This window comes from Nannospalax galili, unplaced genomic scaffold, assembly GCF_000622305.1.
Source record: "Nannospalax galili isolate Female #2095 unplaced genomic scaffold, S.galili_v1.0 scaffold761, whole genome shotgun sequence".
Lineage (NCBI taxonomy): Eukaryota > Metazoa > Chordata > Mammalia > Rodentia > Spalacidae > Nannospalax > Nannospalax galili.
The window spans coordinates 349,567-413,841 of record NW_008346389.1 but is presented as its reverse complement, the minus strand read 5'-3'; the positions used below and the strand labels follow the sequence as shown (position 1 = coordinate 413,841).

Here is a 64,275-nt window from a genome sequence, read left to right as displayed (position 1 = left end):
TCGATAACTTCGGGCTGGAGAGATGGCTCAGTGGTTAAGAGTACTGGCTGCTCTTGTAGAGGACCCAGGTTTGAGTCCCAGCACCTACCTGATGGCTAAAACCTGTGCGTAACTCCAGTCCCAGGGGATTCGACAGCCTCTTCTGGCCTCTGTGGCATTGCACAACATGAGTGTAGGCAATACACATATACACATAAAATAAAAATAATAAATAAAAATTTTAAAAAAGAAAATAGAATCATATAACATATTTCACTAAAACCAGAGACGGCAGTATCTTACCATCATACCTAAAAGGCTCCAGTGATGGACTATAACCAAAAGAACTATGAGACCACGGATTCTATCTAGGAAGGAGTTCTTAGGGAAACTGAAAGATGGCAGATGGGGAAAAAAAAAATACAGGTAAACTAGAAGAAACAGAAGCCTTCCAGCTACAATAAACATCAAACTGTCTAGCTTCTAGCCTGATTAACACTAAAAGCTCTCACCAAATCATATTACCCATCACACTCAGTTTGTAACAAAAGTTTACAAAGCATGCTAAAAGGCAAAATTTATATTAAAAACTCGGTCTTAAGAAATAAGGCAAGCACTCGGACAACTTGCAATGGGGTGAGGGGGGTTGTGAAAACGTTCAAGAATTAGATAGCAGTTGCTAGATCCCAATCATGTGAATATACTAAAAATAGTACATTGCACACTTTAAAAGGGTAACTTTTGTGGTGATTATCTCAAAATGATTTAAAAGAATTTGTGTAGTTATTTGATAATTTTTTCCATGCAAGATTTCCTGTTATCTCTGCACTCAGTCAAGTGGTAAAAATACCATTAAATTATAGATGAAATACACTTATGGTATTTATAACAAATGAATGATAAATTTTTAATAATTATGGTTCTTTGCCATCGATAACACTAACAATTAAAGAAAAAGTACATTTGGGTTTTTTATTTTTTTTCCTTAATAAATAGTCACTTAATAGCTACCTCATGTAAGGACTTGCACTATTTGCTATGATACAAAAATGAATTTGGCAACATGTCCCTACTTAGCAAAAGATATTAGAGATTTGCATGAATAAATAACCACAGATTAAGACAGCACATGAAAAGTACCAAATGCCATGGGAACTACAAAGAAGTTCACGGCAGCAGGAGAGCATTTCCAGCTGAAGTGATCTGAGAAGGCATCTAGGTAAAGGTGGCAGTTTAATTGAGCCTTTGTTTATTTGATAATACTGAAGTGCTTACTGCATTCAAGTTCTGCATTGGATGCTAAAAAGCAAAATTAAAAATCAAATGTTCTCTCATCTCACTGTCTGAAACAACTTGAGCATATATGTGAAGATAAATGTGTGTGCGTGCATGTGTGCATGCGTGTGTGTGTGTGTGTGTGTGTGTGTGTGTGTGTGTGTGTGTGCATGGCCAAGACAAAGCTCAAAGTGATAAGAACAAACACAAAAAATGAATGGATTTCAACAGAAAAGCAAAAACCTTTTTAGTATCTCCCTGCAACCTTTTAGAAAAATTTCAGCTGTCAAGATGTGACCTCTGGGTCCTTGTGATTAGACCTCTGGCTGAGCTCCCAGGTGACTTCCTCTACTGCTGCCTTATTACATTTATACTTCCTGTAAATTGTTCTATGCTTCCCAGTTTTTCCCATCTGGCTAGTCATTCATTTAAGAATTAATTGAAAGTATACCATGTGTGAGGCAGGGATAGGGAGCATAGACCCGCACAGGACACAGGAATTCTAGCCCCTGTATTTACGTTCTCTACCATAGAGACAGAACAGTTTCAACAATCACATAATCCTGTTTATTATGTACACAGATGCCTATTAGCATATAAAGAGGGGGTTTAGTTCCTCATTCCTTTGATATATTTGTCTTCACATGCAGGACATAGAAAGTACCCTAGCCTTACTAAGACATAACAGCTTCAACAATCTCATAATCCTGTTTATTACATACACAGAAGCCTATTAGTATATACAGGGGGTTTAGTTCTTCATTCCTTTGATGTATTTGTTTTCACATGCAGGACACAGAAAGTACCCTAGCCTTACTAAGACAGGTATCACAGAGGATGGAAGATGTGCCTTTAAACACCCACGGACTTGACACCTTAGTGATGCTCCAAGGCATCCCTTAGCATAGCCCATATTCCTACTGAGGGGAAGGCTAAGTTGCTTCTTTTTATGTACCCTGTCACAGGAGCCACATTGGAATCTGGGTGTAGCACACTGTGATTGAGTTCATTGAGTCATTAATTGAGTAACCCATAGTTCTGAATGCATTCCAGAGCAACTGGAGACTCTAAAGCAGATCTAAGCCTCCATGCAAGCTGATCTTGGGCCATATGACTCAGCACACCAAATGGTGCTTGAAATAGCAGACTGGAATGCTTACACAGTAGCAAATAAAAATGTCATATAATTACCCTTAGGATTCTGGAGAAGACAGTATTCTTTTGTTGAAGCATTATCCTTTTGAGAAACAGTTTGCTACTGAACCCTTGGACCGAATACCAGACTAGGAGACACCACATAATCATGTGAGCTAAGGAATTACCTGGTTTACAGCACTGCAGGGCTGTGAGCAGGATATACAAGATTAGGCTCAAGCAGTTTCCAAAGACACAAATTGCATGACTAAGTGACTAAGACATCATGATACTTTTGCTTCCATGACACGTCTTTCTCTATCCCATTCCTTATGGCATTATGAAGAATTCCCCAAGACGTGACTAAACAAGAGAAAACTCAAGTCTGGTTTCCAGACAGTTCTTTATACTCTGTTGGTTCGACCCAAAAGGAGATAAATTAAGCATTTTGGCCAACTCATAGCCTTACAGGGCTGAGGAGAAAAGAGAGTCTCCAGTTGGGCCTGTAAGCCCTAACTGCTAGCCACTCATTGGAAGAAGATATGACCAGAGAGTGGATCTACACTACTGTATAGACAGCAGCAAATAGTTTGGTTAGTCAAGGACTGTGGAGGACATATGAACAAATTATATGGGAATTAGTAAAGTTTAGGAGTTGATAAGGTTTGAAAAAGATGAGTGAAGAAAGATCTTTATATAGGCATCATTTCTAGTACTGTTTTATATGAATGCTTACCAAAGGGTGTCTGTTGCAGCAAAAGTGGTCAATAATCAGGAGGACAAAATTTGCACTTATGGCTAATAGACTCTTCCCCTAGTGCATGACAACATTTACTCGATGGATTCATGAAGAAAGTGGCCATAAAGATTATAGCTAAGTTCAAAGCCATAGGCCCCATGCCTAAGATGTTCTGGAGTTATTGGTAGATGGCGAGGCTTTCAGCAACAGAAACCCAAGGAAACCAACATGCTGCCTGTTCACAATGTACTCTTCCAACATGGAGACAGAGGTTTGACCTTTCCCTGCTCTGATCCCTTCTACTCTTAACTGGATGCCTTGCTTTCATGGTAACTCATCGAGCACTTGTAGTAGATCATCTCATCTAAAGATTGGCAGAATCATGATCCATAGTGGTTTCTACAAAATGACCACATTCTCCCTCAGCACTTTCTTCACTCCCTTGAATCTTGGCAAATGCTGAGACTCCTCTATTTTCATATTGTGAAACTGATGCTATGTCCTTAATGGGCCTGAGATTCCACTTCCTTTCCCTTGGAAGCCAGTTCCCAATGGCTTCCTAAGGTCATGTTTCTTTCTTTTTTTCTGAAAATCCCTTTAACAAGGCTTCTCAAACTTCTCCCATTCAAGACCCCCTTTCACCTGAGGAATTTTTACAAGATCCTGGATGTATAGGGATATAAAATAGGTATAGAAATCAAACATTTGTGGCTGGAGAGATAGCTCAGGGATCTCTTAATCTTCACTTGCTCCACAATCAGGAGAACCAGAGCTCAGATCCCAGCACCCACATAACAAGCCAGGTGTCCTCACAAATGCCTGTAATCCCAGCTCCAAAAGGAGTGGAGACAGGAGGATTGCTGAGACTTGATGGCTTCCAGTCTGTCCAAGACACAAGCCCTGGGTTCAGCAACAGACCCCGCCTCAAAGGAACAAGCGGAGAGTGGTGTGGTGGAGGAGGATATCAAGCACCCTATTCTGGCCTACAAGTGTATACACAGGTGCACACACAAGTGTATATGCTCACACAGACACATAAATTAACATGCACACATAAATAAACAAATTAACCTTTAAAAACTCCAATATTTACTGATAATAAAAATGTTCTTTTAAAACAACTTTGGGCAGAATTTTATCACTTATTTTCTCGATTTATTTATTTTTATTTTATGTGTATGAATGTTATGCCTGTATGTGTATAAGTGCACCTATGTCGTGCAGGGCCCATGGAAGACAGAAGAGGGCATCACATCCCCTGGAACTAGAGTTACAGCCAGTGGCTAGCTGCCATGTGGGTGCTGGGATTTGAGCCTGGGTCTTGTGCAAGAACAACCAGTGTTCTTAACCACTGAGCCATCTCTCCAGCCCCTCAGCTAAGATTCTCTTAAATGTTTATTTACTATTACATGTGTGTATGTGTAGGAATGAGAGCGTGTGCCACAGTGCACATGTGGAGGTCAAAGGACAGCTTTTGGGAGCTGGTTCTCTTCTTCCATTCCAGGGTGCAGAGATCTAAGTCAAGTTATCAGATTGTAGCACAAGCACCTTTACCCACTGAGCCATCTTGCCAGCCTTCAGCTAAGATTTAAATATATATGTAAAAAGAAAATACATCCATCTCATTAGTATGCAAATTACTTTCATTTTTAATAAGTGATAAAATTTGGGGCTGGAGAAGTGGCTTGGCAGTTAGAAGCACTTACATGCAGGCAATACATGTATACACATAAAAATAATATAAAAAATATTTTTTAAAAATCTTAGCTTAAACATCATCACCATTGGGCTTGTTGACAGTTGGGCTCATTCATTAAAGGAGGGCCAAGCAGGGTCATTGGACCGTCACCGGATTATTCAGCCACTCTTTCCAGCCAACTGTGTAATTTGGCCCTAATCACACATGGCCTCCTAGATTTAGGGAGGGCTAAGGTATACAATCTGGGGAAGGCTAGGAAGAGAAGGCTTGACCTGTGCTGCTTAAAGTCTTTCCAGTGTGCATACCCTCAGGTCACACAGACACCTCTGCAACCCCTCAGTTATCTCGGTAAGAAAGCTCAATAAATTCATTGGTTTCCCAGTAAAACTTTAATCAAACATTTGCTTGACATTAGAACCTTAAAAGATAATAAGCATTGATTAGGATCCCCAGGAAAAGAAGTCTCATGACAGATGGAAAATTTATTTGTTAATACTATTATGCCTCATAATTACTTTTTTTTAAAAAGAAAATGAAAATGTAAAAGATGTTAAAAGGATAGGGGAATGGAGATATTTTCCAAAATAGAAAAAATGAGAAAGCCTAAGCAAGTGATGAAGGTCTGTTTAGGTTTGTTATGATATATAAAGAATGAGACAAAAATAATATACACATAATCTTAAATTTTCTATGGTCATAGTTTAGTCAACCAGTTTAAGGAACAAAATATATATCTAGTCAAGGTTTATCTGAGAATATTTGGTTTTTTTACCCAAGTCTTATCTACATAGCACACAATAATTAAAAATACCAGACCGGGGGCTGGAGAGATGGCTCAGTGGTTAAGAACACTTGTTGTTCTTGCAGAAGATCCTGGGTTCAAATCCCAACATCCACATGGCAGTTAACAACTGTCTGTAACTTCAGTCCCAGGGGATCCGACAGCTTCTTCTGACCTCCAGGGGCATTGCACGACATGGGTACACTTACCTACATGCAAGCAATACACACATACACATAAAATAAAAATAATAAATAAAATTTTTAAAAAATACCAGACTGGCGGAACTAACCTTATTAGATGTTTAACAGCCATGGTTTGAGGCCTATATTAATGTGGTCAGAGGGACTTAAAGGACAGTTTTTGCTCCTTGCTCTCCAAGGTAGACTAAGTTCCAGGGGACTAGGGAACTTCTCTCAAAATGTCCTGTAACTGTAGTGAGTCACATGTCTTCTTGTTCAGGGAGGACATGGAGACCCTACAAGATGGACTTGAACCAGTGTCCAGTCTAGAAAGAGGAGGGTAAACTCAGAAGAAATGTCTCATTCATGCTTCCAAGTGAAGCCAGACATGGTCGAGCAGGCTTATCTTCACATAGATGGAACTGGTAAAAGAAAGGAGCCAGGGGCTCCTCCCAAGCCCATGTGACCCCTGAGGAACAGATCCTCAAATGATCTTAAGTGTAAAAATAAATTAATTTGTTTGGGCCAAATCTATGATCTTAAATATCCAAAAGGAAAGTATATCCAAAGAGTAAAGTCATCAATATATTTCTTTAAGAGTTCAAGGGATTACACTTCCCAGGCATTAGGCTTCAGTCTATATAAAAAGTTATTTAGGGGATGGAGGCATGGCTCAGTGGTTAAGAACACTGGTTGTTCTTGCAGAAGACCCGGGTTCATATCCCAGCACCCACATGGCAGCTAACAACTGTCCGTAACTCCAGTCCCAGGGGATCCAACAGCCTCTTCTGACCTCCGTGGGCATTGCATGACACGGTACACTTACCCACATGCAGGCAATACAAGCATATATATAAAATAAAAATAGTAAATAAAAAAACTATTTAGACAATTATTTCTCATTGATGATTTTGTTCCTAACCAGAAAGTGCTGCTCAGATGTAAGACTTCAAATCTTTGTCCCCAATACTGTAGTGCCCACCTGTAGCTAAGAGAGTCAACAAGCTATTGTTCTAAAATGATGGATAAATTTGTTTTCTCCACCTATCTAGAAGCCTTTGAGAGGGAACCGACACTGATTCTAACCACTCCAACAGCTATCAAAATACCTGAAAGCAAATCCTGAATCCATCACTCTAGAGGCCAGCCTTAGAAGACAAAAAAAAAAAAAAAAGAAAAGAAAAGAAAATAGGAGGCACCCAATAGAGGGATGCTTTTGGAAGGCCTGGTCAAGAAATTCCAATGGACTCTCATATGAACATTTGAAAATTCCCTTGTTCTGGCTTTTTTCTAGTTTCCTGTCTAGAACTTGTAATGCTAATTACTCTTACTTCTCCTTCAGAGTTTCTATTCACCAATCAAGGACTTTCTTTTCCCCCTAGAGATAAGAATTGTGCAATTTGGGAGCCTTTTAGATAGACTCACTGAAGGGGTACTCCAAATGCCTCACCCTGTGTCCCTGTTCGGCATGGAAGAAGCCAGAGTGGTCTGCGTCCCGATTCCCTATTGGCAATTTGGGTAACCTCTTCAGAGGATGGTGTGATAAGAATAGGAGGTAAGAATTGGCTAGGCAGTTAGGGTGAAAAGACCCCAAAGAAAAGTAGCCAGTTTCTTGGCTAAAACTTACAATGTCCTTGGGCCTCTTAGCAATATACTCCATTCCAAAAGCCAAAAATGTCGAAAATATTTGGGAGCTTTTATCTAATCCTTAAAAGATTTTAGGGTTATGTCTTCAGAGGGGGGAATGTTAGAGTAGCCAAAAGCCCCATAGGAAAAAAAAATTAAAGAAGAAAGAGTACATGAAGTTATCAGAAAAAAGTGATGGGGAGATGTGGGTGGAGTTGGAGGGGAGGGAGTGGGTATGGATTTGATCAAAACACCTTATATGCATGTATGAAATTCTCAATTAATTATTTATTTTAAAAGAAATCTTAGCTGAATATTTGATACCAAAAAAGTAGAACATCTTTAATATTTGTCAGAATTGATTAATATTTTGATTCTGTAATCATCAGTGCCTATAACTCTGCTTTACACAAATACATAGTACAAAATAATAGAAGTAAAATTATTAGTAATTTTTGTCATCATCAAGCCAAAATTCACTTACCAATGTTTTTTATGAAACTCAAGTTAGCAACTCAATGGCAATTTTAAAAATCAAACATTCTAGCCTAATATAATCCAAAGACATACTAAGTTGATAGATTCTGAGGAATGATGGTAGTAAAATATTAAAAGTCTTTGTTTTCAATAATTCAACCATATTTCTATAAGAACAGAAAAGCTTATATGTAAAGTAAAAACACTGCAATTCATAATGTGAAATAGTCTTGAATCTGAACTGAGGCATTTCAGGCAGTGTTTGTTGGTGTTGCCTAGTGTGATGGTGTGTGTGTGCTGCAAAGTGAGCATGTGTGAGCATATGTGTTCAGAAACAAGGCTTCATCAAAGTCACGTGACTCAGCATCAGCAAGCCTGCCACAAACAGCTTGGATTCACTATGCATTTGATTTTGAATTAAGTTTTGGCTGATGCATGTTCAGAAACCTTTCACTGTTGACAAATTTTCTGCAACCCTACATTCAGTTTGTGTCCTTATATGGAGCTGTAACCAACAATTTAAGAAGTTGGTCCACATGGAGAACATCACAGTACCAGGCAAGAGTAAAGAAAGAATCTTGGACATCCAGACCTATTAAGCCTTCAGGTTACTACAGCTTTAGTCATGATCTGCCTATATTTGGATAACCTTAACTAACTCCCACCCCAGCTGGTCCCAGTCAGTACACAAATCTGTGAGAAGTAATGATGTTTTTTCAAGTCATAAAGTTGAGACTCTTTTGTTACACAGCAATAGATAACTACGATACATAATTTTTTATTGAGGCTCTCATTTTACAACAAAGGATCAAAGGAATAGGCTTCAGAGTCATAGAATTCACAGACTGTAATATATGTCCTACATTTGAAGCAGCTTGTTAAGTAAAACTGTGAGCCTACTGAAGACTCAATGACTGAGATGGGACAGAATACTATGGTATAGAGTGCTACACTCCATGATAGATAGATAATCTGAAGCACCATTCAGTGCACAATGCTGTTTACCATAACCAAAATCCAAATGCTAAGGACCAATGGATAAATTCACTTTTGTAAAATTACTAAGGTAAAAGGGGTGAACTGTTTTGGACTTTCTGTTGGCAACTTGGAATCCCTGTCACATAGGCATCACTATTAGCCATTTCTAAACTCTCCTTTCCTGAAAATCCAGAGAGAAGAGCTCACTATTCTCCAGGAGACCACTGCAGGAAGAAGCAAGCACATCCCATATGAATTTCATGAGCACTTACAGTAAGTAGGTGCTGCAGAGAGAGTCGGTGGGTGCCTCCCCAAGTTTCCTGAGATTTGCAATACCTTTTGAAACAAGTATAGTTATTGGTTTTACTGCTGCAGGCCAAGAGTTGGTAATAGGTTCCCTGACATTGGTTACCTTTAGTTTTCCAAGGGAGTATAAGCGTCAAATGATGAGTCTTAAAATACAGTGAAACTTCTATCTTCCTCACAGGACCTTAACAATACACTTGTGCCCCATGAATTTGTGTGTGTGTGTGTGTGTGTGTGTGTGGTGTTCATGTAGGTGTGTGCACATGACATGAGCATGCAGAAGTCAGAGGTCCACCTTTGGTGTCTTCCTCAGTCTCTCTCCATGTTATTTTTTGAGACGAGTCTCTCACTGAACCCGTGTTTCTTACTAAACCAGGATGGCAGGCCAATGAGCTCTGCTGTCTCTGCCACACACACCCTCCTCCCAGTGCTGGGGTTAAAGAAGTAAGGCACAGTGCCCAGAGTTTACAGGGGTGCAAGGGGTCCTAACCAGTTTCTCAAGGAAGATACTTTGTTGTCTAAGCCATCTCACCAGCTTTGCACCCTGCCATTAATTATTTTATTATTCAAATATATCTAAGCTTTACTCCAGAGACTTGTTCAATGTAGTACAATCAATAACACAAAAGACATAGAAATGGAACACATTTGGAGCTCAGCAATTGTACTAGTTACTTTCCTGTTGCCATGGTAAAATGCCACAACCAAGGCAACTTATAGAGGGAAGAGTTTATTTGGCTTACATACAGTTCCAGAAGGATAAGAGTCCATCATGGCAGAAAGGCCTGACCACAACACTGGTGGCAGGTGGCACAGAAAGCTGAGCGCTCACATTCAAGCTCACACAGGAAGCAGGGAAACAGCAAACTGGAAGTGGGCAAGGTTATGAACTCTAAAAGCCAGTGATGTGTTTCCATCATCTAGACCACACCTCCTGAAGGTTCCATGACCCTCCCCAAACAGTGCCACCAACTGACCAAGTATTCAAAGGCTTGAGCCTATGGGTTTCTCATTCAAACCATCACACAAAGAACACAAAAGACATAGAAAGGGGGAAAACTGGACTTAGACAACCATATTCCTTATTGGCAATCAGGTGCTAACCATCCTGAATCTGAAATCACTTTACAAACATTGTTAGACTGGCAAAACTGACATGTTTGGTTTTCTTTCAATTTCTGAGACATGCTCAGTAAGCTCTTTACCTCTTGGGCCTCCACACAGCTTTTCCATAACTAGTGAAGCTCTTTTCTGGTTTTCACAGGCCTGGTTCTTTCTCCTCTTTCAGATCTCAGCTTAAGTATTATCACCCAGTGGCCTTCTCAGAAGACACTGTCTAAAGCTATATTCTTATCCACACTAGTGTCATCCATATCTTGCTTTTTGTGTGTCATGCATTACAGTTTTTCATTATGCACTTGTATGTTTCTTGACTACTTATCTCTTCTATCAGACTGTAGGACCCACAAGAAGCCTGGCCCTGTGTTTTTCTTCGCCATTGGGCACCCAGCAGATATCACAATGCTTTAGATGCAGGAACACTCACTAAAATTTGTAGAATAAATAAGTGAAACTGTTTGAAACCATGTTGTCTCTGGGATAATTTTTAGCCTTCTCCATCTATACCCTGTATGTCATCTTTATCACTGTCTTTTTTAACCCTGATGACTTGGAAGACTTAGTTATAGAAATTACTGTGCCTAAAGTCAGTAGATGCCAATTAAGGTATTAGTCTTTAACACTGCTTTCTAAAATGGAGACATGTCTGTAAATGTTATACTGCAAATTAAAAGCATAATTCAACATGTAACAGAGAAAATTCATCATTCTTATAGGTAATTTTGGCCTGATATTGATTTTGATAGGTCTCAGAGGTGGCTTAAAACATGGAAATAGGATGAAACTGAAAAATGATACATTTTATTATAACATTTTATAACTGACTTTTGAAAGAACAGGAAGTATGTTCTTTATTTTTAGTCAGATACCAAAGACTCCAAACCTCTTCTACAATAGTATTACGCTGTCACTCTTTTAAATTTTTCAATTGCAACTGTTCATGCTAAGTCTACGGTTTTCATCTGTGAGTTAGGCTGAAAAAATTTTTCTAGTCATCCATTAAAAGGCATTCTGCTATGAAAAGTCCTTGACAGTTTGGTATCTTGGGTACTTGAGAAACATTATTGCATTACGTTAGGAAGAGGAACTCCTTCCTGGTTGCTTCCATATGCAAGTCCTGGATTGCCTTTTTCTCTATTTTTCTATTCTTTTCTAATGATCACATCATGGGTCCCCCGGGCCTTTGTGGTAGGAAGAAAGAGAGAAAAGGAAAAGGATAATTTGGAACTGCCAAATGCCAAGGGAAAAATATCATCACTTAGCAACAAAACCTGTTCATGTTACTGGTGTTCTTAGTTTTGAATCTCCATGGGACCTAGCGTCAGTCTAACCTGGTCATTTAGAGTCAACATTACCATCTTTGTACCATTTTCCTACTTTGTCAGATTAAAACAGTTCACACTTTATCAGACTGCTTACAATCGTAGTGTGATGATTGCCTTTTCATGTGTGGAGCAACAGTTTCATATTGATAGCATTTAGCTTAGTCTTAGCTTACTAGTGCATTTTAATAAATTGACTAGCAATACTGCTTTCTTTATTCATAGAAATAAGCAATCGTTTGTGTAGCTCCTCACAGTTTAAAGGTGCTGAAACATGTATTTCCTTTTTTATCTCAACTATTGGAATAATGAAGTGCTAAATATGTCAGCTAAATACAAAATAGAGGACATCAGGATTCTTGGGCAAATAGTTTTTATAGCTGGGCGTGGTGGTGCACGCCTGTAGTCCCAGCGCTTGGGAGGCAGAGGCAGGCGGATCTCTGTGAGTTCAAGGCCAGCCTGGTCTACATAGTGAGTTCCAGGACACCTTGGGGCTACAGGGAGACCCTGCTTCAAAAAGGAAAAAAAAAAACCCACACACAAAAACAGTTTTTATATACGAGCTCTTGTATTTAAGGAAATAAACCAACATACCAAGACAAAAGGTTGTATACCAAATGTCTTTAAATGTAGTGTATGTTTCTAAAACTATACTTATTTCTATTCTTTTGCCTAAAAGTCTAATAAAAACTCTGAAGATAGAAGATAGGCATTGTTCCTGTTGACATCTCTTATGTATTCATAAAAATGATATTGATATTGTACCTTTTCTTTTGAGATAGGTTCTCATATATTTAGCATTGGCTGGTATGGAACTGGCTCTGTAGGCCAGGCCGGCCTTGAAATCACAGAGATTGCCTGTTTCTGTCTCCGGAGTTCTGGGACTAAAGGCTTGTGTCACCACACCCAGCAGATATTGTATTGTCACCTTGCCCAGCTAATATTGTATCTTCTTTACTAATGCTACATTGCCCTTTTCTCGTTTTTTTGCTTCTGAGTTCTTAAACTTTAGATTTTGGGATAGTGGAGAGGACTGAGGTTTGGCTTTTATATGCAATCACAACTACAGCATTATAATGAAGTATTTAAAATTGGACATTTACTTTTGGGGGTGGGTGGATGCTAAAGATTAAACCTATACCAACAAGCTACATCACCAGCCGACATTTATGTATGTATTCTTTTATTTTTTTATTTTTTAGACAGTCTCACTGTGTAGCTAAAGCTAGACTGGAACTCACCATATAGTAAAGTCTAGCCTCAAACTCAGAATCCTCTAGACTTTCCCTTTTAGAGTGAGGATTATAAGAGTGTGCCACCATACCTGAGTCAACGTTACTTGCTTAGGTGGTGAAATAAGTTCCTGTGTTTGTAAAAATATCTAGTATGTGGTAAGAACATGTTTAGTACTATTTGAATTCTGACTCGCAGAATGCTGTCACAGTTAGATTTCAAATAAAATTAAATGTGAAATATATACAAAGTATCATAGAAATGTAAGTAGAGTAACAGAGTAATGGCAGATTCCAAGGTCATCGCCATCTCTTCACAAAAAATGTTAAAACCACCCTAGTATCCATCTTGGTTCCCTCCGTGGTTTTCAATATATACATTAGGATTTTTGTTGTAGGAAGTTTGGGTCATCCACTAAAGTTAAGAACATGTATATATCTCTACATTGTTTCCCTCTTTTCCTACGTTTGTGGTGTGCATTATGTTCGTATGCACGTGTGCATGTGTACTTGTGTGCACATGCACTTGGAAGTCCAGGTTGATGTCAGGAATATTCTTTGATTGCTCTTCCATTGTGTTCTTTGAGGCAGGGTTTCTTATTCAAACCCAGAACTGGCCAATTGGGCTAGTCTCTCTAGCCAGCTTGTTCCAGGGAGCCTCTGTCCAGCCTTTCAGGAGCTGGCGTACAGGTGGAACACCATGCCCACCAGGCATTCACAAAGGTTCTGGGGATCCAAACTCCGGTCTTCTTGCTTGTATGGCAAGCATTTTAAGTGTGGAGTCATCTCCCTAGCCCCTAGCACATATACTTAAAGGTTTTAATTATCTCCTGTAATTCTATCATACCTCTAACCACTGTTAGCATTATGGTTTATATCCTTTGAGTCTACTTTAAATATGTATGAGACTTAGGTGCAATTTGTCTTGAACATGTAAAATTGTGATTACAGAACATACTAGTATGGAATACGTTTTTAACATTATTATGAACATTGCCCCATCATCAGTAAATCTCTTAAATATGAAAATATGAAAAGTGTGGGGCTAGAGAGATGTCTCAATGACTATTAACACTGATTGCTCTTACAGAGGATCCAGCTTTGGTTCCCAGGACCCACATGGGGCCAACACCGCCTGGAACTCCAGTTCCAAGGGATCCAACACCCTCTTCTGGCTTCCATGGGCATTGCACAACCCAGGTGCACTTACATATAAGCAGACAAAACACTCATACATAAAATTAAGATAATTTGAAAAAATATGGAAAGTGTGATTTGGGGGAAGGGATTCATGGGAGAACTGCCAAAATACATTCACAATCATGTGAACAATAACAACAGGCACTGAAAAATCAATACACTTCTAAGAAAATTAATATGCAAAAGAGATAGTGAGCTAATAAACATATATCCACCTCTTTATTAATACATATTAAAATGTAATAAAATCAATTTTGCTCTCTGCTTTACTTAGAAAATTCCCTTATGTGATGGCTAATCCTGGGTGTCAACTTGACTAGATCTGGGAGTAACTGAGAGAGATCTTCTTGATTGGATCATCTGAAGCTGGAAGATGCCCTAAATGTGGGTGTTACCTTCTGATGGCAGCCTGTATAAAAGGCCAAGGCAGAGGAGAACACCTGGCTTCTTGCTGCTTGCCTTCTCTCTCGCTGGTGAGTTCGTCTTTCTGCTGTAGACTGAAGACTAGCTGATCTTTTGGAATTTGTCAGACCTTCAGCACAAGATTGGGACTCCTGAGACATCCAGCCTCGTGGACTGAGCAACTATAGATTCTCAGCCTCTCCAGTGTGGTGCAGCCATTATTGGACTACTCAGACTCTATCGTGTGAGCTAAGCTGATAAATCTCTATACATATATATTCATTCTATCAGTTCTGTTTCTTTGGAGAACCCTGACTAATACACCTTATTAATATACTTCCTATTGTTTTGCTGGACAATTGCCTTTCTGTTTACATAGGGGATCAACTCCAGGAAACCTATGGACAGCAATACTCACAGATGCTTCTCTTATATAAACAGCACAGTATTTGAAGATATAACCTCTGCACATCCTTCTGTGTACTTTATCTCAACATTATAATAATACATACAAGATAAATCTACAGAAATAGTTGTTACTGCATTGCTTAGGGAACAGTGACAAGAATAAAAGTCTGCATGTGTTTATTGCAGACATCATTTTTCCAAGTATTTTTACTCATTTTGGCTTCAACCAACCATGTATGTGGAACCTATGTATAAGGAGGGCCACCTACACAATTCTGTAGTTTATGATATGATTTTTAGATGGTTATTTTCTAAAACAACATAATTAAAAAATTTGTATGTATGGTACATTTGTGAGTAGGGGTGGGTATGCGACATGGCATGCATGTGAAGGCTACTGGACAACTTTCAGGAGTCAGTTCTCTACTTCTATTGTGGTATCTGGGGATAGAATTCAGGCTGCAAAGCTTTCATAGCAAGCACTTTTCCTTGCTGGGTCATCTCACTGGCCCTTAACATAATTCAATCGGTCTATCAATGGATATTTAAATATTCACTGTTACTTTGCTACAGTTTGAGAGTCCTCAATATAAATCTTCTAGTCTTTTTAAACAAAATCATCTCAAATTTATGATACACTAATCTTATACATACCATTATTGAGGGCTCATGAATTTCACTTCTTAACGTCTAAGGACCTCAGCTCTTATTTGTAAAATTGAGTTGGATCAGAATTCTAATATATTCCAATTCTAAATAATTTGAATTCTACACATATAAAATCATTAATATTGGATGAAATAATTTTCAACTCTTAAAAAAAACCATGAGCCATAGTTCACAGCTTTCAAATGAGTACAGTGGGGGAGAAAGGACATATACAGACTCACACAGACAAGTTACCATTGCGAAGTATCAGTTTTATTTCCAGATTTGAGGCTCAAGTTTGGATAGCTCTGGTTAAATGCAGGTATTTAGAAAAAAAAAAAAAAAATCTCTTTAGTTTCTAAACTAAAGTCTATTTCTAAGTGTGCTGTTTCAGGGTCTGCTCTCAGAAATCAAGATTTACTTCCCAGTGTCTTTTGAAGAGGAGAGGTGGCGACTATAAGGAAGACCAATCAGTTATCTGAAGTCTTTGGAGGTCGGCTATCACATTCTTAAGAGTAACCAGGATACCTGAACTTATCCTTGACCCTGGAATCTAAACCCATCCCATGCATTTCACTGTTCCATCCTAGACCTTGTTAAGAGGGTAGTTTGATTTTACTGTCATAAATTGGCCCATCTTACTTTCGACAATTTTGTAAAACTTTTCTCTTTTCTTTAAGAAAGGCTAACGTCCAGCTTTACAAATATACTTACAGGAATATAGGCCACTGGGTGTAATGTAAACATCTTATTTATATTTCTCAATTCATTTTTCAGCCGATGGTGTTTTACTTTTAGTCCTAAACTCCACTTCACACGCCCCACATACGTTTATATTATACGCATACGCTTGATTTTTAAAACTTCTGGGTTTTAGAGATGTGAATTTCATGCCCTTCAGCCAGCCAAAACTGACCTTGAACTTCTGAGGCCCCTGCAAGTGCTGGGATTACAGGATTGCAGGTGTGCACACCCTGAGTGAAATGCAGTCGGATTTCTGTACTCAGAAAAGCAAAAGAAAACCTGGTGTATAATAATCTTAATTACAGCATTTTAAAATCATAATGGGACCATCAAATCAAATTGTATGAAAATTGCAAAAATCTAATTTAAAAAATCGGAATGGAATACAGTTTGTTTTTCCTACCAAAATTTTTCATAGGACCGTAAATAGACATTATGAATAAATTGTCAGGGCCTTCGTTTTCTTTTTCTTTTCTACTTCAAATTGGTACAAAATTCATGGAACGTGCAAATTAAGTAGCATCGAAGTACTTTTTCCTTGTTTTTTTTTAAAACTTTTACTCCCCAAATCTAGGGAGTGCGTTTCGCCCTCTGTTTTTTCTTTGATTAACTCAGTACAATGGTCTAATTGAAAGGGCTGCTTTCAATTACAGAGGTCCAAATTGGCAGGCACAAAACGAGGTCAGCAACCAGGGAAGCAGCACCCGCCGCGCGGCGCCCAGGCCGTACGTCCCCACCGGGGCGGGACCGTCCAGGGTCCCTGCGGCAAAGGGCCCGCACCTTCGACAGACCCTCCCGGGGACAACGAGGACCTGCCTCTCGCTTCCCTCCGACGTGGAAACTAAAGCAATTCCAGCCAGGCGACCGTGCATACCCACCTGCAAGAGTCCCGCGCCGCCCGAGAGCGCGCGCCCTGACCCGGAAGTGCTCGGCGGGCGCGGCGGCCCCGTTCGGGGCGCGCCCGAGCCTCCGCGCGCTCCCGGGAACTCCCGCCGGCAGCTGGCTTCTCCCGGAGGCGCGCCTGAGCGCGGCCGGCGCCAACATGGCCGAGTCGAGCGAGGAGGTGGCGGTGCTGGTGCAGAGGGTGGTGAAGGACATCACCAACGCCTTCCGCAGGAACCCGCACATGTGAGTCGCGCGCCCTGCGCCGCGGGGTCGTGGGGTCGGGGCCGCGCTAGAGCCCACTCCGGGGTCTCCCGGGGCCCACGCGCGCTTCCGACAGGCGGAGAGCGGCCGGGACCGCGCCGGGCAGGCTGTCCGTTACCGGCATGCGTGGCGGGCGGGCGGGCGTCCAGAAGTGACCCGGGAAGCCAGACCCGACTCCCGTGCTGCCCGGCCTGAGTTCGGGAAAGTCCTCTCCTGGGTCCACCGTGCCGGGAGGGCTGCGGGCGCCCCGCGGTGTGAGTCTGGGTGTGCTGTGGGGACCGCTCTCGTGGTACATCCCTAGGGTGGCTTTAGAGGGTTACCCCCACCTCCCCCCACCGCAGCTTAAAGCGCCTCACTTGTCACAAAATTGCAAAGTGAGTCGAATGAAACATTGTTGGGAAGGTGAGCAGGTCGTTCTGGGCATGGTGTGGGTCTAGAGTACAGCGGCTGCAGCCTGGATACTTTTTAACCGAAGCGGGTCGGTGGTTATTAGCGAGTATCGTAACTCACCCCTGTTCCAGCACCCTTGCCCTCTTTAAAAGTTTACTACGGAACTAGCACAAGTACCGAAATCTTCCTGCTTCCTTTCCATTTTACGTGTTACTCTCTGGGAATTTAACCTCAAGATCATCGTCTATTTCACACTCTAACGAATGAAAAAGAAGCTCCTAAACGAAGAATCCGGAGTGTAGCCCATTTCCATCCCTCCTCCCCTGGGGAAAGAAACATGGGCTCCAGTTTGCATTATTTTCACTTTGTTTATGGAGTTTATTTTTAAACTTTTATCGTTTAAATTACAACACATGGATTATTTCTAAATATTCCAGCCTCTTTAGCTTTTCTGCTTAAATGAAACGCCAAACCTACGTGTTCACAAAGTGTTCTTTTCTTCCAAGGTGGTGCTCATAAAAGAATTAAGAAGCCCTCCGATGTCTTGCTCCCTTGAGGCACACAATTAGAGACTTGCAACTGTGCTTCATTAAAAACAAAACACTGTTGGCCTCAAAACACACCTGCCACCTCTGACAACGTCCACTTCCTTTCCTCTTGTGACTGCTGCCTTTTTTTCCAAAAATGAGTGTTTGGAATGATTTCCTGGCAGTAACCATAGTGTTCGCTGGGCCTTTTAAAGAATGCTTTGATGCCTTGTATATCAATCTTTGAGTCCCTTTTTTGAGAATGGGAGCCTCAGTGCAACGAGAGACATCCTTTAAAAAATAAAAACATTTGAGCAAATGAAGGGTCTGTTTTTCATCATTGATGTTATTTTCTTCAGGAAGAAATTTTTACAGAGACTAGAAGTCCAGTACAATAATTGCTTTGGTTTCCTTTCTTTGGGGTAGGCTAAAAAGTATGGTTTTGTGTTTGGAGAAACTAAGATTGTGTTGATTGGTTTGGCAGGTTGGCCCACTGCAGCATGGAGCAGGTCCCAGTTTTTCTGGATAACATTTATCAAAAAGTGCTAAAGTGCCCTCCTTTCATATTTTTCTTATGAAATCCCATTATTGTATTCTTTATGTATACAAATATTTGGGTCATTCAAGATTTAAAAGTTTGAGATAAGTTGGGCGTTTGAAATAAGTAATATAAGCCCTCAACATTTAAATAGCTCAATTTATTTTTTAATGTTTGCCAGTAGCTGTATTTTAGTACATATTCCCTATAGTAAAAGTAACTTTTTAATACCACTATTCATCTTTTAAAATGTCTTATAAGGAGCTGGAGAGATGGCTCAGCAGCTAAGTGCACTGGTTGCTCTTGCCCGGGACTTAGGTTTGGTTCCCAGCACCCACTTGTTAGTAACTGGAATCCCTCTTCTGACTTCTGTGGGCACTGCACACACAAGTGCACTTATATACATGCATGCAAAACATACACATAAAATAAAAATTTAAAAAAAATTTAAGTCTTAAAAGTTGTACTCTCTAGAATTGCCAGTATGCGTTTACTTAATCTAGGCTTCTTTGAGACTGATATATCATATATTGAAGAATAAGAAATCACAGACTCTAATAATCTTATAAATGATTTCTATGTACTTAATATAGTTTTAAAAGTTTGTGAGATATATATCATATATATGATAATGCTTACCTTTAAGGTTAGCATCTAGTCAATATTTTTTAAAGTTTTTTTTATTATTTTTGTTTTCCCTTTTCACCAACATGAGATAGATGGCCATTTTATCTGTTGACATCTACATCATTGAGTAACTTTGTGTCAGTAGCTACTTGAAGCAGAGGGGGAGTAAATGAGACAGAAATTTTGTTTGTGTCAGATGTAGCTAGATTACCCGTCAAGCCTCCATTTCTTCATCTTGTAAGGCTAATGAGAAGAAAGTTCTAGACTTAGCCTGAGTCCCTGTGTTCCTTGCCAGAAATATATTGGGCAAATGAATGAGGGATGTGAAACACTCTGTAAACTGGAAAACACAAATATTGTGTTTATGGCTGACAGGACATCCTGCTGGGTTCTCTGCAACTAATGGCTTGACCCAGGAATAGGCATTAGCATGAAATATAAGTGTGGAAGACAGCTGTCTACTGTACAGCATAATTAGGATCATGTCAATGTTAGGATATGCAGCATAATTAGGATCATGTTAATGTTCTCTATATGAGACATGGGGGGTTTAAAAATATGGTTTTGTACTGGAGACAAATTTCTGGTATGATTAAAATGTTCTGCACTATACTAACTATATGTAGCTATTGAGCACTTGAAATGTGCTTAATGTGAATGAGAACTGAACTTTGATTTTAAACATAATAACCTCATATGACAAGTGATTATTGTGTGTTATGTGTCTAAATAGAGACCTAAGACTTACCTGCATGAATGATCAGTTAACCCTGCAGTAGCTGTATACTGAGTAAGTACTGTGTCTTTTGAAAGAGAAGGGAAGCCGGGTGTATCTGGACCAGGACACCTAGGGAAGTGGCTTATTTTATTTTTGTTTTTATTTTTGTTGTTGTGGGGTTTTTTGTTTGTTTTGTTTTTGAGCTGGGTCTCTGGGTAGCCCCACCTGGCCTGAAACTCACTATGTAGACCTGGCTGGCCTTGATCTGACAAGAGATCTGCCTACCTCTGACTCTGCCACCTGAGTGCTGGGATTAAAGGTGTGCAGTACTATACCCAGCTGGGAGGCAATTTTTAATGTGAGCATTTAAGTATGAATAGGATTTAAGTGTCTGGGGGAACCACATGCTTCCTCTGGGAGTGGTATATTGGCCAAAAGTAACAAATGTGATTGAAGGATTCTGTAGGGACAGACTAAAGAAGTCCTGACTATCTGGCTGAATTTCTTTCTTTCATATGTACAGCAAAAGAATACTTCCGTCTGAAGGAGACAATGCTAATCTCTGGAGACCCCTGCTAGGAGCTGAGTGTAGATTAGTGCACAGTTGAATTATGGTCCCTATCCTTACTGGAACTGCAAACAAACCAACACATATGAAAATAGGCAGAAAGGGTAAGAATGATATGAAAAATAATAACTGGGAGACTTTATTTGCATTAAAAGTCCAAGATAGTTCTTTCAGAGGAATACCATTTAAATTGAGACATATACTTTCTAAACAATAGGAAGGCCCCACTGAAAATTTGTAAGAGTAATAATGAAAGACAGTTTAAGTTGAAGAATAAGAAATCACAGAATCTAATAGTCTTATAAATGATTTCTATGTACTTAATATAGTTGTAAAAGTTTGTGTTTAAAATTTGAGTCATGGATTTGAACCTTGTCTTTTTTTTTTTATATTAGCTAAAGATAAGACTCTCCATCTATGAAATTGGGCTACAATTTTTACTGTTAGTTATTGCATAGAATAAATGCAATGATGTATGCAAAACCTTACACAGAGTGTGGCACACAATAAACAATAGCAATTTGTGTAGCTGTTTTTAAAATAAGGTCAGTAATGTAATTTCAGTGATGCACAAAAGTGTTTTTAAAATTAATGAGGAAGCCAATTGGGCCTCTGAATTATCTTCATTGCTGGTAAAGTTTTCATTATTAATATGTAAGAGTCAGTTCCCTCAGATGTTTTACTGACTTTGTGGTCATTCTAGAAAGAATTTCAGTTTGAAAAACAAAATTAACTGTTAGATTAAAAGGATAGCTATATGCTATCCAGAATCTAGGCTGTTTCTGTTCAGTTATGACATATAGAATTCAGTTCTAGTATTTGGATTCTAGTATCCATTCTTCCTAGAAAGGAAATTAGTTGATACTTCTTTTGTGAACAGAAAGATAAGTTTTAAATGACTGTTGATGTTTCTACAAAATAAACTGACTAGGGAAGATTCTAAACATTGGAATAAAGATGATATCCTTGTAACATGAACCTTGAACTTAAGTGGATCTCCGCTGTGAAGTAGGGCACACAAACAGGTACCTCCTGCTGTATATGATTCTAAGTAAAGGTGCTGGCTTACTCCATGTTGTCTTTGGAGCAGCCTATCAAGGCTACCTCAACCGTGAGCAGTGTAGTATCTGTTTGAGAAGATTAAAACTTGTTTGCTGTTGGGGCTGGAGAGATGGCTCAGCAGTTAGAGCACTGACTGCTTCTTGCAGAAGACCCAGGTTCGAGTCCCAGCACCCACATGGCAGCTATGGGCCGTCCTTAACTCCAGTTCCAGGGGAATCTGAAGCCCTCTTCTAACCTCTGTGGCATTGTACAACATGGGTGCACTCACATACATGCAAGCAATACACTCTTACACATAAAATATTAAAAAAAAAACTCATTTGCTGCCCCAGACCTTCATTCCTTTAAAAATTCTGTGATCTTGGTTATGCAGGTAATATTTATTTGAGCATATTGTTAATCCCAGGAATCTAAATGATCTAGAAACCTAAAAATGTAAAAGAAGGAATTTAGTGGTGGTGAAAGAGTCAGAGATTCTTCATACAAGACTATTTCATGAGAAAATAATTGGAAATTATTTGATGCTTATAGCATATTCATTGTAGATGTTTAAAATAGCAGTTCGTGATATAGGAAATTTTCTAAGTTTTTTTAAAAGGGTCATGTCCAGTGTGATTTCACTTTCTGTAAAATACTTGGGGGCGGGGAAGACATACACAACATTAACAGAGATAGATGATAGAGGATAGAGACAAACGAGACAAACCGATGACTTTTAGTTTGTATTTTTCTGAGTTTTCCACATCTTCTTGAGTTTGGAATCAGAATTTAAACTGGAGACCCAGATTCTTAAGTCAACTGCTAGTCACACAACTTCAGGTAATCCCTTCATCTTAGGGGACCTCAGTTTCCTCATCTGATAAAAAGAGAGACAGGAGGAATGAGGTTCCTTGTTTTTTAATGATCTGGAATCCTAATTGTCTAAAAACAAATTGGACTGTGAGCTAATGGAGTAGACGTAGAGGTCTGAGACTAAACATTCTGGTTTGGGGAGTCTCACGGACTACCTATCTTTATAAAGGAGATGCTGCATCTTTTAGGAAGCAGCAAGACACTGTATCTTAGGATCAAATAACTTGACAAAGGCTTAACATTCTTTTTTATCTATTAGCAAACTTCACTGACTGACCTCAGGCTCTTGAATTGATAATCACCTTTGTCTAGCACTTCATAATTTGCTATGTTCTTGGTTTTTATATCAAACGGAAAGCATTTTTCTTATATTTCAGATGAGAATTCTAAAAGTGAGCTTAACAAATTCACAGGGACCATCAGTGGTAGAAAGGAGACTAGTTATAATCCTGGGCTTGTTATCAAGTGCTTTTTCTCTACACTGCACTGCTTCTTTCCACGTGTTTGTGATTTTCTCCTAAGATTAACATTATTAAGACAGTTATTTTCCATACATGGAAACAGATGCTCAGTTTCTCTGTCATAAAATTTGAAAGCAGGGTGCAGTCTAGCCTGTTTCCTTTACTAGAGCTATTATGCAGTTCTATCTTTTCCCAGAGGGGGAGAGTGAGGTCTGTAGAGGCTGAAGTGGCTTGATGGATGACCCATGCTGTTTTCAGTACACTGTACTAAAAGAAAAGCAAAGGTAATATTCTTTTGGAAGGTCAAGTAATGATAACCTTTGAAAACTTTTTAAATAGTATTGCTGAAGAGTAAGGATAACCAGCCTTTGGGTAAGCAGTTACCAAGCACCTGCTGTCCTCAAGGACTTTAGTTTTTTAAAAGTATTTCTTAGAAGTGTGGCCAACCACGACAGTGTATTTTTTAATTCTGCAGATGGCTTTGTCTTATAATTTAGGTACCAAATTAGTACTTGGACATTTTATTTCTAGTACAACTGGTGAGCAAGACTTGTGTTTAACATTGTAAATTTAAGTTTTTTAAAAAAACAGCCTCCAAAACTCCTCCCCAAACAACCCAGAAGCTAGGATACTTTTTTCTTGTTACTATAACATGTTTTTAGCTCTTGGAGTTCTTTGAAGTATTATAAGTAGTTATTAGATCTCAGAGAACAGAATCTCCTGAATAATTAGAGTGAGGGTTTTTGTTTCTTCTTTATTTTGTTGGCTAATTTTAGGTTATTAAAATATTCTACTTAATATAGTAAAATCTGAATGCTGGAATATGCCATCATCAGTATATTGGATATGGCTGGTTGTCATCTTAGTGAATTAGGTAGAATCCAGGTTAATATCACTAAATATAAATGCACAGTCATGTTTTAAAATGCTGGACATTGACCTCAGATGCTCTCTTAGTGTTGCCCTTATTTTTTTCACACAGAACTTTTTTTGTATTACTGGAACAGCAAAGTGATAGCATTTTATTACAGACACTGACGTCTTTTCAGAAACTGTTAGTCTTTGAAGTCTCTGCTTCATTTTACTCATTTTTGCATTATCTGAAACTAATGTAGTGATCAGTAGAAAGCAGGTCACCCCTGAGCTACCCAGTTTAGAGTTTTCAGGAGGGATTTTAATTTAGATCCATACCTTTTACCAATTTGTGATGGTGACTTAACAAAAGATTTTTCTTATAATCTGTAATTAAACAGGTTTCCCCTGCCCCTCCCCCAGGTCTATCAAACATTTATCCTCCTGGCAAAGGAATCCCAGTGGGCCCACATAAACTCTGAAGACCAGTTATTATTTATTTATTTATTTATTCATTCATTCATTCATTCATTCAAGCAGGGGGACAGCATCTTATTTAGCCCAGGCTGGCTTCAAAGTTGCTATATGCTGAGAATGACCTTGAATTTCTAATCATCCTGGCTCTGCCTCCCAAGTATTAGAATTATAGCTGTGTACCATCACACCCAATTTAGATGGTGGTTGGGATTGAACTCAGGACTTCATGCATGCTAGTCTACCAACTGAGATACATCCTCAACCCCCCCCCACTTCCTTTTTAGCACATTGGGCTGAAGAGGTGGTTCAGGTTAAGAGAACTTGCTGCTCTTACAGAGGACAGGAGTTGGATTCCCAGTACTTATGTCAAGCAGCTCACAGTCACCAGTAACTGCAGTTCTTGAGGATGTAATGCCACTTCTGTCCTCTAAGGTCACCTGCACACATGTATGTATACTCACCCATAGACACACACGTGCACACAAACAGAAAGAAAATCTTTTAAAATATTAAATAGACTAAAAAACTTTAAAGACTTTGTTAAAAGATTTCTACTATTTTTTTGTTGTGTATGTTACATGTGGTATACATGCACATGTGTGTGAGGGTACAGGAGTTTGGAGGCCAACAAAGGACATCAGGTGGTCTGCTCTATCATACTCCCTTATTCCCTTGAAACAAGTCTCTCACTGAACCCAGAGATCTATCTATACCTCTCTCTCTCTCCCTCACTAGACTGACAGGCCAAAAAACTCTAGAGATCCTCCTGTTTCTGCCCCTCACGGCCCCCGGTTACAGGTGAGTGTGGCCACAGACAGCTTTGTACATGGGTGCTAGGGATTCAAACTCAGGTCTCATGCTTCCATAGCAAACCTACTGAGCCATTGCTTCAGCCCTCATTAAAGAGTTCTATTATCATAGAGTTCTTTTTAAAAAAATATTTTTATCTTTGTGTGTATCTGTGTGTGGGTTTGTGCATGTGAGTACAGTACCTATGGAGACCTGAAGAGGATGCCAGGTTCCCCTGGAGCTGGTGGTACAGGTGATTCTAAGCACCTGACATCAGTACTGGGAACCAAACTTGGGTCCTCTGCAAGAGCAGTAAATGCTCTTCATTGCTGAGCTGTCTCTCTGGCCTCTGATAAAGAGTTCTTGTTATTCATTAAATGAAGGGCATTCTGTTTAGGATATTATGTAGGCAAAAAATTAACTTTTGCAGTTGAGTGATGTGTGTTTTTGTTTACTGGTTTGGTTAAGTTAAATGCTTTACATGTTTTTTAAGTCTCTGTCTGTAGTAAAAATGTTCAATTTAAGTTGATCATGTTCTGAAATATATTTTGCATTTTGATTAAGGTAATTTTTTTCCCACAATATACAGAGAACAAATGACCAAACTCTTTGTTTTTATTTTTGAAACAAGGTCTCCCTGTAGCCCCAGCTGGCCTGGAACTCACTATATAGAACAGACTGACCTTCAACTCACAGAGATCCACCTGCCACTGTGATTAAGGGTGTGTGCCACCACATCTGGCTCAAATATCCAAAAATCTTATAGGCAGGATAGCTTTTATTGATAATTTATTTCTGCTCACTGGTTTATATCCTTAAAAAGTAGAAAAATACAAGTGAAAAGACAGCTAACTTCTATGAAAATAAAAGTTCTCATTACCTTCTTTCTCAAAAAAATTCTTGATGTTTTTCCAAGAAAAAAATTATATATTTTAAAGAAATTATATGGTGGGGGAGAAATTATATAAAGGCTTTATTCTATTCATTATATTCATTTTTATTTTCTTCGCATATACCTTGCCAGGCATACCAGTGTGCAGACCCGCATTGTTATTTTAACAGCTTTATCATATGGATGGGCTATACTTACTTTACCAGTATTGTTTGTTAAACAATTAGATTGTTTCCTGTCTTACTACAATATTGCAGTGAATATACTGTTCATTTAGGGTAGGATAGTTTCTGAGCAGTGGAATTCCTGAGTCAAAAAGTATATGCTTTAACATTTTGAAAGGTGTTTTCAATTCACTATCTAAAAATAAGCTGAACTTTCACTCTCGCCTTGGAGAGCACTGCAGTGTGCTCCTTCCTCTCTATTCTTGCTGTCACCAACAGACTGCTTGTTTTCATCGCTAAGTAATATTCTTAAGGGAAATTTCTGAGCTTTTAACTCTTTGGAATTAGAAAAAAAATTTAAAGCCAGTATTATCTTCAATTCTTTTTTATGTCTTACATATTAAGAGATGAAATTGGCCTGATCCCATGTCCTGAAGCAAGGTATAACCGGAGTCCCATTGTCCTGGTTGAAAACAAACTTGGTGTGGAAAGCTGGTGTGTCAAGTTCCTTTTACCGTATGTCCACAACAAGCTTCTTTTGTACAGAACAAGAAAGCAAAGGCTGAACAAAGATGGTAAGTATGAACCATATCTTCCTCCCCTGGGAAGAACCCTTGTTTGGGGGTTGGCATTCCTGGATACTAGTTTTTGCTCTTTCCCACACTCCGTGAGCAGGTGCCTTAATCATCTGTCAAGTGAGGCATTTGGATGGATCATTAGTTTTCCTATTTTGTAACTACAGTGATTATAATGTAAGTATCTCAAGCAAGATTTCAAGCCACCTGTGCAAGCACAGTGATTTTTACTATATATGTTAATGTGCCACGGTCATTATTTAAGGATAGTATCCTATAATTTTAAAAAAGTTTGAGCACACAAAGGAGTATTCTTGTGTTCCCCTAAGCCCACCTGTGATTTGAGAACCTTAGCTTTTTATGGACAGTAGAACTTTGTAGCAATTCAAATGAGATAATCAAGGTGTGTATTTATAGTAGTTATAGTGTGAGACAGTTTTGTGATTTACGAATGTGCCATTTCACTTTGAATCCCAGTTGAGGGATTCTGAGTCTTGTTTCTATGAGGAAATAAGAGAGAGGGGGAAGGGAGGGTGGGAGGGAAAGAAAGGGAAGGAGGGAAGGAAGAAAAAAGGAAGAAAGCAAGAGAAAAAGAGAAAGAATGAAAATCAGGGTTTTACTTCTTCCGTTCCTCTGTGGTAATTCTTACCACACTGATAATCCCTAATGATCTCACTGGTCTCTTTTCTTAATGCTGCCTTACATTAAGCCTCCGGTGCAGAAATTCTGCTTATGGTTTTAGGCTCACTTCAGTTTTCACTTTCACTCGCTGTTCCTTTAAGACCCTGTCCTTTGCTATTTCTGTAAAACTTTTTCCTCTTCCCTCACAGCAGTCTTCAGCAGTGCTCAGTATGCTGGTCGACTGATTGTGAATAAGAACTTTCTTTCCTAGACAATTTTAATTACCAGTTCAGTAGCCATTACCAAGGGCCTACTCTTACAGAACTGTTCTGAGCACTGTGAGGGGTAAAAGATGAAAAATACATGGTTCCTTTATGTCCTAGTTTGTTTCTTCATTGCTGTGACAAAATACTCTGACCAATACTAACTTGGGGAGGAAGGCTTTATTCACTTTACATCTCCCAGGTCACATTTCAGCAGGGAGCCCAGGGTAGGAACTCAGGACGGGAACTTGGAGGCAGGAGCCTGGAGTACAGGCCATAGAGGAACTCTGCTTACTGGCTTACTCCCTGGCCCCTCCTCAGCCTTCTTTCTTATGCAACACAGGCCCACCTGCCCAGGGATGGCACCACCCGCAGTGGGCTGGGCCCTCCCACATCACTCAGCAATCAAGAAGATGCCCCACAGACTTGGCCACAGGCCAGTTCTATGACAGCAATTCTCCAGTTGAGCCTCCCTCAACCCAGGTGTGTCAAGTTGACACTAAAGCTATCCAGCACACTTTAAGAAATTTAAAGTTGAGTGCTGAACAGCTTCTTTGGGGGAAAAGTGTTGCTGGTGTATCACATCTGACGTCCCTGAATTTTTCTCAGTACTGCCCTTAGCAGACTATCAAAATAGGTTAATGGTTCTTTTCCCTCTTTGGATCATAAAGTAGTCCGATTTAAAGGTTTAATGAGAAATGATTTCTATTTTCTGTGTGACTGCTTCAGTCGCTTAGTCCATGGATGCTTGTTTCTTAATGAAAAAGCTCTGCCTAAGCTTGGTGTGATGTTGATGGCATGGCCTACGTTTATATTCAACAGACAGAAGGGAATTTGCCTTTCATTAGACTTTTTACACTTTTGATTCCATCACCATGTCCTGGGTTGAGAACAGCATGAGTGCCTAGCACATTACTTTTTGCCAAATGAAGCTGTGTTATTTTTACCATTGTGTATGGAAATATGTAACTTGTGCATACTTAACTGGGGTAAGAGGTGAGGCAGAATATGTGCAGAGAAGAAACAGTAAGAATTTCTAAAGTCAAGGATATAGTTGTACAGTATTAGACTTTGCATGCTCCTGTCTGCTGCCTCAGCCCACCTTTCCTGTGGCCGTCCATGCCTGTCCATGCCCTTCTTGCCATTTCCATTTCTCACCTTTCTGGGCACTGTGCTACAGACTTTGCTCTGTCTCATTCACAGAATTTTAGTCTTGTTAGCACCACAGGACAGAAGGATCTACGAAAACAGATTTTGATTTTATCTTGGGCTGTCCCCACAAGAATTAGGACAATCTAAGACTTGGGGAGGGGAGGGCAGCATAGTTCAATGTGGTGTCACATACAGGTCAAATAGTACGTTATCAGTAAAAGAAGGACAGTTCTGATTTGACAGAGATATCCAAAAATGCTAATATGTGAGTATTGTGCCAAACTTATAAACTAAAGCAGTTAGAATACAGAGGTGAATCCTGCTAAGGAAAAAATAATCACAATTATGTGGAAAATGCTATTTCTTTAAAAGATGTTTTTGTAGAAAGTGCTGTTATGTATAAAAAGTACCAAGGGTAGAAAGCTGATGCTTAAAGAGGTTTCTGAATTCCGGTGTTTGTGTTTTATGAGGCCTGAATCCTGGTCATGTCTTCATAACTCAAGATGACCTTTATTGTCAGAATAGATTTTATTTTTAACCTGAATATGTCACATACTCATTAGTTTGGTAAGTTCTTTAAAAATTTGAAAACATTCTGCTTAATTAGAGGTTTGTTTTTTTAAAGTCTGCTGTAGTAATAGCCATATTTTGTTTAACAGAGGAATGATATTACAATTCTGATTGGTATAAAAAAATCCGACCAGCTCAGTGACACACACACCTTTAATCCCAGCACTTGGGAGGCAAAGGTGGGCAGAGCACAGTCAAGAGCCAGATCAAGGCTAGCCTGGACTACATAGTTCCAGGCCAGCCAAGATACAGAGAGACCAGAAAGACGATCAGAACATTGAATGTCCCAGTTGGGCAGAACTCCTTCAGCTCCTGTGTCTTTAAGTGTGTCCTCCGGTATTTTTTTTCTTCCTTCCCTCTCATAACCCCCAGTCTCAGTCTGTAGCTGAGCATTCTTTAAAAGCCCCACCCCCCTTATCCCTCCTTTCTCTCCCTCCCTCTACCTAGTCTGTCTAGCTAAGCCTTTATTTCTAGCTGGGTACTTACTCCCTCACAGTTGGTTGGTTCTGTTTGAGGCTCTCTGTAATCCCTGACCCCCATGCCAGTGTCCAGTTACTTCACATAACACTCTCCAGCACTCCGTTAAGACCCTTTGAGAGACACTTCTCTGAAATACGTTTTTGGATTGTTTGTTCATAGTGCTTTCAGAGTTGACAGAGTGTTAAAGTTCCTTACCCTGGTTCTCAAGGCCTTTAGCAATCCAGTCTATCCGCAGCCCAGTTACCAGTCCTTCTTCCACTTCATAGTCAGCATTGGAAAACATAGTTGACTGACACTCATCTACAGATCCACTTTATTTTGCCTTGCATAGTATTTCTCAACTAGCTGAATAAATGTTTAAAATTAAGATAAAAATCTATGTTTCTGTCCTTATTTGAAAAAGCTGAAGGCCTGGATGCTTAACTTTCTGCATAGCATGCGTGGTACCTGTGATTGTCTTGACTAGGCAGGACTACTGACTCACCATAGCCTCTCCACACCCTTCAGACACCAAGAACTTGCTGCTATTGACATTTATTTGGATCCTGCAGGCATTTGTATTTGCAGCATTTGGTAACTACTCCAGCCACACATTGCTCCATTCTTTGAATTCATTCTGCTACTGCCTTATTTGTGTGCCTTGTGTGGCCATCATCAGCATACTTGCCAGTGGAAGCAAGCTGAAGTCACACTCCTCCCTCTGAAGCCCTCTCACTGCCTCAGGACACAGTAAATCTCTCTGCTTTTATGGCTCCTTTATTCAGATGACTTGCATAGTAAGTGCGTACCATACTGTATTGTAGTTTATTCTTTAAACACTTCTCCCTGCTGGGTTGGGAGTTGCAGGGGTTAGGGCTTGTTCTTTTCTTTTGTCACTCAACACTGTTAAAGGCTGAAGCCATGTCTGGAAGAGATGAGTAACCAGGGTTCTTAGCTCAGTCTAGCTACCCATTCAGGGGGCCTGTGTGTTATAACAAACATAACTTTATCTTAAGCTTCTCTTTATGTAGTACCTGAGTATATTTTGGAAGAGGAGATTAACCAGTGTTGTCTTGAATTTATTTCTAGATGCGTGGAAACCTTTCTGTGTCAGAGAGAATTGTAAAACCCAGTGACCAGATGCTGCTGGTACCAGACAGACCATTGCTAGAATGCAGTATAACAAAGAAAGCATATTAGTTTTTCCTCTGGCATCTGTAGTTCTTTTGTGTTATTTTCTTGCTCTAGCCATAGTTTAGCTACTTTCTTATGTATGATGTGCCCAGATTCATTTTCTGCCTGTGATATAATGATGGGTTACTCATACATTGGAATGTAGATAATAAACATGTGTTTACTGGTATATGTTTTGGTATCTGGAGAGAAACCTGTTTAGTTTCAAGAGACTGTGGGACTTTCAGTAGCTTGTGCCTTCTGGTTAAGGTATTGAAGAAATGGTTTATGGTTAGTGACATTTAGAGAGTGAAATATTTGTGACCAACTGTTAGTTATACATGTTTATGTTAGAGCTTGGCTCACCCTTCCTACAGAAGGCAAAGTATTAGCAAAAAGCTAGCACAGGAAGAGCATCTCCCTGCTTTCTGGAAAGACAGACCTAAATTCATCCAGATCATCAACAGTCTCGGGTCAAATGACTTCATCTCTGTCTTCCTCTTTCCTCACTGAAAGAGAGTGCTGATTGGGACCTCAAGGTTTCTTTGAGTATCTGACTTTTAATTATCTCTAGTATTTCTAACCCAGTTACTTTTTCTTGGTTGGCCCATTCCTGTGTCTAACATTCTACTTTATCCCCACTTCTTGCTTCTGAGCTTGACTTCTGAATCATGAAGACTGAGCAGTTTGTAAAGAGGAGAAAGCGTGATTGTACTTAATTACTAGGTGCCACTGATGGTTGTCAAGACTGCTGATGTTTTCAGTCCCAAGATTCTTAACTATCGCTCTGCTCAGTACTCACTGCTCAGCTTGGATTTTTTTTTTCCTTCCTAGTAGGCATTGTTCTTAGCTCCTGTGGCGCTGACTAGGGTTACAAGCTTTGTGATAAGAATTAACATTCAGTGTTGGCTGCATATCAGATACTGTCCTGAGACTTCATGATATTAATCATTTGACACTTGTATAAGGTAGTTCTGTTATTAGCTTCATATATAATAAAACACACTAAAGCACAGTGAGAGTGATCCCCCCTCTGCCCTTCCCCGAACTCCCCGATAAGTGGTAAAGCTGGGCTGTGATTCCAGCAGCTGCTTCTCCTAGTGAAGGAAGCACTACTTTGATCAGCCATAATTCGAGTAGGCTTTTCAGTGTTTGCTTTGTACCTTGTTAGTGTCTGTCGTGTGCTGCTCTGCTGCAGTCTCTTTCTCTTGAAACATGACCTTGTCTTCACTTACAGGGAGCTGGGGAAGGGAGCTGTATTAAAAGTACAGACAAAAGTAACTCATTGGTTATTCATTTTTCCGTAATGTAGAGAGTCAAAGGGACTGAGTGTCAGTTTACTCAGGTAGTATAACAGGCTTTTGAAAAATTACAGACATCAAACAAACTCCACAGCTTTCCCATCATGCATAAACCTTTCCATATAGCTTCTAAACTAAATGCTTAAAAAAAAAATGTTGCTTTAATTTACAAGTTTAGGAATTTAGACAGTTTCACTATAAACTGCCTGTTTAGTTTTGATTTATTAATGTTAAGAATGTTTATTTCTTCATTGGTAAATGAAAGTATTTACATGTCAGACAGCTATAGAAAACTTGGATAAGACTCATTGCACACAACAGTGTGGGCTGTTGTCTCCATTTCACAGGTAAGGAAATTGAGGTCCAAAGGAGTTAAATTTTACAGATGGTAAGTGGGAAGCTAGATTCAAACCCAGCTTGCATGACCCTAGAAACTATTCTACACTCTCTGTGCTGTGTACTAATGTGGCCTTTCCTTTATCAGAGGTCAAGTCTTGATATCTTCACCCAGCTTAGTACTGTGTTCACTGCAGATGCTCACAAAGCTTGTTGAATGATTTGAAGTTTTATTCAGGAGGAATACCTGCCTCCCTAATTGATTGTCTGATTAAGAGGATGTGCTTTATAGATGTAACAAAGTAATACACCCACAAAACAGATGGAAGATTTTGTCTAGTGAAGAAGCCAGGAAAGCTTTAAGGAAAAGATGCACTAAAGAGCTCCCGAGACATAAAACATTTATTACATTTTACACGTTTAAACATCGGAAGACATTTCTGATGGAAAGAATGGCAAGCAGGTAAATCTGAGTTCTGTTCAGAGAAGAGAAAGTAGGCAAGTTGAAGGGTATGTTCAGAGCATGGTAGGGTTAGTATCAGGTGGAGCATAACACAGCAGGAAAGTAGGGAGCTAGGTTGTTAAGAGATAGGGCTAGGTTCAAGAAGGTTTTGTTTCCTAGCTCGTTTCTCTAACACATTGTGCTCCAGGTATGCTGTGCCCCATAATCTTTGAGAGTACACCGTATGTGAGGTTCATAGTACTTTGCCTTTGCTGTGCTTTCCCATGGTCTGCAGCGCCTTTACCACCGTCCTCATTTACAGTCTCTCATGGGACCCTAGTTATAGCTTCTTCAGAAGGCTGCCAAGTGTGGTCGTGTTTTTACTGCAGTTACTTCCTTTGTTCTACATGATTGTTTGTTTATATGTTCCCTCCAACTTGAGGATAACCCTATAAAGGGTGACCTCAAGTCATATCTATTTTAATTATATCCATTCTTTCAGTTCTAGGCCCAGTGTAATCATTGTTCATTGTTGATACTTGGAATATTTGTGGCGTATAGTGCTAATAAAACATTGCATTTCCCTTGGCAAATATTTAGTGCAAAAACTTTAAAAAGGAAAGAGATTGATTACCTTGTTCTTAATAGGCACTCACACTTTGCACATTATGACTTGTAATGGGAGGGATATAGACGACAAAAAATGGGCATTGTTCCTACAGTTTTTTTATTAGATGCCAGTAGGAGTGAAATCTTGAACTCAAAATAAATATTTATTTTTTATTAAGATCATGGAGGAACAGAATAATTGATATTGTTAGCTAGCCTCTTTTAAATGAATACATGAGATACTTATGTGTTCTTAATTTTTAGAAGCTTTATTTTGTACTTAACACTGAAAGTGTCTTACTTGTTATAGATATACATTTCAATTGTCGTACAACTGATGTGTTAAAAAGTGGTCAAATGTTAACCCTGTGACATACTAATTGGATGACTAAAACCAAATTGGTTAAAAACTCTAAATCTCATTTTCCGTATCAGTAAAGTAGAACATAAAAATGTCTTGGGTCATAATTGCGAGAATGCAGTAAAATAATATGAATAAAAATATAATGTTATGTAAATTTATAATGTTACCCAGGAATGCAAAATACATGGTCACAGCTATTTCTTTTATTTGTGTGGCATATAATAAAACTCTGGTGTGTTGCCTAAGTTAGCATTGTGTCTCTAGATTAGCAATAATTTATAAAATTTTCTTCATTTTTTAATGAAGACAGTATGTCCAGATTTAACCAATTTAGTTCTTTTAAACACAGGTTTATAGAGGATGACATGGTGGTACAAACCTTTAATCCCAGCACTCAGGAGGCAGAAGCAAGTGGATAGATCTCTCTGAAGCTGAGGCCAGCCTAGTTTATATAACAAATTCCAATCCAGTCAGAGCTACATGAGACCCTGTCTGTCTCAAAAAAAAAAAAAAAAAAAAAAAATTGCAGGCTTATGGAGTTTATTTTAATCCATGGGCATTTTGCCTTGACCATGGTAGATAAATAGCTAGTGGATATGAATGGGTTATCACCAATGAACTATAAATAGTAAACAAACTGAAACATTGATTATATGACTAATGGTATAAAGATATAAAATAAAACAGAGTACAGTGTTTTTTAATCTAACACAATGAATTTTCAAAACAATTATAAAGGTTAGACCTGGGACACAAGTACACTGTGCTGCTCTTGGCAGTATAAAATACACAGGCCATTGGAGGGCAGTTTGTGAAGTAGTAGGAACCATATTGATTTTTATATTGCTTTGCCATAGTAATTCTATTTCAGGAAATACATTCTAAGAAAATATAAAGGTCCTTAAAAATGACTACAGTACTTTTATTATTACTGTGGCTATGCAAAATGTGCAGAAGAAAGGAAACTTTACAACAGACTATAAATAAAGTGGGTCCGATAGGGGTAATTTTTTTTTTTTCCTTTTGAAATTTTTCATGTAATCAGTGCCTGAAATATTTGTGGAATTAAATGAATGATGTTTTTAAAATTGCTTCTTTCCCTTGGGACAAATTAATGCCAAAACATATACTAAAAGGTGGGGATTGGAGAGAGAGTTCAGCAGTGAAGAGTGCTTGCTGCTCTTCCACAGGACCCAACTTTGGTTCCTAGAACCCACTTCAGGCAGCTCAAAATTACCTGTAACTCCAGGGGGATCTGACACCCTCTTTTGGACTCTGCAAGCACCTGCACTCATGTGCATATACCCACACATACATACACATAATTTTTTTTAAAAATTTTTTTAAAGAGTAGAAAGGTTAATTCTTTATGGGCATATGTCAACTTTTAAAAGAATTATACTTACCACAAATTGAAGAAATTCTTGAGGATAATAGTTATACCCCTGACTGCTCAGAACAGTCATTAAAATTAATACGACATGAGATAAAATAATGAAGGAGAGAAGGAGAGACGGAAGCCAGACTTTGCTGGGTAGTACTGTTTGTTTTCAATATGCTTCTTTTTATTTTAGAATTGATAGATGTCACGTGCACCCTGCTTCTTCTCAACCCAGACTTTACCACTGCATGGAACGTGAGGTATGTCATTTTCATCAGTGATAAGGAAGTTTGTCCAGATTTCCGAAGACATAGAAACCCTGTGAGTCTGTTATCTATTTCAAATGAAATATAAACCATATGTCCATAGTATTCTCCACTTACTTCTGCAGGACAGTTTGAACACATACACTATGCTCCTTTTATAGCATACTTATTTTCTCTAAACATTTGTTCCTGAAATACAGATTGTTTTGTTGAGCTACAGTGTACTGTCTGATGCCTCCTTGGCACTGTCTTCCCTTATTTGGGGGATTACAGGTATTTGGAACCATTGATTGGATCATTAGGCATTGGTTGGCAGTTTGAGAAGCACTATAGTGCAATGGGAAGTACATGGAATGAGAAAATTGTAATGAGGATGTTACTGCATTAGTCTTAGTTGAGCCACTACCATTGTGACTCCTGTGCGCCAGCCATTTGAAATTTCTGACATTCAGTGTTTGGAAGAGTAATCGCATTTTGTTAATGTATTGTGTTCTTTGATTCTGATTATTGCAGCTTTTAACAGAAAATACTTGATAGAAATACTAAAATTTAGACCAGGATCTTTTTTTATTGGTTTATTCAGCTAAACTGTGTGTGTGTGTGTGTGTGTGTGTGTGTGTGTGTGTGTATGTATGCATATACACACACATATACATATATATGAGATTAAATAAACTGATATTTTCATTAGACTTAAACAAATTCTCTTGAATGAAAAGCAGAATACAAATTATAAATAAAAGTCAAGTCCTATTGAATATTCTGAATTATTTTAAATTTTCCTATAGGAAAGCACTATAAATTATAACTGTCTTTAAAGATGACTTAAATCATACTTTATTTAATTTTCTATGTATTTTAAACAAGGTCACATTTTGAATTAGTGCTTTGTAATGCTGAATTTTGTATTTGTAACTGATTTTTAAGATTTTAAGTAACTTCTATCATAGGTATTTTAAAGTGTCCTTGAGCAGTTAATGATGGTTCTGACAGAGTTGGGAAACCTCTCCAAGCTTCAGTTTTCCATGTCTATAAAATTAGAAAAATAATTAGGATGAACTCTATGAAATTGTTGTTTCAGTAGATCAAAACCAATTGAATCCTAGCACCTGGATCTCTAATAAAAGGAACTGAGCCTACTGGAGAAATAGCTGATTCTAGAACCAAGTGAGGAAGTATACAAGATGGGCCTGGAGCATCTTAGAGGCAGAATGTAAGGAAAGTGCTATTAAACATAAATACAGTGGGACTATGTTAAAGCTACATAGGAACCAACAGAAAGAACTTCTCAAAGCAAAACCTAGAATGATTTGAGCAATAAGATAAATGCAGGAATCTCCCCTTCCTCTGGGAAGATGTGTTCTGAGATCTCTAGTAGATGTCTTAAAGCCAGGATAGTATGTTTCTCCTGAGTGATTGCTGGCTTACACAGCATGAACACATTGGACAAGGGATGGTTTGCATCCTGAGTCATGTAACATGCGATTTCATCATGTTCTAAGAACCACATGCTGTTTGAAATTTAGGAATTCTTCCTGAAATTTTCCATTTGAAATATTCAAATCATGCTTGACTATGAACTCCAGATAAGGGTGGACTTTTTAGTATAGTATTGGTTTATATGCCAGAGTGTAAAATGGATATCCTTAAGTCTACACTGATATAAATGAATCAATAAATAGGAGGCTGCAAACAATGCCTGCTAACTCACATAGGTAATTCCTCTCAAGAAGGTGGAGCCTAACTCCCCATCTCTTATGTGGGTGCTCTGCACTGATTCAGAAAAATCATGGGGACAGCCTTTCTTCAAAAGAATAATGAAGAAACCTGACATAAATTACCAGGCAATTCAGGTCATCTTCAACAGTATCAGTCATGTTGATAGCATGTACCCCTAATGTTTAATGAAATGGCATTTTACATCTGTGGTCTTTCTTCCCAGAAGCTATGACCCCAGTCTAATCATGAGAAAATCACCCTACAATACTCTCAAAACTATCAAATGACAGGAAAAACAATGTAAACATGAAGAGAGAAGAGGAGCCTAAGGAGAAATAACCAAATATATTATGGAGCCTGGATGAGACTCTGGAATTCAAATAAGGACATTTGCTAAAAGCTATGGAATTCTGAATAAAATCTGGCCTTCAAGTAGTAATATATCAGTGTTGGTTCTTCAAGTTTTACCAGCATACCTTAGTGTTAACAAATAGGGAAACAGGGGCAAAGTATGTGGTAGTTCTGTTATCTTTACACTATTTCTATAAAACTGAAACTTACAAAATAAAATTTTAATTAAAAAATGGTTGAATACCGGAAGTTTTATATAGCTCAAATTGGATAACATACATAAAATCACAAAATATAGTGCCTTTTCAAAAATGTTCAGGAGAGGGCAGATTATTTTTTAGGATGACTACTATTGTATGAGATAAGTAGTGCCCCATAAATCTCAGACTAATACATTGTTGGGTTTAAGAATCTATATAGAAAATAGGTAAATGCCTTGTAAAATACTTACTTCAATTTAGCTATGTACTTTTAAAATGTTAGGTGAGATATTTAATTTATAAATTCTTTGTGGGTCTCTCCCTCCCCTCATGGGCTGTTGGCCACTGACCCACGAGAACAAAGGGAGCAGAGGCGACGAACAGGGTCAGGACGGCCAGTGAGCATGACGGAAGAGACCTTCCAGGAGGAGTCAGTTTCAGTGATACAGCTCATTTATTCAGTGGGGGTCGGGGAAAATATAGGGTGGAGGAGGCAGCCAAAGTTTTACATGATAGGTGCTCATAGTATGCTTAATTTACATGTGGTGGGGATCCTATCATCTGGCTATAGGGCAATGCCTAATTATCATATAGAAAAAACCTGGGGGCAGTTTATTGCAGGTAACTATGCCTAAGGTCATGTTCCAAATAAGGCCAGGCATCTGTGCTTTGAGGCATTTTCCAGATAAGGTCAGGCAGAGAGCAGGAAGCCCCCACTGAGAAAGGGAGTCCTCCATATAGTGCCGAGCTCCTTAGAGCTCTCCGGACATGGTGGACTATGACCTTAGCAGCAGGGTCCCCCAACAATTCTTCATTTTTCTTTTTGCATTTCATTAATTTGTTGAAACTCATTACATGATTTATTTACATCTGTGTCTGTCATCTTAAGATTTACTTTCTGAGTTTTGAGTTTTGCAGAGCCCATTGTGTTTTAACTGGAGCACTCAAGTGACTGGAATTTTTTTTCAGCCAGCTAACTTATTTGAATCAATATTCCTTAGAGCAGTTAATCTTTCCTTATTGCATCTCTAGGTTATGTGATTACTGTAACTTAGCTACCATATTTCTGTTTAGGGTAACTTTAAAACAAAAAAATTACTTGTAACAGTATCAAATGTCTCCATATAAGCAACCCTGCCCCTAGAAAGGCTTATGAAATTGAATTTGAGTTTACTTCCCTTTTTATGGTTCTGCCAGGTCATATTTTTAAGCCATTGATTGAGGTTGTTTCAGACTAATATGTATTAAGACTGGGAATATAACTCGTGGTAGAGTGCTTGCCTGGGATGTGTGAGCCCTTGGGTTGGATCACCAGCACTGCAAGAACAAACTCCCTACCTTAAAAAAAGACATCTTCCCAAAATACTACTTCATTGTTGAAGTAGATTAAGATTAGCCTCCTAATTTAGAAACTTTGTAAAGACTCAGTTACAAGTGCTTCCCTCTTTTCTGAGGGGGGGGGAACCTCCCTTTATATGGGTATTTAGGGAAATAAGGTAGTTGTAAATAAGGATAGTTCTTAAATTTAGTAAATGAAAATTAAGCTTATAATGAACTCTATAGCACTGCTTTTCAAACTAATATGTTTTACCTGAAGGGTTTGTTAAAACAGATTGGTTCAAGCACTATTTGTAGTTCAGTGTGCCTAGGGCAAGACCTGGGGGTCTGCATTTTCTCTTGAGTTACAGATGCCAGTGTGGCAATCAAAAGCCACACTTTCAGAAGCCAGCCAGCAAACCCAAGGAGCCTCCTGTCTTCATTCCCCAGCACTGAGATTATAAGTGCCACAGTGTACCTGGTTTTTAATGTGGGATCTGGAATTGAACTCAGGCCCTCATGCTTTATACATCAAGCCCTTTACTGACTGAGCGGTCTCCTCAGCCTCTATTGTTTTTTGTTGTCCATTGTTTAATAATTCTTGATAATTCACCATGAAGATTCATTAAACATAATGCAGAATATTTGAATAGAAAAATAATATTTTCGTGTGTGTGTGTGTGTGTGTGTGTATATTTTTTTTTTACAGGAAAGAACTGATCCTCTCTGGCACTTTAAATCCAGTTAAGGACTTACATCTGGGAAAGCTGGCCTTAACTAAGTTTCCAAAGAGTCCAGAGACATGGATTCACAGGTGTGATTCATTTATAGTGTTCTTTCATATTCAAGATGGCTGGAGAAAAATACAACTTAAAAAGCAGGGTTATGTGTTGGTTCAGAATATGAATTCTAAAGTCAAGTTACCGACATTTAATTCTAGAAACTGTCACTTCCTGCCCAAATGTCCATGGGAAATTATTTAAACTTTCCATGGCTCAGTTTTCACGTTTGTAAAACAGGAGCAATAATATTTGCCTTGTAGAGTTAGTAGTTAAGTGCTCCCGAGGTAACGTGTACAGGCACTACCACAGCACTAGGCACATGTTAAAAAATAAATGTTGGCTGTCTTTACCCATTTGTAGCAGATTTGGAGATTACAATTGGATTCTTAACTATAATGAGCAACTCGGGTTTTTAAAATGCATGAGTTTGTTCCTGCTAAAGACAGTGGTCTGATGGTTATTACTATTAAAATTTTAAAATTTTAAAGAAAGCTAAGGGCAACTGAGGTGATTGGTGTATAGACTAAACTAAAAGCTATGAAAACCATAAATGCAAAGATCATTTTTTAGAGTGAACACCTGAGATAACCAGAATACAGATAAGGGTTCTAGAATCATGGTTATCTGGAAGCCTCTGTCTCTGGAATGCACATGACTATTTGTGACTACAGTGAATGGTATGGGCTTGCTGGTTGGCTTCCCTGGAGCAGTCACTCTCAAGCAGTCTATTCTCCTTGAGCCTTACTAACATTTCCTCGGTTGTGGGCATTGTTGGGCACCTATGCCAGCTGAGATGTCTTAGCTGTAATCTTGCCTTTGGCTGACATTTTAAGGCAACTCTGTCCAAACCACAATCAGCTGCATTCTCTTCCTTACTAGAAATTGGCATGGTATGACTCAGAGAGTCATATGCCAGTGTATATGGAGGTTTGGAAAGGGTGATGTCAGAAAGGAACTATTAAATGTCTATCTCAGTTATTAGGGAGTCTATAATTAAAAACAAAACAGTATTTTGTTGCTAAATAGAAACTTCATTGTTTAACAATGAAATGAATTTACTTAAGCTTGTGTACCTTGGGTTGGAAATTTTTAGTCTGAAAGATTGCTTTCATAAGACTAAAATATTGATATAAACATGAAATAGAAATTCTTACTGCTATTGACTAAAATATGCTAATGTAAATCTTTCATAGACAAAAGGAAACTCTGTAAAGACATTTTAAAATCTTGGTGGTTTAACTATTTGTTTCCATACTTTATGCTGTGATAAAGAAATTTTACCCTGGGGCTGGAAAGATGGCTCAGTGGTTAAGAACACTGGTTGTTCTTGCAGAAGACCTGGGTTCAAATCCCAGCACCCACATGGCAGCTAACAGCTGTTGGTAACTCCAGTTCCAGGGGATCCAACAGCCTCTTCTGTCCTCCACGGCATTGCACAACATGGGTACACTTACCTACGTGCAGGCAATACACGCATACACATAAAACAAAAATAAAATTTTTTAAAGAAATTTTACCCAATGAATGAAGCTTTTTATTTGCAAACAAATACAGAGTAAGGCATGGATGTATAATTGAAGATCTGAAGATTCTCTTCTCATATTTCCCAGCTACTGATTAATACCCCTTCCCTACATACCACACATAAACCACACCCACAAACTATACACAAACCACACCCACAAACAACACACAGCCATTTCCATATACCACACAGAACCATCCCCACATACCACACACAGCCATCCCCACACATCACACATAGCCATCCCCACACATCACACGTAGCCATCCCCACACATCACACACACACACATGGACTAGCTACCTGGCTACAGGGTTAGGGACTTATTCTGGAATGATGGCATTCTTTTTTTGACAGATTTTAAAGTTTTTGAAAGATTTTTCTTTCTTGTTTGTTGTCCTCATTCCCCCCTCCCCAATTCATGTTGCTAAATTCAGTTATATTCCAAAACACAGTAACAGCAGCCCCTCCCCCTAGGGCTGAGCTTATAGATAACTAGTACTTTGCATTATCTGTCATTGGAAACTAAGAGCAAAGAAAACTGGTTGCTTTCCTTTCTCACATGTTCTTTCCTCCTTTCCCCCATGCTACATTAACAGACGATGGGTGCTACAGCAGCTAATTCAGGAAGCTTCCTTGTCTTCCTTTGTGACCAAAGGAAACTTAGGAATAGTTCCTGCAGAGAGGACACAACGAATAATACAAGAGGAGATGGAAGTCTGTGGTGAAGCAGCAGGGAGATATCCAAGCAACTATAATGCCTGGTCCCATCGAATCTGGGTTCTACAGCACCTGGCCAAGCTAGATATCAAGGTAAGGCTATTCACTATCCATGGGCAATCCTGCCCCTGTGTCCTTGAAACTTCTGGTAGTATTTCACCTCCTGGAGGTAATAGTCTAGCAGCTCAAAAGGATCAAAATAGTTGATGTCTCCATTGAAATCCTTACAATCACAGAAGGGTTTGTCTTCTCCCGGTGCAGCTTGGGGCACTGATAAGGGCAATACACTGCTAGACCACAGGCTTATTCCCGGAAATACAAAGATCACTAATCCTTTTAGAATTGGAATTATTTCTTGGTATTATCTGGAAATGTGTCAGTTAACCAAATTAGCTGGCATTCTTTTCATCATTTGCTCCCCCAGAAAGGAAAGGAGAGGAACTGGGACAGAAAAGTCACCCAGGTATTGTCTGAAGTGGCAGAGCCTTTAGGTTACCTCAGGAATCCCAGGTCTCTCTGCAGGCCTACTGAATCAGAATGAGGGTGGGATCTACAGATAAAAGACTTTTCCATAGCCTCAGGTGGCTCTTGAAACCTCATCTCCCTCCCCTCCCTTCTCTTTCTTTTATTGAGATATATTATATGAGAGCATCCCATTTTTCCTTGGCTTTTTATGGTATTATAATTCCATGAGAATGTATGGTTCTTTTTTTGAAAGCTTCCCAGGATTTGGACAATTAAGAGTTCAAATTGAAGGTCAGAGTGCCCCAGTTGGTGCTTTTAGAGTCATGGAGAAGCATCCTGTAATTTTGTTCCCTACCACCTTCTTTTATCTTCCTTCCCAGCTCCCTCTTGTTTCCCAGCCAAGAATCTTCCAGGACAAATACAGCTGTTACTTCCAGGGGATTTTAAGGCTACAGTTATGGAAGTGTAGACCTTTCCAGTTCAGTTCATGAAGGGAGGAGAGGTGCCTAAAGGAGTAGAAAGAGCAGAGGCTTAGAATCACCTCAACCTGGGTTCATATCTGACCCCCACCAACTATACATGCAAAGTAAGCTTTTGACATTTCTTCTTATTTGGTCTTTCTCCTTTGAGACAGGGTCTCCTTGTAGCCCCAGCTGGCCTGAAACTCAATATGTAGACCAGGCTGGCTTTAAACTCACAGAGATCCACCTGCCTTTGCTTCCTGAGTGCTGGGATTAAAGGTCACCACACCCAGCTTGACATTTCATTTTTTTATACCTGTTGGAGTGGTTAGAATCAGTGTCAGTTCCCTCTCAAAGGCTTCTAGATAGGGGGAGAAAACAAATTTATCCATCATTTTAGAACAATAGTTGGTTGTCTCTCTTAGCTACAGGTGGGCACTACAGTATTGCAGACCAAGATTTGAAGTCTTAGATCTGAACAGCACTTTCTGATTCAGAACCAAATCATCAATGAGAAATAATTGTCTAAATAACTTTTTATATGGACTTAAGCATTTTTTAAGCAAGAACTGAACTGTCTGCCTATGGGAATTATTGTGAGAATCAGCTTTGTTAATGTGGTAAAAATTCTGTGTAAAGTGGTTAGGGGAAATCAGCTGCTAGTGTGCTTCATCAGCTGAGTGCAACTTATTCCTGCGAAGGTCCTTTAGTACTCATTCCTAGCTACTGTCCTGGGTGTGGTAGTAAAGACAGAGCTCAACTCTCCACCAGGTAGAACTCTAGTTGAGGTAGCAAATCGTTAGAATATAGCACAGCCCTTGGAGGGTCTGAGGGGCTCATTGTCTAGTTGGGAGTATAAGAAATAGCTCAGCATCCAGCTGAGACTCATCAGAAGCAGCTGAATCTAGAGGCACACAAGTAATCTGGTAGGTTGTCATGGATACAGAATGCTATATTGCTGATCATCTCTGCCCTATAACCTGATGATAGGGGTGGGGCATGTGGGGAGAATTGAGACTAAAAAGAAAGGTCAGTGAGATGAAATGTCTGGGGCAAGTTTCCTGCCATTATGTGGGCCTTTGAGAGCAGCATTCTGATACAATTAGAAACAAAGGACCAACATGAAATTCTTGGTTACTTGCAACCATCTTACATTAAATATAACAGCTTATTGGTGGGGTTTGGCTCAACTGCCTGGATCTACTCCTGAGTTTACATGTTGTCATTCTTTCTTGACTTGTCCTTGGGGGACTTGCATCCGCCACCCCTCCCGCCACCACCACCCCCACCACCCATGGTCTCTGCCACTTAGAGTGTCTTACTTTTTTTATTTCCGTAAAATGTACTGAATTGCATTATAAACATTCGGGCCCACCCAGATCATGTTCTGTGCTGTCTGTAGAAGAAGTAATAATAAAAGTACCACTAGTCTAAACCAAGTTGGAAGTACATGTAAGGCTGGGTATGGCAGCACACACTTGTGACCCCAGCTACTCAGAAGCCTAGGCTGGAGGAGCGAAAGTTGAAGGCAAGTTCAAGGCCAATACAGATGGACAACTTAGTAAAACCCTAGCTCAAAACAGAAATAAATAAGTCAGAGGTACAGGTCAGTGGTAGAGCACTGGATTCGGTCACTAGTACAGCAAAATAAAAAACAAAATTTTCTTTTGAACTTGTAAAGGAACTGGCATTATTTCAGACATAGACAGTTGTAAAGTGTTTTGAAGTACTAGTGTCCAGTACTGGTAAGAGCATGAAACCAAGCCCTGTAAAAGTTGTCGCAGTCTAATAAAGAGCAAGGTATTAGCATATTAGCTTTTAAAAGTGGATGGAGTTTGTGGGGCTGGAGAGATGGATCAGCATTTAAGAGCACTGGCTGCTCCTGCAGAGGACCCGGGTTTGATTCCCAGCACCCACATGGCAGCTAACAACTATCTGTAACTTCAGTTCCAAGGATCCGTCTCCTCCTTCTGACCTCCATGGGCATTGCACAACATGGGTACACTGACACTCATGCAGGCAATACACTCATACACATAAAAATAAATATTTTTAAAGTGGGTGAAGTTTGTAATATTTCTATTTCTAGAAATTTATCTTAAAGAAATAGTGAGAGGTACAGTAACTCTGATGATGGTTAAAGGCACCACTCCATGGCCATACAGACCTAATCTGTGTCCTGGGTGTTCCGCCAATTTGCTGTGCAGCCTCAAGAAAATTACCTAGCCTCTAACTTGCAGTTTCCTTGCCTATACAATGAAGATGATAATCCTTGATAGTACTCTCACTGAATGATGTAGTAGTAATCGCACATCGAATGGGAGAACCCACATAAAGTACTTATCACAGTCTCTTAATAAGCACTCAACCACTGCTGGCTATTCAGCATGAAGGTTTTATATATAAAAGTAGCATTTATAACTGAAAAATTAGACTAACCCTTCAGTAGTGAGGGACTTGGTGCATTATGTTCACAGATTGGAATGTTTGGGTCTACTAAAAATTGTAGTTTATTATGTTATTAAAAGAAAAAATGTTTATAGTAGGTCATTGGCATAAAACTAAGGGATAGATAAGACCACAAACTATCTGCACATATACAGTGGTATGGTTTTTTGTTTGTTTTAGTAGTGAGCAAATGAGTTTTGAGAGATGAATAAAGGGTAGAGAATGACGAACAGTGCCCTGGCATAGAATCGTGACCTTTGATTTTCTATTTTGTTTCTCTACTTAAATGACATGTAGTTATGTAAATTTTAAAGCTTACTTTTTTAGTATGAGTGGAAAGACATAGGTGAACGAAACTTACTGTGACTGCCCAATTAAAGACTGATAGAGCATGTCACCTGAAAAAGCACATGGGGACATTTCAGAAGAAAGATAAAATGTCTGATAAAGAAAATCGACATCATTAACAAGAGAAACGCAAATCAAAGCCAAGTGAATGGATCACGGCTTCATACCAGCTAGAAGGCTGCAGCAATGACAGGGACCTTCCATACAGCTGGAAGGAATGTTAATTGGTGCCATTACTATGGAAGATAGTTTAGCATTTCCTGAAAAAGAAAAACCTGTACAATTACTCTATACGGGAGGAGGGGAAGTATAGTTAAAATCAGTATGCTGTGTTCCCGCAAAGAAAAAGAATTACTATATGATCTTGCAGTTTCACGCATGTATATATCTCCAAGAGAATGGAAAGCATGTTTATACTAAAATGTGTGAGAATGTTTGTAGCCACACTACTTAAAACAGCCCCAAACTGGTAACAACTCCAATGTGTATCATCTGAGAAAAGGAAAGCCATGGTAAAGAAGAAAAGCACTAGTGCATTGTATAATGTAGATGAACCTCAAAACATTATGCTGACTAAAAGCAACCAAATTCAAAGTCAGCTATATGAGTCCATTTATCTGGCATGTTTAGATGGGCAAAGTAGATCTCAAGTGTTAAAGGCTCAGGAGGAGCAAACAAAGTGACTCCTTGTGGGGATGAGGGGCTTTTTGAGGGGGGTGGTGAAAAGAGTTGAAAGTAGCAGTGATGCCTACAGAGTCCTGAATATACTTAAAAAAAAAAAAAAAAAGAGCAGTTATTTTTCAGCTTCAGAGCTTGATTACAAAGTTAATTAGAAAAGAAAAGCTTCAAAAACACCTAAGAAATTGTTTTTAAAAAATATTATGGCATTAGATATTTAAATGTTAATATAGAGTAATTAAAAAGATGATACTGTTTTCAAAAATAGTCTCAGTAATGATTAAAACTATATATAAAGCCCAGAAAGAAATCCCAGTACATAATTGTGCACAGATTTCATTAATGGTGAATATGACACTTCATATAGACAAGAGTCTTTGCTCAATTTGTAATGACTGGTGAAAATTGACTTTTTAGAAAAAAATGCCACTCCTTAGGTGAGATAAGCCAGGTAAGTATTGCAGGATCTCACTTGTATGTGGAATCTAAAAATGTTGAAGTCATTAGAAGCAAAGAGTATAATGATATTGGAAAAGTTGGGGGCAGGAACGGGCGTTGCTGGTCCCAGGGTCACAGTTTGAGTAAGTGCTGAAGCTGTCATACAGCTTAGTGACCATAGCTAATAGTGCCTTATATAGAGCTAAAATTTGCTAAGGGACTAGATCTGTAATGTCTCACACACAAAAATAATGTTGATGATGATAAGTAGCTATGTGAGGTGATGGCTATGTTAATTAGCTTGATTTTGATAATTTTACAATGTACACATGGGAATAATTACAATTTATGAGTATATACAGTTCTTATCAATTATACTTCAATAAACCCGGAAAAAAGAAAATTCAATTTTAATACTATACATTGAGAAAAATGTTTATAGCATCATTATAAATGGAGATTTAATATCTCTTTATAAATATCTCTAATAAGCCCATAAGAAAAATAATGACTTACTAATTAGGTAATTCATAAATTAAGAGAATTAGGTGAAATAGCTTATTCATAAAGAAATAACAATAAAGGGAAAGCAAACATAAAAATAACTTAGCTTTGATACTAAGGAAACAATCATTTTTCAGCTATTATTAATAGATTACTTAAGTTTAAATATTCATAAGCTTTGGAAATACGCGTTAGTTGTACTTCCAATAGGAAAATAAATTGTACAGCCTTTCAAGAGGGCACTTTACAGTACATACCATGAATTTTAGAAAGTTGTTCTCTTTGTTCCAGCAAGTATACTCCTAAAATTTCTCCTAAATGAGTAATTAGATAAGTACCTAGTTTTATGTGTGAGAATGTTACTCATATGTGAGTAAAATCAAATAAGGGAATTGTTAAATAGCATAGCTTTAGGATAAAATGATACACAATAGTTAGAGCTCATGTTGCAGAATATTTAATACCTTAACAGTATTGTATTAGTTACTTTTCTTGTTACTGTGACCAAATACCTGACAAGAAGCAACTTGAGGGAGGAGGGATTTATTTATTTGGCTTACAGTTTGAGGGGATCCTTCCTTCTTGGCTGAGAAAGAATGGCTGCAAGAGCCTGCGGTGTCTGGTCACACTGAGCCAGTCAGGAAAGAGAAGTGAGTGCTGGTGCTCAGCTCCTGTGCTTTTTATTCGGTCTGTGTCCAGTACAATGGTAAGTGATATGTCTGGGCTTTTTTTTTAATCTCCTTGTGATCACTAGGAGTCAATTTTTACCAGTCATCACAAATTGAGCATAGAGTCTTTTGTCTATGTAAAATGTTATATTCACTGTTAATAAAATCTGTGCACAATTACTTACTGGGTTTTATTTATGGACTTTATGTATAGTTAATCATTACCGAGACTTTTTGAAAGAGTATCATCTTTTTAATTACTCTATGTTAACATTTAAATATCTAATGGCATAGTGTTTTATTTTTAGAAACAACTTCTTAGGTGTTTTTGAAGCTTATCTTTTCTAATGAACTTTGTAACCAAGTTCTGAAGCTGAAAAATAACTCCATATTTTTCAGTATATTCAGAGTTATGTAGGCATCGCTGCTAATTTCATACCTTTTCATACCTCCCCGCTTTCAGAAATCCCTTCTATGTGCATGAGAATTCACTTCCCGTTTGCTCCTCCTTAGCATTTGGCACTTAGTGATCTACTTTGAGAGAATAGTACTGTCAGTATTTTCTAGGGTGATCATTTTTATCACTTTTATCAGGAAAGCAACTTATTTTTAAACTATAAATAAGACTAGTAGCATGTATGTTTTCAGTGTTAAGTTTTAAACCTGTTATCCCTCTTTCATAGAACTATTTCTATAGTTTTTATATAGCTAATTTACTCATATTTTTAATACAGACTTTGTAAAAGAATAAGGAGATTTAAGGTATATTATAAAATGTCTTCCATTTTGTCAGTCCCTTACATTTTAGCCATTTCTTTATATGATGTCATTAAGATCACGTAAAAGTAAAGCCGGTGTGGTGGCACTCACCTTTAATCCTACCACTCAGGAGGCAGAGGCGGGCAGATCTTTGTGCGATTGAAGTCAGCCTGGTCTACATAGTGAGTTCCAGGTGGGCTGGGGCAATAGGGAGACCCTGTCTCAAAAAACAAAACAAATCACTTAAAAGTAATTGCGTCTTTTGTTTTTGAATCTGTGCCTATGTACCCTTTAATTCTTGTAAGAAAAAGTCCTAAAATAAGAAACTGCCCAGAAATTCTTGGTGAAGCCTCTTCTTTGTTTAATATACATCTTTGCACATCATATAGAAAAGAATGTAGTCGTTTTCTCTTTAAAAAGCCTTAAGATTGTACTTTTTTGTGCACGTGTGTGGAGACCAGAGGTCAATTTCAGGGTCTTCCTCAACTGCTTTTCACTCTTACACATGTGTGTATTGTATACACATGGGTGTGCTGGTGTACATGCTTGTGTGCACACACAGAGGCCAGAGCAGGCTCTCCATTGTTCTCCACTATCACTTTCTGCCTTATTGCTTTGAAATAGGGTCGCTCACTGACCAGAAACTTTTATTTTTTGTCAGACTGGCTGGCCACCAAGTTCTTGGGATCCACCTGCCTCTGGTTTTTCATGTTATATATATTCTATTTAAATAACTACAGTATTTTTTTTTTTCAGTCCACATTAGGAAGCCATATCAAAACTAAAAAACTATAGTGTACCTAAATGGCCTGTAGGGTAATTCTTTTTTTAAAAAAAATTTTAATAAACTTAAAATTAGTTTTTTCAGATAGCAAATGAGTTAACTCATTAGAATTTAAGGGATCCCAACCCTGGGGAGCCTCAGGCAGCAGGATTATGAGTTCTAGGCAAGCCTGGACTACATCCCAGACCATGCCTCAAAACCAGTAAAATAAAAATAAAGTAAAAAGAAGATATGTAAAACATTTGAATGATATAATTTATCCATTCTGACTGGAAGTAAAAAAAAAATTATAAAATATTTACATATCCACTCTGATGCTACTAAACATAAAAGAATGGAAACATCACCTAGGAGTGGGTAAATAACCTTGTTGTGATATTAAAAATAAAGCATCCTTAGAATTAATGATAATGAAGACACATGCAAAAAGTTTTTTATGTAAAAACATACAAGTACAACCAGGAGTGTTGGTATACACTTTTAATCCCTCCTTTAGTCCCAGCAGTTGGGAGGCAGAGGCAGAAGGATCTGCATTTGAGGCCAACCTGGTCTACATTGTTGCTCTCTGTCTCAACAAACAGAACATACAAATAGAAGTACTATGGAGATTCAAAGGAAGGAAAGATTTCTTCTGTGGAAGGAGTATGTGAGGAGTGGAAAGAGGATCCTGGTACAGGAAAAGCCCTGTGCTTGGGGCCTTTGACAAGCTAAGTAAAGGTGCTGTAGGCATTGTGGTGTTTATATGATTCTCTGCTCATAAGTGTGTGGTCTTTTCCTTAGCTGCTGAAAATCTTCCAATGGAAGCCAGGTGTGGTAGCTCACACCTGCAATCCCAACATTTGGGAGGCTGAAGCAGAAAGATGACTGCTGATGTCTGATGTGAGACTAGTGAGTTCAGAAAGTCTGAGCTACAGAGTGAGGCCCTGCTTCAAAACACAAAGTCCTCGGATGGAGCATGTTAGGCTTTTCATAATGCCTGTTACTCATGAACATTTATGTTTGCCAGCTGTCCAAACAGTACCAAACATTTTTTTTTCCCACAAATGCTACTAAAAGTGTGTGCTTTACATTTGAAATTCATTAATTTGTAATACTGGTAATACAATTATTTAACAATTTAGAGGTGAATTTTATCTGTTGAGGCAGTGAAAATTGTGAAGTCTTGGAAAATCTATTCTTATACTATGGATTGTGCTTACCTCTTAGAATTAAGTAATGAACAAGCAGATATGGTCTCTGCCTTTTTGACATTTATTGTGAAAAGCAGTTACTTTGAGTCTATTATTGAAACTATAATGCATATTCATACAGATTGGATGTAATAAAATATAAAATGTAAGAAAATCAAAGTAGCCTCTGGTTTATGTCCTGTTTTTCATTTTACTATAGTATTACTTGTAAGTAAATATTCTAATATTCATTAATTTGTAATTCAGATTTTCTCTATGATTGCCAGTCACAATGTGATTAGTTGAGGTAAAGAAAGACAAGTTCTTAATTTTAAAAAGAGAAGTTTAACCTCTACTAGTTTATAAAATAAAAGGGAAACTAGCGTATATTCAGCCTCTACCAAGTGACAGCATTGTGCTGGACGTTGTACACAAGAGATTGGAATATGAATCAAAGAAAGCACAGGTGTTAATAGAGAAAGAAAAGCCTTTATAAATGCCTCTTCTCACTCCCCTTTTTCTTCCTACAAGATTCTTCTTGATGAACTATCTTCTACTAAACAGTGGGCATCCATGCACATTTCAGACCACAGCGGATTTCACTACCGCCAGTTTTTGTTAAAATCTTTGATCAGCCAAACTGCAGTGGACAGTTCTGTATTGGAGCAAAACTCTTTGAGAAGTAAGCCAAAAGATGAAGAGGCAACAGATTCAGTAGAGGAACCGAGGGTAAATCTCACCCATCTTCTGGAAAAAGAAGTGGAATTCTGCACAGATCTTATTGATTCCTATCCAGGCCATGAAACCCTTTGGTGTCATAGGTAAGAGAAGGGAAAGTCCATTTCCTGTGTGAAACTGGCTGTGTCCTTATGAGAGCTGCAGAGGGGTTGTTATCTGATTACTGCTTGTTTAGGTAAAAACAATCACCTTATTGTGGAGCTTTACCTGACTGAGAAAGGGCTTTTGTTTACTATATCGTCATCATTACCATTATTAATATGAGGTTTAGGGTCAGCCTTAACTACACAACAGAATAACCTGTGTTGCTTCCAAAATAGAATAAAACCAAAACAGAATAAAACATAAAAATGTTTTATGACTCTTTTTGGAGATCCTGATAATTAGCATATCTGGGATGACATGCTGCCATCTTTTCAAAGAAAAGCAAACACTTACCAGATCACTTTGATGCAGTCAGAATTGAGAGTATTCACTAGAACATGGAACATGATAACCTTTATATTTTTTTTCTACTCAGATGGTCTGCAAATCAACTTTAAGTATAATAATTCTTTGATATTTTGTTTATCAAAACAAATAAAAAAGTTAGATATTATCCAGAGTTTTGAGTGCATTTGACATGGTAAATTACATACTGGAATGAAGTCAGGTAAATTAACATTTTGCTTTGTTTAATTTGGATCTTCCTCTGTCTGGGGCCATCACCATCTTTATAAAGACAAATTTCTGCTTCAAGCCACAGAATTCAATTTGTTTACAAAAGACTTACCTGTGCTAGGCAGGAGATAGGCATTGTAAAATTTTGTATTTCTTGTTTTTATTTACTGTTGTTTTTGAGACAGCGTCTCCCTCGCTTTGTAAACCAGGTTGGCCTCAATCACAGAGATCAGTGTGCTCCTGCCTCCCAAATGCTGTGACTAAAGGCATATGCCCACCACACCCAGCAAATTCTGTATATTTCTTGTTGCTGAAGTCCCCCACCCACCCTTCAGTCTTCCTTGTGGGCTCTTTGAGACAGTCTCCTAGCCACTGATTTATGCTGAGCATATTCAGAAGGCAGAAGGCAATCTTTACTTTTTAGCACTTTCATGAGTAGACAGCTGTCTTTTTCTCTTCAAAACAAGATATTTTATTCCACATTTTTAAGAAAGATGGAACTTCAGGTTGTTTCGGTGTTAAAGGGTATGTTGCTATTTTGTATTTCATCATAATAATAGCAAGACTTTAGAGATTATGTTAAATGATGAGTGTGTTTGAGAGAGAGCTAAATTAACAGAATAAAGCTTCTGTTTGTGTGAAGGTTAAAATTGGTGTTAGGGAATGAGAAGGAAGGAAAAAAGTTGGGATTTGTTTTTTCTGAGATATAGTATACCAACCAGCTTTCTACTGCTGACTCATTACCATTAGAACCCTACCTGTCCTTTAAGTTTTGCCCTCCATAAATAGGCAGTTTGTACATTCCCCTGTCAACTCTAGAAGATGCGGAAAAAAGGACCAAGACTGTCTTTTAAGGACTTAAGAGTGGCTTGTATGAATGATGAGATAGAACAACTTGGAATCTATATGAAGTTGCCATGTTTAGTACAGCAGATGTGTGCTCCTCTTAAACTAAGAATTGGGAGATTGTGCAAAGCAATTTTCATTCTTAATAAGCAATTCCAAGTGCTACCTGCTCTTAGACGGAAAACAGGAATTCTGTCTCTTTTTTTTTATCTTTTTGAGACAGGGGCTCCCTGTAGCCCCAGGTGGCCTGGAACCCAGCCCTGAATTCTGTCTCTTAATGTGCACTGGTCAGAGCTCAGTACATATCCACCACATACCAATATGTAAGACTATGGTGGTGGATTTTAGAGGAATGTTTAGTTTATGTTATTAGTTATTATTAGGTAACAAGACCGGCTACTGCAGATGTCTTTTCTATTTTTTTTTTTTCTTTTTTTTTTTTGAGCTAGGGTCTCCCTGTAGCCCCAGCTGACTTGAAACTCACTGTGTAAACCAGCCTGGCCTCAAACTCACAGAGATCCACCAGCCTTTGCCTCCCAAGTGCTGGGACTAAAGGTGTGCACCACCACACCTGGCTTGTCTTTTTAAAAATTAGAATAAGAGCTGGGCATGGTGGCACAAAGGCTGGCCAATCTCTGTGAGTTTGAGGCCAGCCTGGTCTACATAGTGAGTTTCAGGTCAGCTGGGGCTATAGGGAGACCCTGTCTCAAAAAAACTAGGAGTCATCAAGATGGCTCAGTGAGTAAAAGGCACTTGATGTCAAATTTGATGACCTAAGTTCAATCCTCAGAGCCCACATGGTCGAAAGAAAACCAGCTTATGCAAGCTGTCCTCTGACCGTCAACATGTGTGCTGTGGCATGCTCACACACAAAAACGTATTAGATAAATGTAATCAAAAGTGTCTTTTAGCCGGGCATGGTGGTGCACGCCTTTAGTCCCAGCACTCAGGAGACAGAGGCAGGCGGATCACTGTGAGTTCAGGGCCAGCCTGGTCAACATAGTGAGTTCAGGTCAGCTGGGACTACAGGGAGATCCTGTCTCAAAAAGACAAAACAAAAAAAAGTGTCTTTTAAAAGGACTAGGGGGAAGAAGGCAGGGACGGAAGTAAATATGATCAAAGTACATTTTGTGAGAATTTCAAAGAAATGTAACTTTTTTTTTTTTAAAGACCTATAGGTCATGAACTATACCTCTAATCCAGAGGAACTGTTATCACATCTTAGTTCTGAATTACTTCTAAGTCTTTTATTTTGTTTTATATAATAATTTATAGCAAATATTGAGCTTTTACTTTTCAACTCACATTTGTTATCAGAGAATAACAGCTACAAAGTCATTGTCATGTCAATGAATGTTGAAATGCCTTTAGAGTAATATTCTTCCTCACAAACCAGTAAGCTAGGGCTGAAAACCCAGAGATTTTAGTTGTTTTTCTCCTTTTCCCAGAAAGCTCTGATATGAAATAGGCATAAACTAAATACTGTGTATTTTGAAATTATCAACTTTGTTCACCTGTAAAACTTGACTGTGTGATGTTTTTCTCTACCCTCCACCATCATAGGCGACATGTTTTCTACCTTCAACATCGCTTAAGTGGTAGGTTTCCTCACAGCTTGACTCACCTGTCACCTGCAGACTGCCCTGGGGGGACTTTGAATGACTTGCACCTCATTCCAACAAGCCCCCAAGAATCTCAGGCAATGGAAGTGGATGGACTAAATGAATCTAGCAAGCAAGGCTATTCCCAGGAAACCAAGCGCCTGAAGCGGACCCCAGCTTCAGACTCCCTAGGCCTAGAGATGGAACACAGGTTCATTGATCAAGTATTATCTACTTGTCGGAATGCAGAGCAAGCCAGGTATGCCAATGCATACAGGAGATGGCTGGTCACATTGAGTCAATGAAGAGGAGGTGGATTCAACTTACCAAGTTCCCCTTGTAATGCAATATTGCATTCCTTTCTTAATGACATAGTTGCATGAACTGTTTGTTATTACTGGCCAACTTTGTAGTCTCCATCTACAGGTTAAAAGTCTATAAGAAATCTTTCATTTTATTTATTTTGTTAAGAACTGTCATTCCTTTGGGGATAAAATAATTGTGTAGTTCCTTCCTGAAACAATGTGAAATATCCTTCTGCTTTGTTTTTTTTTTTTTTTTTTTTTTTTTTTTTTTTAATTCCTGTCCTTTTTATCTCCGTGTTTGCTTCTTGTTTCTTTCTTTCGGTTGGTTCACACACACCTTTGCACAGTTCAGTTGCTGCATAGGCAGGGTTTTTTTTTTTTTTTTTAATTAAAAATTTATGTTGCAGTTCAGCTTAAGAATATTAATACATAAACAGAAGGACTTGATCTAATTGCTATTTTCAGAATAAAATGACTAGATGGACAGATATGCGAAAATTTAAGCCACTTTTTTCTCTGACGTGCGCTCCGGTTATCAACTGAGATAACAAAAGTCAGAAGTGTTGGAGTTTATATAGAAAAATGCTCCCAATGTAATCTATTTTTTAAATGATTATTTAAAAGAAAACTAAACTAATTTAAGAGTTAATGTAATTGTAGTACTGGAAAATTATTTTTATTACTAGTTTTGATAGATTATTTTTACCTCATCTTTGGTATATGCCAAAACAGTCGTCAACCCTTATAAAATAAATTCTTTTTTAAAAAGATACAATACACCATTTTTAGTTATTGCTATTTTTTTCCTTCTAAAAATCATGAAAAATGGGAAATATATTTAGAAATATAGTCTTTTTGAAGTTTAAGTTACTGAGGTTACATCGAACAAACTACAAAGTTTTTGTGAAGTGAAAAAAGCTTACTGGCAAAAGCCCAGGGAGAAAGAATAATTTTAAGCATTAGTTCTTCAATTTTTACTTTTAAAATGAAATAAAACACTTTGATACTTAAATTTATCAGGGATAAGGTACCAAAGCATCCACATTATAGCTGTATCTTAATAACAAGGGCTGTTCTTCAGGTTGGTGAAATGGGGTGGAGATGGGTCAGGTAATGGCTACTTAGGATATTCGCCCCCTTTGGAATGATCTGTGCTTCTGCCTCTGCCTAGCATTCTCTTTGTTTTCCTAGTCCCACCCATAGGGTTCACCACTCACTGGTCTATATTTGTCCACATGTCTTTCTTCAGGGATGCCTATTGAAGATCCTTTCCTGTCATTTCGATGAATTTCATACTCTACAAACACAGGAAATGGGGAATAAGAGCTCCCCCTCTGAAGTTTCCTTTTAATGGGGGAAGCTGTCTCTTCATATATATGTGGGAAATGTGTATAATTGTTGCAGAAGTGCTGGTTCTGCCAGTTCTCCTTTTTCACGCTTTGTGATGTGTAGCCTAGACAGAAGAGTGGAGGGAAAGGCAGACCTCTCCTATCTCACTGCAGTGGGAAGCCTGGACTTGAGTTAGACACTCCCTTCAGCACAGCATGGTCTGACTGAACAGCAGACTGCTGAGCTGACTGAGACACTTAGGACTACCAGACCAAAAACAAAACAAAACAAAAATCCTCTGGCCTGGCTCTAGGAGGTAGATGTTGCTCTACTCTCTTGGGGCAAAAGTTACTTTTTATAGTTTGTATGGTTCTTAGATGATAAAATACTTGCCATTATGAACACCATTCCACAGTCCTCTAAGTACAAAGCATAGTTTGAATCAAATACCTCAAGGTCTATGTAGACCTCAACAGATAAAACCATTCGATTTAGAATTTTTAGCTCCCGTGGGGATTGAGTGAGTAGCAGCAACAGAAAAGATACAGGCAGTTCCATGTTGCCAAATTCTTGCTTTACTCAGCATTCCCTTTTTTTCTCAGCATCAGATTTAGTATCCCAAGTAACAGGGCTTCTTATACTTTGATGTAGTGTGTATTAGGACATGACAGAAAATGTGTGAGCGTCACCTAAACTTGTAGTGCTCATGCCTTTTTATGTCCTTTACTCGACATCCCACTCATCTTTGCTGTTGGCTGCCTTTGTATCTTCTGCGGCTTAGCCACCCCTTTCCAAAGCCATGAAGTCCTTTACTGTATCCTGGTCTCACCTTCCTAATAAAGTTTTAAGTAGGTAGTAAAAATACAGATATCTAAAAGAGGCTGTTAGTATGTGATTTGTGCATGCTACCTTATTTCACAGAAAAACTTAGGACTGCCTGTATGATTGTATCTTTTCCCTAAGTGTTTGACATTTAAACTCATTAGCAAGATACTCTTTGACCAAATGAACTCATGCAGTAGAAAGAATATGTGTAATTCAGGGGCTTCTTTAGTCTTAATTTTCTGCACGTGTGTTGTTAAAAAAAGATGGTTTAGATTGACACATTGCATCTTGACTTGTACTAGAGCACTAGCAGGCCATCATAACATCCTGTGGATTAAGAAAACTACTGATAAGGAAAAAGCAGTAAGATCTGCAATTTTTGCCACCCTAACCCTCACTTACCCCCCTTTTTTCCTTTTCTTTCTTTTTGTATACCTATTTTGGTAATTGTATTTCCAGATTATATCAACATGCCTTGCACATTGTAAGGATGTATTAACTATTTATTAAATTAATGACTAGTTAACTGTTTGAAGAAGGGAAAATTTGGTCATGTGTGATGGAATGATGATTGGGAAATACATGAGTTGTAAAGAAGTGATGTGCACTAGCTTCGTAAGACTTAAGGAGAGCCACTACATATAGAATGAATTAAATTTAGATTTGTTTTATTCATTTTGTGACTTTGTTTAATCTTATTAAATCCTACTCGTGAAAAGGTGCTCTAGAATTATTGGTTAGTTGTACTTTTATCTACATTAAAGACTCACAGAATCAGTGAGGCCAATTTGCATTAAGAGTGTTATTTTCTGTTTCATGATGTTGGAGAGCAGATCTTGCATACAAAGCCACATTTGAGCATTAGAGTGATTGTTTGATTTTAGTGACTTGTTGATCTGTGTCTGTACATGAAGCATCCCCATCCCCAACTTGAACTGTGCACCTTTAGCTATTTCTAAAACCTATATAAGTCATTTTTTAAGCCTAAGGATTTTATACCCACTAATATCTGACTTCTTTAGCAGCTCCAGGCCCAGACTTTAAGTCAGATTTCTTATTCCTATTGTACAGTTCTAATTGAAAGACTTCATTGATTTTTTTTTCTTGCTTTTTGGAAGTGCTGAGGATCAATCTCAGATTCATTAATCAATTATAGAATTAAATGTACACAGATTGACACTAAAAGCCACTTATATTTTCAATAAGGGCTTTTGTAACATAAGATGTAGAAACAAGTTTTTGTTTTTAGTTTTTAATGCAGAAATATGGTAGATGTCATTTAGATGTATTCAAGTCATCTCAGTTCATGCCTGGGGTGTTGTTAGTATGTGTGTGGGGGTAGGGAGGGAGAGAACTTGTAATAGTGCTACAAACTGTATTGTAATTTTCTGTTACATAAGATAGTGTCTACAAGTTGTAATTTGCTATTACACAAGATGGTGTCTGACGTAGGCTAAATGCAGTTTAGGAGTGGAACTACCACTTACTGTATAACAGTCTTTAAGTTAACTCACCAGAATTATAGAAGATTTAGTTATAAAAGGAAGTAATCCTTTTTTTTTCCCAAAAAGCATTTTGAGTTTATTATTTTGCTACTAGAAAATTTTAAATTTAAGTGCTTCACATATGCAAAAAAAAATTGAACATTATGAAAACTGTATCTTTTATCTTTCTCAAGTAGAGTGCAAACTCTAACATTGTATGTGCTGTGCCCCCCAGACTCTGTAATGAGCTCCTGTTTGGTTAGAGGAGCATGCAGAGACCCTGGAAAGTTTAAGCAAACCCTTAAAAACAGTGAGCAAGAAAAATCTGCCCCAAGAATGCTACCTACTGTCACATGGTGTCTTCTTTAAATAACTGTATACTGTGTTGACTCGAGTGCCTTTCTTAACTTTGATGGGGTATGAGATTATATACTGAACTCCAGTATTTAGGTTGAAAACAGACCATAGAAATTTAATCAGACAGCAAGCTGATTGTGACTATTATTTATTTCCATTGTTAGCTATGGTCCTAAGGGATGTTTTATTTTCAGTGAGATTCTGACATAAGATAGGATCCTTTGTTTTATTAGTGAGCATTTTTAAGCACCCTGCCAGAAACACCAAGACTTAGAGTTAGTTCTTTCTCTTTGACAACTGTTTTGAGTTTTGGAGGCATCACAGTTACAGGGCAGCGTGTGCACAATTAAAGATGTACTGAAAGCTGTGTAACCTGCATTCAGAGGGAACCAAGGGCATCCCACCGGACAGTAGAAACCAGATGCTTGTCCTAAGTGAATCCTTTGCCTTATTCTGAAGACCATCCTTCCCTCCCAAATTCAGACATGTATAGGATAGTTAAAAGAGGAAAAATGGGACTTTTTTAATATCCAAAGAAAAGTGGTAAATACTGAGATGAATTTCCAAATGTATCCTGTTATGTATTTGTGTGTGGAAGGGGAGGGTTAGGAATGTCATATTTCATGGTAACAAATAGTTTTTCGTTGTAATTTCTTAAAAATATATAGTTAAGATTCCAAAGTGCTTTAAAGAGAATTCTTGAATAATATATTCTTAAAGGACAGCACTATGCTAAATATAGAGGCAGAAAACCATATGTGGACCTGGGGTGGGAGGGGAAACCTCATGCTCCCAACTTTGACTTTCACTAGGCCAGCCAATGTTAACACTGAACAACCAGCCTGTGCTTCACAAACATAGGGCAATATGTTGGTCTGCTGATGCAACATTGTGCTTCCAAGAATATTAGCTATATGTAGCTTGCTTTCTGGTCAACAATATGATCCATAAAGCTAACCCTGACATTTATTAGTCTGTTATTTCTCAGGGTGTAGAAGATATAATCAATTTAGGACAAAATTTTATAGTCCATGGCAAAAAAAAGAGAAAGCAGTAATATGCTAGATATGTTGCTGGCTATTTAATTTTAGTATCTATAGTGTTTTTTTTTTTTAATAAACCACCAACACTGCAATAGCTGGCAGACATCATACTGCTGCTTGTGTCCTGTAGCTATGTTGTGACCATTAGCGATAACGCCTATGGAAATAAGTTTTGTGCTGTATTTCCATGTTTGAGGAAGTAGAAAAGATTGTATTTTGTTGCAATTGACATTTTTAACTTTTAGAAATCATTTTGAGGAAAATGATTGCTGTTGTTCTTCAAATTGACAGCTATTTTGCTTCCTAGGACTTCTTTTTGTCCAAGAGTATTACAGATGCAGACCCCAACATGTTCAAAACATCACATAATGCCTTGCATGTTGTAGGAAATCAAATCAGAATTGATGAATACCAGAGATGTAAAACCAGGAGAACTGTCGTACTGTCCTCATTCTTAAGTTTGAGTGAAATGTACTATTTGTGTGTGTGTGTGTGTGTGTGTGTGAAATACGTAGGTTCAGATATACAAGGCAAGATAACCAGTTGTACAACATTGCAGTGAAGTTTATATCCTATACACATATGAGGAATTTGGAACTTGAATTTATGTGTTTTTTTTAACAAAGGGTTTTATCCAGATGATTTTTATTTTCATAGTTGCTTAAAGTATTCCTATTTAAGGCAGTTTTCTTTATAGATAACCCCCTCCAGCAAAATTGGAAATCTAACAAAGTGCTCATTTGCCATGATCATGTATTTATGCAAATGTTTATATTAGGTACTTGGTGGTTTATAAACTATGTTTTCTGTTTTTCTCACATATCTTTTAAGGAATCAACCTTGGTTTTAAGCCTGGCAATCACTTTCCTCAACGTACTATGTAGTATACATTAGATTATTTGTTTATCTTAATAAAGTAATAATGCATTTGGGGTTTTTATGCCATAAGGATATATACAAATGTTAGCTCAGTGTTCCACTGGAAATGTTCATTTATTCCCCCACAAGTATCATGTATTTGGGGCAGACATTTACTTAGTGGATGTAGAATGAATGAATCATGAGGTAGGTATTCAGTAAACAGCTATTGATCTAGCAGCAAACTGAGCTTTCACCAAGGAGACTTACCATCCTTTTCACTGAGGAATATGTGTTGGAAGTTGAAAAATTCTATAATTGGACATGAATTATTAGGCTCTTTCAGATTGGAGTTCATAACATAATAAAAATATTATTTGGTAGGCCATGTGTGAAGATAGGAGATGTCAAGTTCAAGTAGCATCCTTCTGTGGAAGGCACATCCATAACTGCCTCTAGACATTGGTGGCCGGATGTTTAGGAGAATTACAGCAGTTCTGCAACTGTGTTGGCGTATCCAGTACTATCTAGTGATAGTGCTATTTCTCCCTGATTCTTAGCTGCTCCCCGGTGATAATGACAAAATAGAAAGTTATGCGGAATAACTTCTTATAATTTTCTCAGAATATGCTCAACATGAGGTAGAAATTTTTATCCCTGATATTGTAGTTTGAGTTCCCAATCTCTTGTGGCTTACAGAGCACTTTTGTCAGAGTTGACCTAATGCAAAGGATTAAACAGTTTTGAAACATTCCTACCTGAACTGTGAGGAACTAAGCATGTAGTACAGGTTTTTGTCTTGGTGCGTTTGTTAATGCATGATTATGTTGCTGGCTTTAAGCAGTATTATGTTTTGGTGTATCTTGCTCTAGGAGAATAATGGAATGTATACTGGACTAGATTCAATTATTGTTACTGAGTTGGAAAAAAAATAAGTGAAGTATTATAAGTATGCCAAATATTTATACTATTACAAAAGCTAAGAGATAAATAGATTTTTAAAAAACAGCAATGATTTATTTTTTAAATCCAAGTTTTTAAATGCTAATTAATTACTTAGTTTAACATTTTAACACTGAGGATCTTTGGCTTAAGGGAAAGATCTCAGATACTATATTTCTACTATTAGAATTCACCATCTGTGTTAAGTTTACATTGCTTATAGATTTTCCAAAAAGAACATTTCAGTAGGTTACAGATAATACTAGACAAGTTCTTTGTGGTACAGCATCAGGTCCTGGGCATTAGAGGGTGTTGGTTTGGCCTGTTTTACTCAAGATGCTGTCTTCACTGATACCTCTTCTGTTCTTTAAACTGTTTTCCCCGGTATAGAGTTTGCATTGATGTTCTTTTAGCTCAATAGTGTAATTGACATTTCTGAAAGGATTAATTATCTTGTGAATTCTTTACACTTAAAATGTATCCTGGCAGAGGATAAGCATAATTTTGCTTAAAGGTATATGCAGAGTGTTTGGGGGTCTTGTACCCCAGAGTGCTTAAATTATGATGCTAAATTCTAAGGTTATCACTTGGACTTTTGGCTATGATTAAATGTAAATTCTAAGATTGATACAATGATTATTATCTATAGCTGTGGTGTTCAATAGAAATGTAATGTGAGCCACAAAGTAATTTTAATTTTCTAATAACCATGTTTAAGAAGTGACAAAAGTAACTTTAATACTATATTTTATTTAACTAATTAAAATACTATTCCAACATAAATTCATGAGCTAGCTATCTTCTTTTTTTTTTTGGTATTTTTGAGAAAGGGTTTCCCTGTAGCCCCAGCTGTCCTGGAACTCACTATGTAGAACTGGCTGTCCTTGAACTCACGGAGCTCCACCTGCCCCTGCCTCCCAAGTGCTGGGATTAAAGGTGTGTACCACCACACCTGGCATCTTTTTTTTTTTCCTATAGTCTTCAAAATCCAGTGTGTAGTTTGCACTCACATTGCACCTGCACTGTGACTGGCCACCTTTTGTGTCCTTAGGAGCCTCATGTGGCTAGGGCTGCCACACTGGGCAGTACAGACTTAAAAGGTACAAAGTAGGGCTGTCTGTCTAAATTTGGAGGTGATAAGGAGTAGACATGAAATTTCGGTACTTTAAAAATTACTTAGAATTTTTAGAAAGCTAATGGAGTTATCCATCTGTTTTCCTTCATCTTAATTTTAAATTTTCTCTAGAAATTGGATCAACTTGATCCAGTTTGCCAAGCATTCCTTAAGGAGGAACAAATTCTTTGCCATAAAAATTAAAACCATATAATGAGCATAACAGCAGAGACAACATATTAACAGTACATTTTTCAGTTTTTATTGATTTCCTGTTTCTTCAAAATAATAGCCTAAATTGCATGCTTACTGTATATCTGTGCATATTTGTTTTATATTATTCTTAGTATATAATGATGTATATTAACAAATAGCCCTAGGATTCTAATTTGTTTATACAGCTGTCTTCCAGAACTTAATGGCATCTTATTAAATCATGATAAATGGCAGAGAAGTAGAATGAACCATTCCTTTTCCATTAGATTTGTTTTTAACATGTGACTATGTACCAAGCCAGCCTAAATTATTGTATTTCTGTAGAATATGGAAAATAGTATTTGTCTTTGCTAAATGTCTAAGTAAACTTTACATCTCCTAAAACAAGTGTTACATGTGGTTTATTTCTACTTGTGGTAAACTTAGCTTCCATCTGCCAAGTTGTTCAGTTGAATTGCTTTGATAGTGGTAGGTAGGTGAACTACTGACAAGGTGAAACCAATATTTTGATTGCCTGTAGACACAGAAAAAAATAAACATTAAAAATTAAAATTAGAGAAATTACCATGGTTGTGTTTAAAATGCATTCACAGTGACTAATTGACTTGTGAAAGTTATTTGCGTCCAGATAAGCTCTTTCTTACATATTCAATTGAAGGTATAAAGTAGAGAATTGCTAGTGTTATACCCTGTGCAGTCCTGAATCTCACTGTTTGCTAGAAGTCAGAAATAGCAAATAGAAGTCAGAAATATTCACACTGTATTAAGTAGTCCATAGATAGCCTCAGAAACATA

The 64,275-nt window shown here is 38.2% G+C and overlaps 1 protein-coding gene across 4 annotated transcripts; it reads left to right on the top strand.

Moving 5' to 3' along the window:
* The first annotated feature begins 15,806 nt into the window (after positions 1-15,806).
* On the top strand, positions 15,807-55,524 carry Ptar1 (protein prenyltransferase alpha subunit repeat containing 1). Of its 4 annotated transcripts, none has more exons than XM_029568144.1 (8): positions 17,274-17,379; positions 23,337-23,424; positions 26,720-26,889; positions 35,754-35,820; positions 40,123-40,227; positions 42,320-42,533; positions 51,694-51,983; positions 54,970-55,524. In XM_029568144.1, the coding sequence occupies exons 2-8, from the start codon at positions 23,375-23,377 to the stop codon at positions 55,310-55,312; spliced, it is 1,239 nt and encodes a 412-aa protein (XP_029424004.1). In that variant the 5' UTR covers positions 17,274-17,379; positions 23,337-23,374; the 3' UTR covers positions 55,313-55,524. The 4 variants fall into 4 exon arrangements, with proteins under 4 accessions (XP_029424006.1, XP_008840966.1, XP_029424004.1 ...); XM_029568145.1 differs by lacking the exon at positions 17,274-17,379 and adding an exon at positions 20,756-20,869; XM_008842744.3 differs by lacking the exon at positions 23,337-23,424 and having other exon boundaries at positions 15,814-17,379.
* The last annotated feature ends 8,751 nt before the right edge of the window (positions 55,525-64,275 follow it).

What these genes read in the sequence shown, in the direction of transcription:
- Ptar1 (XM_008842744.3), top strand. Translation starts at nt 17,294, where the DNA reads ATGGCCGAGTCGAGCGAGGAGGTGGCGGTGCTGGTGCAGAGGGTGGTG. An exon ending in ACCACTGCATGGAACGTGAG is followed by an intron (nt 35,821 to 40,122) that starts GTATGTCATTTT and finishes TTTTTTTTACAG; the next exon opens with GAAAGAACTGATCCTCTCTG. An exon ending in TGGCCAAGCTAGATATCAAG is followed by an intron (nt 42,534 to 51,693) that starts GTAAGGCTATTC and finishes TCTTCCTACAAG; the next exon opens with ATTCTTCTTGATGAACTATC.